Consider the following 72,089-nt stretch of genomic DNA (forward strand, 5'->3'; position numbering starts at 1 on the left):
AACGGCCACTAAATCGTTGATAATTGCCTATCGCCCCCTTTGGTAATATGCCCCACAGTTGGGTGATTAGTCATTATCTGCGGGTATCTGATGTATGGAAGTTCATCACCCATATTTTCATCATGGATGCCTCTGGGGAGTAATCCTGTAAAGCACAAAGAAATATTAACTGCACCTGCGTGTTGCATATGATACGGTGTCGCAATCACGCCCCTTTCCAACCTCCCTCTGAAGTGTCCTAATTGAACCTTCTTGTTTCATATTTCTATTGTATAGTTACCCCTGATGGAGGTTTTTCCGAAATGCATTGGGCCTTGAATATGACTGTTTAAATAAGATTTTCGTATTGTCAGGCTCTAATTTCGCGAATGTTGAGCAGCATTTTTTGTGAACCCTGAAATTATCTATTTCAATAAAGTAATGTGAAGCACTGAAGAGCATCAACTTAATTCCAAAGAACTGTGAATTATTGTTGAATAGTGTTTACATTAGAAATCCGGGGGCAGTAAAGTTGTGCACTTTGGATCTTATGGTATTCACCAATATTATATACACTCGTTGCACACTAAAGCGTGGTGTACGCTACAACGTTCGTTGTTTGCATGATTACTTTATTTTTAGTCTTTGAGTGCATTCTAAAATATTTGCTAAATAAAATATATTTCCGCCACTATGTTTCTTGTAATGACGAGAAAGCCATCCTTGGACCAGTTCGATGTAAGTGGCTGGAGAGAGCATTTCATCGTAAAATTCCATAAAGGCGCTTTACAGTGTCCCCAGTGAGGCACGCTTTCTAAGAGATGGCTTCTTCCTATTACTTCATCCTTAGGGATATTCGGTTGACAATTACTTTTGGCGCCAAAAAAGACAGGCATGTCGTACATCCTCGCTTCATGAATTCCCTGTTCACTATTAGGATATCAGGGTATCAATTTTCGGCGGGACACAGCTTTTTCAGCAGCTTAGATGTGGAAAACACGTTTACTTTTTTTAATTCTCAACTTTGTGCAACTTATTGTAAACTTCGATCACCTTCCCCCCTCTTAGAAACACCACCACAAACACAAACGTGAACTAAAATATGACCTGCTTCCAGCAGCACCGAAGCCTTTCTTGTGTAATGAGTTTTCAATTATGCATTTAGTTTCTTTCATAATCACTTCAAGTCGCAGTTTTTTCTCTCTACAGCGATGCGCCACTTAGCTTGAACTCCGAAGCGAATCGATATCGCGCATCGGGCTCGAAGCGAGCAGCGTGATTAGAGAGACCGAGCAGCAAGGCAGGGACGACCAAAGCAGAACACAGCCAACCACCCCCACCCCCCTTTCAAAGGATGGCATCCTCATTTCACATTCATGACAATTGTGTACTCCGCCGCGCCGCAGATTGAGCGGCTGGCGCGCGCTGTAATTTGCCAACCAATTTGTGGACCATTTTGAACTCCTCAGATGCAACACAATTCCAGATCACAATGAAAGCATTAAAAAAACTGGAAATTCTGCAAGCAGATGGAATATCGTGTTCTTTATGGCTGCGCTTCAAGAGCAATTGCACAGAGCTGCAGAGCCGAGTCTGTAATAGGCCTTTCCATAGAGGACTGTGATAGGCCTTGGCATTCGTTTTGCATACGTTATCTATTAGCAACCCTGAATTTCGAATAACAAGTGATTTTCACCATCTTACGTAGTTTTAACCTAGGCAAACTATGTCAACATTGCACATAAGGGGGATATTCACAAGGAGCTATCGCCGAATTAACGGCACTTTATCGCAGGCAAAGTTGTTATAAATTTACCTCCCCATTAACAAGCAGGTGCTAACAGCCCACAGCCCCAGTTTTCCAGCGATATCAGCTGCAAAAAACATCACCACAGAGGACACCTGCAACTGTCGCTAATGAGATGCAGAGGAGGCGTTCCTGTGCAAAAAGCTATGACAACACCACACCTCAACATTCACAACAACCAGACAGATCAGCGATAAGAACACAAAACACACGATAAGGCGCGTTAGCAGCAGGAAATTTACACCTGGTGTAAAGTCGGACGGCAGCCTGCACCACAATAGGGAGCCCAGCCCAGGACGTCATCGGAAGGGCAATAGATGCCATGGAGCAACTGATTATGCCCACCGGACACCCAAGAGGGCCACAACACCCACTGCCACCACACCCAGTACCCCCCGAGCCTACCCCAGGCAAAGACATGCCACATCAGCTACACCTAAACATGTACACGTCTGGTGCTGGGACTATATTACACCATGGCATGGTATGACCAGGGCACTTGGCAACATCACAGCAGCCTGCACAGTCACTCAGCCCAATGGGTGCCACTAACTCTGTGACCCTGGAAGCGGGGCCACGTTGAGTTAGGCCTGCGCAGGACGGTGGCACGGCCTACACTGAGGTCCAGCAAAGCACACAAATCCTGGGCAGTCCAGACCGCCAGGACGGACCATCATCGCAAGCTGCACACCCGCTCAGGAGCTCAAGGTGTCAATGACTCAGTGCACCCTAAGTCACTGTCCCGTGGTGGGGTGCCTGTGCCGGCCACAATGCAGCGTCTGCCACAAACCCTGTCTAACCCCAGTTAGCGTCCCGTGGTGGGGTGCCTGTGCAGGCCGCAATGCAGCGACTCCACAAACCCTGTGCAAACCCAGTTAGCGCCACGTGGTGGTAGTCATGTGCTGGCCTCAAGGCCTCGGGCCCGCCATCCAGTCACCACCGGCAGAGGGGTATGTGACGTCATCGGCCCCTCATATTTGCGGGGTCACATGGCCTATGATGGCTGTACCGGGTGTGTGTGGTGTGTGTGCAGACCTGCCCTCAGGGAATGACTGCGACATGCTGACTAGACCAGTGACCTGCACACCACCAGCGAATATGCCTGCGCCGGGAAGCAACGTGTGTCCCCCTGGAGCGTGAGCGGAGTGGCCTGGCCTGCCGTACACCGAAACAGGGCAGGGCTTGCAAAAATGAGTTGTGGGCACTGAGGGTGGTGCAGTCCATGTCCGGACAAGAAAGTGGCTGATGCTTGTGTCTCTGTTGTGGTATCCACGAGACCCGTGACACAAATTGCCATGTTGCACCCTCTGACTGCCATCCCACAGGATGTGCATCATTGACTCAAGGGAAATCACTGTCCCTACATTCATCCACACATACATACATGAATGAGGAAAGATGTGACACAGCAGTGCGTCACTGGATGCTTATTGCACATCCAGTGCTTTTCTGCAGCTGGAGCGGTACAGGGCACTGCTGAATACGCCACACAATCTGGGCCCGTGGAGGGCCAGCCAGAGTCCATGCGTGGAAGACAAGTGTAGAGGTGCAGCCTGCAGTCTGATCGCCCTGTCATTGGTCATCAAACACGGTGTGGCGGTCCATGCCGCTGTCCAAGGTGAGTGCATCTGAGTGAATCGGGGGTCAGTTGTAGGTCATAAGGCCACGTGCTGGACCAACCAGGAACAGGCCAGGTGGTGGAAATGAATGCTATTGAACCTGTCCAATCACAAGCCCATCCACGTCCTCATCCCCGGATATGTGCCCTGCCCCACCTGGGGCTGTTGCTGCACTGGCTGCGGCACAGGAAGGCACTGACACCTCAGGTGCCGGAGGTGGTCTATCTGCTGCACTGTGTGGCTCTGACACCTGAGGTGCCGGAGGTTGTCTGTCTGCCACACTGTGTGGCACTGACACCTCAGGTGCTGGTGAGGTTAGGCCTGCCGCACATGGAGGCATGGCCACTCCAGGGGGCAGAGATGTGGATGGTGTGGTGCCACAGCATTCACCATTATCACGCCTTGTGGCAGCAATGCCATGATGAGGATCTGCAGGGCATGGTAGATCCCAGCTACATTCCTCTGATGTTTAGTGGTGGCTGCCATCCTTTCCGCCTTCATCCCCACCATGTCCTCCATGAGCCTCCGCCTCTGTGGCAGCTCACGGCTGGTATCACTGGAGCCACTCTGAGTGGACAGGTGTTCTCTCCATGTCATGACTCCAGCGATGTCAGTCAGGGCTCGTTTGATACCATGTAGCGTGGCTACACACCCAAGGATGGCGTCAAGTTTGGTTGTCATGTTGCCGAAGCCCAATCGCACCTGCTCTGCGGTCTCCCTCTGGCACTGCAGCACACAGAGTTGGAAGGCCATATGTTGTTCCTGGGGGTCTTGGGGGGTGCCGGGGCTGTGAGTGCCTCCTGCTGGGTGCTTTGGGTAGTGGGTAGGGTCTCCTTGATGCAGCTGACCTGCCCTGATCCTGGAGGTGAGTTTCGGATGAAGTCTATGATGTTGTGAATGGCTTGGGTGCCGATGCTGGTGTTGGCCCCCTCGTCATCAGTGAAGAGTGGCTGGGACTACTCTGCAGGTGGTGTTGATGGTGCCCCTGCGATGTGAAGGGGAGATGGTGTATTACGATGTGTCCACATGTATGTAGCCGCATGGTACATGTTGACATTCAGACCTCATGGCATTGTGCATTGTGACAGTCTGTAGATCTGGGCGAGGACCCAGAGTCATTGTGGGTGTGCACTGTGCTCTTCTTGATTGGGCATGTGTGCCACTGTGCCCATCTCCAGCCATCCCCCCAGTATCTGGTGGTCACGCACCCTGTTGTGGTTGTGTTGTGTCCTGTCGAGCAGTGTCCGATCCCCTGACTCCGGCCACAGTCTCCACACTGATGACTGTCGACACCAGCTCCTCCATGTCATCCAGCTCGAGCTGTTGCACTGGGCCCCCACCTCCAGTCTGCGTTCCTGCCTTCCGGTTGGTGGAGAGTTTCTCCTTGGTCTGCTGCTTGATGTCATTCCATTGCCTCTTGACCTCCTCTACTGTCCTCTTGTGCTCCATGATGTTATTCACCTTGTCCATAATGTCCCGCCATATTCTGTTTTTTGTGCCCAATGACACATTGGAGGTGAGGAACAGTTGTTGATGGTGTTCCTTCACCTCCATGACTATGATCCTGTTCGCCTGTGGACTGAACTGCGTCTTCCTCTTCTTCTTGTCCTTGCCATTCCCTGTTCCAGATGTCCCGGGCTCATCGTCCAGGGTGATTGTGGGGTGGCGCTCGTCCTCTGCGCCTGCTCCGGCTGCCTCCATGGTGCTTGGGTGTTGGTCAGTTTGTGTTTGGGTGTTTTTTCTACTCTTATGGTGATTTCTCCCACCTGCCAGGTGTGTGTTGCAGGCCTGGCGCTGCTTATTGCTAGTTTCCTCCTCGCGCTTGGGCCCTTTGCAGGTTTTTTGGTGTTGTGGTTTGTGTTTTTGCTTCCACCAATGTGGTTGTATCGCGGACATTGTGCGCGGTTTTGGCAGACTACTGCATGCTACCGCCGTGTTGTGAATTCCACCTTGACATGGGGTTATTTTCATGCGATGGGCTGTTATGTTGAAAGTTGCATTACGCTACTCTTGCAGTAGTTATCACATCTTCTTGTGTGTAGACCCCACAAGGGTAAAACTGCCACATAACTTGCCTAAATGATTCCTTGTATATGTCAACACATAACAAATGGAACCAGTGAGCAATGGTCGATCACACACTCTGAATTATGCTATTGTAATTTCACCTGTCACCCTAAGTGATGTAACTCATTTTCACCATTTTTATAGAAACATAATGCTGTTCATATAAGCAAGTAAACCATGCGAGCTATTACCAACACGATAAAAAGTAAAAATGCTCAAATGAAAAGCATAAGGTCATAAATCCTCAAACTATTAACATCATAATTTGAAAATTAGCAAATATACCAGATTTTACATATACTAGAAGTAAAAAATGACACAATCATAAATAGGTTTAAAATAAGGTATGCAGTGCCAGTCAGTGATGGCAGTGGTGGAAGTGATTAGGAGAGAAGGCTTTATTAAAGAACTGTTGAGTCTGAAATATCGTCACCCAGAAATATCGTGTGCAAGAATATCGTTGTCAAGAATATCAATTTTAAGGTAAGCAATATCGATTTTAGCAGTGTTGAAATCCTTAATATAGTTTACAAAAATATAGAAATCATTCATATAGTTCACAAAAATATTGTTATTAAGAATATCGTTTTTCAATAAGTTTTATGTACTTTAGTGTGCATTTTAATTCTATATGTTATAACATGTTTATTTGATTATTCTTAATGTTGTTTAATATCATTTTTTAGTTGTTATTAGTTTTAAAATTTTACTTTATATATATTTTTTATTTTTAATACCATATCAGGTTGTGGGGTTTATAGAGGTGTAGATAATTAATAATTCATTTTTAGTTTAATATTTTTTTATTTATTTGATCATTATTTGTGTTAATTGTATGATTACTATCTTTTAAATTACATTTCAGGCGCAGGTTATGTGTTTTGTAGGGGTCTAGGATGGGAAGTAAATTAATTATAATTAATTACTAATAAATTGTTAATTATTTATAATAATTAAATGAATACTTAGTTATATAAATGGTGTAATACAATAGATATTTCTTGTGTGTGTGTGTGTTGTTTTTGTATAAGTAAACGGTGTATACGAAATTAATCATAATAACTAATTATACTGTACATTTTTAATAATTATTAAAATGAAAAATAATGATGTAAAATATGTAATTAAGATACTCTTTGCATTATATATTAGGTGTGAGTTGTGGCATTTGTAGGAGTAAAGGTTGGGAAGTTAATTACTTTTTTATAGTAAATTATTAATTATAATTGTTTATTTGACAACTATGAAAATAATGTACATAATATATTATTTAAATTACATATTAGGGGTCTATTAGGATGGCAGGCGGACTCCAGTCCGCCCGCCACCCTAGCGGTGCTGGGACCGGCCACTAGTGGTGCGGCGGTCCCGCTGTGCCTACTAGGATGCGACCGCCACCATGGCGGTCACATCCTGTATATTTAACATTGTGGCGGGCGAAGCTGTATTCAGCACCCACCACATTGTTGAAAGGGCATGTTATGCATTTGCATGCAAATCGTGACAGGCACCGCGTGGTGCCTGCCACCTTGTGCATGCAAATGCCCCACATGTGCAGCCACCCACCACCTACCCATTGGAGGCCGACAACAGCCCCCAAAGAAAAGACTGCATGCCTTTCCATGGTGAAGTCTCCGCCATGGAAAGGCATGATACCAACATCATCGTAATATGGATGGCAGTGCCTGGAAGGCACCTCCACCACATTGCAGGTCTTTTCTGCCCGGTAGGCAATCGGACGGATTACCTACCAGCGGAAAACTGGTGGACGGTCTTTCCGTCCGCCTGGGTCCCCACTGCCATCGTAATATGGCAGGGGGAAATGTAAGGTGGGTGGATGGAAATGGCGATCCGCCTGCCATCCTAATAGACCCCTAGGTGTGGATTGTTTGTTTTGTATGGATAAAGGGTGGGGGGGTAGTTAAGTATAAATATGTTGGTAATACTTATTTATTGGTAATATTTTAATACATTTAATTATGTAAAATGTGTAAATAATATCATTTGAAGAATTAATTTAGATATGTGTTGTGTACTTGTAGAACTATAGGGTAGAAAGTTAAGTAATAATACATTTTAAAATAGTTAATTAATGTTTTATAATTATGTTGTTTATTATTATAAATGTATTAAACAGTGTATTTATTAGTTGATATTATTTTGAGAATATAGTTTTGTATTTTAATTATAATAATATTTGTAGTACGTTAATATCTAAATTAAACATTGTAATATATATTTAATGTATTTAATGTTAAAAAGTAGACATTGCATATTAACATATTTATATTTTTTTATATTTCGCAGGTTTTTAAAATAATTTTATTTTGTCAAGTTAATTAGTATTCTAATGTTGCACTGACTGTAGTGGGAATAGTAAATTTGACCCCTTCGCAACCCAACGCTTTCCCCACTGTTGCACGGAAATAGAGTGGGACTAGTGCATTTTGCCCTACTGTTGCACTGACTGGTGTGGGAATAGTAAATGTTACCTCCCCTCCCCTCTGCAATCCAACACTTTTCCTACTCTTGCACTGGCTAAAGAGAGAATAGTACATTTTAACCCCCCATCAATCCAACACTTTCCCTACTGTTGCATTAACTGGAGTGGGAATAGTAAATGTACCCCTCCGCAATCCAACACTTTGCCTATTATTGGAGTGGGAATAGTAAATGTTACCCCTCCGCACTCCAACACTTTCACTACTGTTGCACTGACTGTAGCGGGAAGAGTAAAGTTACCCCTCAGCAATCCAATACTTTCCCTACTGTTATTCTGAATGTAGTAGGAATAGTAAATTGGACCTCTCCGCAATCCAACCCTTTCCTTTCTGGTGCACCCACTGGAGTGGGAATAGTACATTTTATCCCTCCACAGTCTAACACTTTCTCTACTGTTGCACTGACTGGAGTAGCAAAACTAAATTAGACCCCTCCACATTCCAACAATTACCCAACAGTTGCACTGACTGGAGTGGGAATAGTAAGTTTTACCCCTGTGTAATCCAACAGTTTACCTACTGTTGCACTGCGTGGAGTGGGATTAGTACATTTTACCCCTCGTGAGTCTAACACTTTGCCTATTTTTGTATAAATTTTAGTGGTAATAGTATATGTTTTAATTGTAAAATTGTATAGTTTACTTTATATTGTTTACATTAATATTATGTTTTTGTTTTGTAAAATTTTAATATTTATAATTATTAATGTGCAAAATAATTTCGGCAAATTATACATTTTTATATTGAAACATTTTGTATTTGTAATTAAAATGGTTTGTTTTTAAAATGTTCAATGTGATTGCATATATGTATTCCAGGACCCCCCATATGAACATTCCATCATCAGACCCCCACAAAGCACCTGGGGAGATTACAACGCAAGGTATGGGGGACAGGAGGCGGCGATCCCAAGTGGAACCCAAGGCTCTTGCCACCGAAAAAAAAACGACCCAGGGGACAAAAGTCAACTGGAATACAGTAGAAAGTAAGGCGGAGATTGAGGACATTAATTTGACTAAATGAGGGGTGACTAGACCTGTCCACATGGGCAAGACAGGGGCAAAGGCCAGTGATCCTTTGGAACTGGTTTTTATTCCCAGGTATACCCCAAGGGGCCCTCAGGATACGCTAAATCGGGGAAGCCTGCTAAAACTGTGCACCCATGTTCCAGCCCTGACCTACATTATATCAGATGATTTGCTATGGGTAAAATGTGTCTTGAATGGGTCGATTGGCACAGGAGAAGGCTCGTGCACTGCATGGAAGAATGGACCTCTGAGCGATGCAGTGTGGGGTGAAGAAGAACCCTTCACAGATTCAGGGATCGAACTTGTGAAATCCACCCCGCCAAAATAGCCGTATGTTCTATTAAACCCGCCCAAAAGACAGTTAACCCACAGTGTCCTATGGGTACATCAGATGGAAGTAGTAAGTGGGAACCAGTGGAGTCCACAAGATCAAATTCACTGAAGGTTGTTTGCTCGCTTAACCTGAGGGAGGTGAGATTAAGCCCTAAAGATTACACCGGGCAGGAGGCAGTGGGGAGCGCAACAGCTATTCATAGCTCTCCGGGTCATATGCAACAGTCCTGATGAGAGTAATCGACGACTAAATGGGACACCGGAGCTGAAGGTGTTAGTTAATCCACGTTGCCCAAAACACTCAACAAGGATGTCAATCTCTGAATGAACTATAATCTCATGGAATGGTGCAGGTCTCAAACAATTATTGTGAAGTGAGCAAGGGCTCCAGTATTTGGGTAACATAACATAACATGTGTATTTGTAAACCACATGTTCACCCAGAAGGGTCTCTTGGCGCTGAATAACAGATGTTTATTGTTACCCAACTAAAAGGTACGTTTTATCGACCCCAGATGTATGAAAGGCTGAGTTGACCCGCAGGGATTTGAATCTGTGACCTTGAGGTCAAAGACAGGACTCTCAAGAGGATGCATTAGTCCACTGAGCCACCTGACCTGGCTAGGGGTGACATCTTATGTCTTCAAGAAACTTGGGCTCTGACGCCTACCATGCTTTCAGGCTTCTACGAGATATTCACTGCTGCATAGCGGCAAAGCCACTTTGGTCGCCCATCACGGGGTCTGTCAATATTCATCAAGCATACTGCGAAACTGTCAGTGATAGCTCTCGATAGTAACTGTTCAGCAGCCCAAGTGATCTGCAATTGTTGTCTGAAAACTATAAATAGACAACTGGGTATGATAGTGGTTAATTGCTATCTGAATGGTTCCAGGAAGGCAAGGACAATCATGGTAGATCAGTTTCTCAAATGCCTTGAAGATCTCTTTTTTGAATACCAAAATTGTGAATTTATTATTACTGGTGACTTAGGGGTAGGTTGAAAAGTCTAATGGTGGCTTTAAAGAAATGACTTACTTTGGAATTAATGGTTTTATGGACAACTACTAGTAAGTATCCGCTCAGGCAGAATATGAGTTGAGAAATAAGGAGTTGATACTTCAGCCAACCTGTAAAAATGTATCAACTATCGACCCCACTTTTTTATCCACTAACTTGTCTGCACGCTTAAATCACGTTGGCATTATAATTAGAGCAGAAAGTGACCACAATCCTTTAAAAAACACTTTGAGCCTAGCCTTGAATCCAGCTGATAAAGCCCCTAATGTGGGTAATTCTTCTGGAAAGGAAGGAGAGAAGCTGGTTAGAAAAATCAAATGGGTTACCGAATATAAATCCCATGTTAGTACACGGCTACAAGATCTGATGGCTAATATTAGCACAAACCATTTAGCTTTTTTTTACAAGAGAGGTGAAGGCTTATGGTGAACTTATGAACGCTTATATTAGAGCAGGAGGGTGGTCACAATCGGTACAAAGGGGGCACACACTAGTAAGTCCAGGCAATTTTTGCAAGGCTATTATTGAATCTAGACGAACGCTGCATAAAGCGCGGAGTGTGCACCAAAGCAATCCCTCAAATAAAACAGCTGCAGCAGTGAAACAGGCAAATACATCACATGACAAACTTGTTTGGAGATTCAGATGGAAAGAAAGGATAAGTATTGGGTCACAATCTTCAAGCTATTAAAGGACTCAAACCAAGCGCAATTTAATAAATAAATAAAATGAGAATATGGGCTGGGCAAATGGGGTCTCAGAATCATCCTAGGTACGGCACATTGTTTAGCATTCTGTGGCACAGATGGACAACCTAACCGGGGTAATTGGGCCTTCCTCCCCAACTCTAACTTTTAAAGAAAAGTCAGGCATAGCCGAGTTTAGCCAACATCATCAATCGGTAGTGGAGGAAGGAGGGGGCCAGAACGGGGATGAGACCCGGGGGCTGAGCGCAAACTAACAGATAGGAGAAAGGTGGCAAAAGTATTAGTAAAGCTGAAAGCCAATGGAGCCCCAGGCCCAAATGGGCTTCCAGCTGGCCTTTTTAAGGAGGTACATGAAGTTTGGGCAAAAGTGTTGTCAGCACTTTATAACCATTGCTTCCTAAGTGCTGATATACCGGATGGTTGGAGAGGATCAATTTTATGACCCATATATAAGAGCGGCGATCGGACCGAAGCAGCAAATTTTAGATTAGTTTCCATATTGGATATTGAGGCAAAAGTGTACGCACAAATTTTACTAGACCAATTAGAATTTTGAGTGGCATTTTTTAAACAGGGTTCAGGTCTGGTGCTTCTAAGATGGACAGTATACAAGCTCTCTCTGTCCTTAAGCATAATGCCATCCAGAAGAACAGACCACCTCTTCTGTGTTGCTTTATAGATTATAGTGCTGAGTTTGATAGGGTAAACTGGGCCATTTTATGGAGGAAGCTTGCGGGCTGGGGTAAACCATTGAACTTGCTAAGAGACATCATATCACTATACACAGAGGCATGGGTTATAGTAAAAACTAGTGCAACAGCAGTAACTCAGGAAGTAAAAACGACACAAGGGTTAAAGCAGGTTGCGTGCTGGCACCTATGTTGTTTAATTTGTATACAGCAGATCTAGGAAAGGCTCTGGAGGGTGGTAACTTGGTCCCCCCTAATCTAAGCTCAGTTTTATTACAAATACACCAATATGCCGATGATATAGTCGTCATGGATCATACCAAATCGGGGTTGCAAAGTGCTTTAAATGCTTTAGGAAGGTGTAACAAGGCAAACCATTTATTGGTTAATCAGCTCAAAACTAAAGTCCTGATATTCGGGAGGTATTGTACGAAGAAGTGGGCAACCTGGACAATGGGAGTTCAGACCATCAGAACTGCAAGGCATTATAAATATCTGGGTGTGTGGTTTAATGAATCTGGCTCTGCAGCAGCCATAGTTGAAGATATTAGTAAGAAAGCGGCAGCTATTACTTGCCAAATTGGCCAGCTGAATCATTTATTAAGTAACGCTTCTGCTTCACCTATTTTAAGAGTTATAAAGGCCACCTTACTCCCAGCTTTGCAGTACAGGCATCTTGCCTATCCAGGAGCGCTGGACGAAGCATTAGAGCTATGCCATATTACAGCATATAAAAAAATATCCCTTCAGCCCGACACGTCAGACGCTCCAGGCTAAGACTTGAAATGGGGTTAATAATTCAATCAATAGATTGTAAGGCTTCATTGTTAAAATAATATATCAGGTGTATAAGGGCCCCCAAGCATTCCTTAAAAAATGACTTCCAATCGATCTACAAAAAATTGGGGAACCCTTGGTCTAGCCAACTTAAAGAGGCTATTTTGTTAGTCAAGAGTGAGGAGTTTGCTTTGGGGGACAGTGCCATTCCTTATTGGACATGGAAGCAACTACCAATAAGCAAATGAAGGAGTCCTCCTGGGAACAGGTTATACTGTCTGTTGGGAGTCAAGGACTAGCTGCAAAACTATTTCTTGTATCTCATTAACGCAATACTCAGGATCAAATCCTATATATGAGAGTGCTTGCGTTACCAATAAGAGATTTTAACCTGCGTTGGGCAGGTGGCGGGGTGACTTTATGTGCAGGCTATGCAATAATTATCAGGAACCATGGTTACATTTTTTATAGTGGTGCCAGGCCTTAGATCAACAAAGGAGGCTACTGCTAAAACCCATTTTTCTGGCAGAGGACATTCGCTCTTACGCACAGGAATCCATCTTTTGCTTCAGCTGCAGCTCTCCTGGTGGGCTGGAGAGATGTGGTAAATTTGTGAATATTTTAAATAAAGTACTGTTGAATACTAGAGCAAGAGCAGTACCTCTGAAATAATGTCTGTGTCACTTTGTAGATGTGTTAGTTCGAGCTGAGCTTCGAGACAGTGGACATTTAGGGTGGACGGGGATTGGGATTGAGGGCAATCCTTCCAAGACGGAATTTTGGGAGGTACAGCTCGCAAAAGAAGTATTGGTAGTCTAAGTAGGGCAAGTTTTGGAGGCTACACACAGCTCGGCCTTTAGATTGAATTGCACCAACGGCCCTCAAGTAAAGGATATGGCATTATTTTAATTGATCCTAAAAAAGTATAATCTAGCCTGATGTACACACAGCTGAATCTGTTTTAGGATTACATTATATAGTATATATATATATGTTACGGTTATGAGATTAGTTTAATCTGATTGATGGAGCTGATGTCGGACTGAGTTGGAGCGAGGCAATTGGTATTTTAATAAGTGTACTGTATAGGTTATCTAAAGGTTGGAATACTGTGATTACAGTATTTATTGAGTCTCAGATGATGAAGTGATTCATATTGTTTATTAAATGATTTTATGCCTATTTGTTATGGTTTTAATTAACTATACAATAAACATTATTAAATTACATTGCCGTCTTAATGCAAGGGCACGCTAGGCATTGACCGGTGGCCCCACAAGCATAGGGGCCCCATGCCAACCAGAATTTAACATTCATTTTGTTCAACAATTTTATGCTTGTGAGAGGTTGTGTAGGCAGGGCCCTGTGCCCTGCTTTGCCAAGGGGTCTATAATGCTGTTAAGATGGTCCTGCAAACACAACAGGTGATGAACCGAATGTGGATCAATGTCACACACTCATCCCAGTCCAAAGATCTGGGCCCAAATCCATCGTTTTTTTGCACTCCACACCACCCTGGGTTAGACAATGGCGATATGCAAATCAGCTCTGACCCTGTGCCCCATGGGAACAGTCCAGTCCGAACTACAAAAGCCATGTCCTTCCCAGAACGGAATCAAGCATCCGAGGACCGGACCGGTTTCGAGGTAACACCTCTCATCAGCCCGGCTAGCTTGACTCCAGTGGTGTGGAGTGCCTGGGACCCACGTCTGGGCATCCCCAGCGCACTTAGGGCGGAATATGCAAACACAACAGGTGATGGACCGAATGTGGATCAATGTCACACACTCATCCCAGTCCAAAGATCTGGGCCCAAATCCATTGTTTTTTTGCACTCCACACCACCCTGGGTTAGACAATGGCGATATGCAAATCAACTCTGACCCTGTGCCCCATGGGAACAGTCCAGTCCAAACTACAAAAGCCATGTCCTTCCCAGAACGGAATCAAGCATCCGAGGACCGGACCGGTTTCGAGGTAACACCTCTCATCAGCCCGGCTAGCTTGACTCCAGTGGTGTGGAGTGCCTGGGACCCACGTCTGGGCATCCCCAGCGCACTTAGGGCGGAATATGCAAACACAACAGGTGATGGACCGAATGTGGATCAATGTCACACACTCATCCCAGTCCAAAGATCTGGGCCCAAATCCATCGTTTTTTTGCACTCCACACCACCCTGGGTTAGACAATGGCGATATGCAAATCAGCTCTGACCCTGTGCCCCATGGGAACAGTCCAGTCTGAACTACAAAAGCCATGTCCTTCCCAGAACGGAATCAAGCATCCAAGGACCGGACCGGTTTCGAGGTAACACCTCTCATCAGCCCGGCTAGCTTGACTCCAGTGGTGTGGAGTGCCTGGGACCCACGTCTGGGCATCCCCAGCGCACTTAGGGCGGAATATGCAAACACAACAGGTGATGGACCGAATGTGGATCAATGTCACACACTCATCCCAGTCCAAAGATCTGGGCCCAAATCCATCGTTTTTTTGCACTCCACACCACCCTGGGTTAGACAATGGCGATATGCAAATCAGCTCTGACCCTGTGCCCCATGGGAACAGTCCAGTCCGAACTACAAAAGCCATGTCCTTCCCAGAACGGAATCAAGCATCCGAGGACCGGACCGGTTTCGAGGTAACACCTCTCATCAGCCCGGCTAGCTTGACTCCAGTGGTGTGGAGTGCCTGGGACCCACGTCTGGGCATCCCCAGCGCACTTAGGGCGGAATATGCAAACACAACAGGTGATGGACCGAATGTGGATCAATGTCACACACTCATCCCAGTCCAAAGATCTGGGCCCAAATCCATCGTTTTTTTGCACTCCACACCACCCTGGGTTAGACAATGGCGATATGCAAATCAGCTCTGACCCTGTGCCCCATGGGAACAGTCCAGTCCGAACTACAAAAGCCATGTCCTTCCCAGAACGGAATCAAGCATTCGAGGACCGGACCGGTTTCGAGGTAACACCTCTCATCAGCCCGGCTAGCTTGACTCCAGTGGTGTGGAGTGCCTGGGACCCACGTCTGGGCATCCCCAGCGCACTTAGGGCGGAATATGCAAACACAACAGGTGATGGACCGAATGTGGATCAATGTCACACACTCATCCCAGTCCATAGATCTGGTCCCAAATCCATTGTTTTTTTGCACTCCACACCACCCTGGGTTAGACAATGGCGATATGCAAATCAGCTCTGACCCTGTGCCCCATGGGAACAGTCCAGTCCGAACTACAAAAGCCATGTCCTTCCCAGAACAGAATCAAGCATCCGAGGACCGGACCGGTTTCGAGGTAACACCTCTCATCAGCCCGGCTAGCTTGACTCCAGTGGTGTGGAGTGCCTGGGACCCACGTCTGGGCATCCCCAGCGCACTTAGGGCGGAATATGCAAACACAACAGGTGATGGACCGAATGTGGATCAATGTCACACACTCATCCCAGTCCAAAGATCTGGGCCCAAATCCATCGTTTTTTTGCAGTCCACACCACCATGGGTTAGACAATGGCGATATGCAAATCAGCTCTGACCCTGTGCCCCATGGGAACAGTCCAGTCCGAACTACAAAAGCCATGTCCTTCCCAGAACGGAATCAAGCATCCGAGGACCGGACCGGTTTCGAGGTAACACCTCTCATCAGCCCGGCTAGCTTGACTCCAGTGGTGTGGAGTGCCTGGGACCCACGTCTGGGCATCCCCAGCGCACTTAGGGCGGAATATGCAAACACAACAGGTGATGGACCGAATGTGGATCAATGTCACACACTCATCCCAGTCCAAAGATCTGGGCCCAAATCCATCGTTTTTTTGCACTCCACACCACCCTGGGTTAGACAATGGCGATATGCAAATCAGCTCTGACCCTGTGCCCCATGGGAACAGTCCAGTCCGAACTACAAAAGCCATGTCCTTCCCAGAACGGAATCAAGCATCCGAGGACCGGACCGGTTTCGAGGTAACACCTCTCATCAGCCAGGCTAGCTTGACTCCAGTGGTGTGGAGTGCCTGGGACCCACGTCTGGGCATCCCCAGCGCACTTAGGGCGGAATATGCAAACACAACAGGTGATGGATCGAATGTGGATCAATGTCACACACTCATCCCAGTCAAAAGATCTGGGCCCAAATCCATCGTTTTTTTGCACTCCACACCACCCTGGGTTAGACAATGGCGATATGCAAATCAGCTCTGACCCTGTGCCCCATGGGAACAGTCCAGTCCAAACTACAAAAGCCATGTCCTTCCCAGAACGGAATCAAGCATCCGAGGACCGGACCGGTTTCGAGGTAACACCTCTCATCAGCCCGGCTAGCTTGACTCCAGTGGTGTGGAGTGCCTGGGACCCACGTCTGGGCATCCCCAGCGCACTTAGGGCGGAATATGCAAACACAACAGGTGATGGACCGAATGTGGATCAATGTCACACACTCATCCCAGTCCAAAGATCTGGGCCCAAATCCATCGTTAGCTAGCTTGACTCCATATTCGGTCCATCACCAGTTTTGTTTGCAAATTCGCCATAAGTGCGCTGGGGATGCTCAGACGTGGGTCCCAGGCACTCCACACCACTAGAGTCAAGCTAGCCGGGCTGATGAGAGGTGTTACCTCGAAACCGGTCCGGTCCTCGGATGCTTGATTCCGTTCTGGGAAGGACATGGCTTTTGTAGTTCGGACTGGACTGTTCCCATGGGCCACAGGGTCAGAGCTGATTTGCATATCGCCATTGTCTAACCCGGGGTGGTGTGGAGTGCAAAAAAACGATGGATTTGGGCCCAGATCTTTGGACTGGGATGAATGTGTGACATTGATCCACATTCGGTCCATCACCTGTTTTGTTTGCAAATTCGCCATAAGTGCGCTGGGGATGCTCAGACGTGGGTCCCAGGCACTCCACACCACTGGAGTCAAGCTAGCCGGGCTGATGAGAGGTGTTACCTCGAAACCGGTCCGGTCCTCGGATGCTTGATTCCCTTCTGGGAAGGACATGGCTTTTGTAGTTCGGACTGGACTGTTCCCATGGGGCACAGGGTCAGAGCTGATTTGCATATCCCCATTGTCTAACCCTGGGTGGTGTGGAGTGCAAAAAAACGATGGATTTGGGCCCATATCTTTGGACTGGGATGAATGTGTGACATTGATCCACATTCGGTCCATCACCTGTTTTGTTTGCAAATTCGCCATAAGTGCGCTGGGGATGCTCAGACGTGGGTCCCAGGCACTCCACACCACTGGAGTCAAGCTAGCCTGGCTGATGAGAGGTGTTACCTCGAAACCGGTCCGGTCCTCGGATGCTTGATTCCGTTCTGGGAAGGACATGGCTTTTGTAGTTCGGACTGGACTGTTCCCATGGGGCACAGGGTCAGAGCTGATTTGCATATCGCCATTGTCTAACCCGGGGTGGTGTGGAGTGCAAAAAAACGATGGATTTGGGCCCAGATCTTTGAACTGGGATGAATGTGTGACATTGATCCACATTCGGTCCATCACCTGTTTTGTTTGCAAATTCGCCATAAGTGCACTGGGGATGCTCAGACGTGGGTCCCAGGCACTCCACACCACTGGAGTCAAGCTAGCCGGGCTGATGAGAGGTGTTACCTCGAAACCGGTCCGGTCCTCGGATGCTTGATTCCGTTCTGGGAAGGACATGGCTTTTGTAGTTCGGACTGGACTGTTCCCATGGGACACAGGGTCAGAGCTGATTTGCATATCGCCATTGTCTAACCCGGGGTGGTGTGGAGTGCAAAAAAACGATGGATTTGGGCCCGATCTTTGGACTGGGATGAATGTGTGACATTGATCCACATTCGGTCCATCACCTGTTTTGTTTGCAAATTCGCCATAAGTGCGCTGGGGATGCTCAGACGTGGGTCCCAGGCACTCCACATCACTGGAGTCAAGCTAGCCGGGCTGATGAGAGGTGTTACATCGAAACCGGTCCGGTCCTCAGATGCTTGATTCCGTTCTGGGAAGGACATGGCTTTTGTAGTTCGGACTGGACTGTTCCCATGGGGCACAGGGTCAGAGCTGATTTGCATATCTCCATTGTCTAACCCGGGGTGGTGTGGAGTTCAAAAAAACGATGGATTTGGGCCCAGATCTTTGGACTGGGATGAATGTGTGACATTGATCCACATTCGGTCCATCACCTGTTTTGTTTGCAAATTCGCCATAAGTGCGCTGGGGATGCTCAGACGTGGGTCCCAGGCACTCCACACCACTGGAGTCAAGCTAGCCGGGCTGATGAGAGGTGTTACCTCGAAACCGGTTTTGTCCTCGGATGCTTGATTCCGTTCTGGGAAGGACATGGCTTTTGTAGTTCGGACTGGACTGTTCCCATGGGGCACAGGGGCAGAGCTGATTTGCATATCGCCATTGTCTAACCCGGGGTGGTGTGGAGTGCAAAAAAACGATGGATTTGGGCCCAGATCTTTGGACTGGGATGAATGTGTGACATTGATCCACATTCGGTCCATCACCTGTTTTGTTTGCAAATTCGCCATAAGTGCGCTGGGGATGCTCAGACGTGGGTCCCAGGCACTCCACACCACTGGAGTCAAGCTAGCCGGGCTGATGAGAGGTGTTACCTCGAAACCGGTCCGGCCCTCGGATGCTTGATTCCGTTCTGGGAAGGACATGGCTTTTGTAGTTCGGACTGGACTGTTCCCATGGGGCACAGGGTCAGAGCTGATTTGCATATCGCCATTGTCTAACCCGGGGTGGTGTGGAGTGCAAAAAAACGATGGATTTGGGCCCAGATCTTTGGACTGGGATGAATGTGTGACATTGATCCTCATTCGGTCCATCACCTGTTTTGTTTGTTAAGATGGTCCTGGGCACTGAGGGTCCCTCACATCATTTGATGAAGCTCCCATGGGGGGGTTGAGTCAAAACTGATTTCTCCTCCCTTGTTGACATCCTTGTGCCTTCTCCAAATGCTATCCTGTGCCCCCAAAAGGATTCTGATAAAGCAACATGGGTACATTGAAAGTACTGCTACACACTGCACCTCGGTCTATGATGGTTGCCCTCATGGTCCATACAGTTGTTGGGTTCAGTTTTTAATTGCACACACTCTTGTATGGACCTTTAGACCCTGTACACAACAAGAATCAAGAGGTCAGTATTTACAGAAACAATGTGCAGTGGATGAACTTCTTTTCCTCCTTTCAATGGTCTGGGTTTAGCGAGAAAGTGCATGCCAGAGCACCATTTTTCCTTTAGCAAAGGGGTCTAATACACTGCTCTTCATCTGCCACACCCTGCGATTATGAGCATTGGTGCAAACTTGGGACTTGCACCTGTACAATAAACCAGCCCTAGAGGCCTTAATCATTCTTGTCAAAGGGTTTCAAACCTGCTTCCAGAAACCTAACTATTTGAGGCACATTTACTAAACATTCTCAACCTGCAGGGAAACAATCAAAGTTGCTGTGCTGAGTAAGGTGAAAGGGAGAGGGTAGAAATGCTCTATATTTACAAAGGTATGGAGCATTCTGCCCTCTCCTTGTGCTGGCACAATGTGTGCAGCCTAGCACTAAGGCAGGTACCTTTGCACCATAGTGCATGGGTGCCTGCATTACAGGCAGCATTATTTTTTGTGCAGGAAGGGGTACTTTCCAGAGGGTCTAGAAAGCCTATACAAGGTTTTGCTTGAATTTGAATTGTATGTCAACTACAAGGGTTCCAGATCCTGATCAATTAGATTAGCATGCTTACAGAGACTGAGTGACTATTAAGACCAAATTGAATGGAGTTCAACAAGAACAAGACAATAAGCTAGCAATAATGGTACATAGTATTAGATTCTGATTAGGGATACAACATAGAAAAACTGGGGGGAGATACAATAAGCTGTTTTAATGACAGTATTCTTTGATGCGTTTGATCAAGAAGGTTTAATCAAGAAGGAAGAGCATCAAAACTAACAATCTGCACTAGGGAAAATGCTCCTACACAGAGTAAATATACCCAAGAGTTGATTGTAGGTTTGCAAGCACATGGGGACCAGGGAAGTTGTAAAGAGAGTTCAAAGTAGAAAGTCATGACTTTCTAATTCTGTATTAAATTCCCTTCAGTGCCACACATAGAGAATGTCGAGGATGCACTGATGCACACTATGCCTTGAGGCCTAATATAGAATAAAGGAGAAAAGAGCTGCAGTTTGTTTGATGATATGTTCACCTTTTTATAAAGACGAGGAAGGTACTCTAAAACTATTGTGCACCCAATTCTCTTCAGCTGTATATAACCTTGTATATGGCAGGATCCAACCATAGAAACATTTAATTATTGATCCTATTCTTTGTACAATTTCATATTCCACCTGACTCTTCCACATCCACAAACAAACACAACATAGAGCTCTGGATAACCCCGCTGTAGTATTAATCCAAGCAAGGATAAGATCAAGTGAACTTCTTTATTCCACTCACAGGAAACAGGTGTGTCTCTTCCAGCAGCAGTAATAGTTGCAAGAATTATAAAGTGTGATTTATCTAAAGACATATCCAAGTTAGCTTGTAGTGATAGTTGTGTGGTGGGGCACATAGTACAGAGGATTGCTATGTGAATTTAGATGAGTGGTGAATGTTGTATAGGCGAGGGTGGCAGGCTATTCCTGAATTACAGCAGCAGCCATGCCAATATATGGCTGGAGAGTGCAAATATGAATGGCATACTGTCAGGATGTATGGTTTGCAGTTTAGTACTCATCAGGCTTGGGGGCTTAGCACTCAAAACCGGTTCACTCTTAGTTGACCTTAAGAAAGGAAAGGCTGGTTGTGGTCACAGAGAACTGGTGCTGGTTAGCAATAGGCTTTCCATACATGGAGAATACACTAGATCACAGTGCCTAACAACTAAACTAACAACTATACTGTATTTGCCAAGAATTTAGTGTGTGCAAAATGTGTACAATTTGTTTTCGCATAAATATGTCAAATTTCAGCAACATTATATGAATTACACTTAACATTACAAAACGTGAGTCTGTAAAATTGCTTTATAATTTAGTGTAAAATGTATCCATGTGACATATTTAATAAATGTTCATAATTTTTAATTGATTAAATATGTAATGCAACATTGCGTTAATGATGTATTTTTTTTAAGTCCTCATTTTTCGAAAAAATGCTCTACTTTCAAAGAAGATTGGGACAGTCAGACCAATAAGGAGCTGAAAAACACCTGGTCACTCCATATCAGAGGATGGGTAGATTTTACCCCGAGGTCTATTATCTGGATGGACCATGGCCTCTATTCCTTTACAGGCCTGTGAGATTTAGCTTAACTAGACCACCATCATACCGGCCTGTAGAGCAGGTTAGCAATCATTGGACGATTGGGTGCTCAAATTATATTTCTTACATTAGTGAAGAGAAGAGAATAGACCCCACAAAAAGAAGAAGTGACAATAGATTAAACCTATAAAAAGAAGTTGTGATAGTGATATTCATTGGGAGATGCTAGAAACATAGGTTGTAAACCATATGTCCCAAAGATCCCAAAATGTTGTTTTCCTAACCCGCCTGTTTGCACAGTCAAGTTGTGCAGTTCTCTGTACCCAAGCCAATCAATTCAATTTTAGTGGGGGAAGAAGGGAGGATCCATTTTACACATATCTCCCTTCGTGCCAGAAGTATCAAAACAAAAAAGAGCGCTTCTGATTTTTAGAGAAAATTACGTTTTCTAGCCCACCTGGAATCACTCCGGTCAACCCAATTTCTCTACCCATAAAGACAGAGATGATCTTAACCACATGATTCCAGAAGGGATGAATTGAAGAACACTGGCAGAACATATGGACCTTTTTCACGTTGCTCTCATCACATTTCGGGCACTTCTTTGTCACTCCGTTCCCCATCTTTGACAATTTCCGTGGCGTCCAGTATGCCTTATGGACAGTGATAAGATGGTTTCTCTTTAAGGGTGCAGCTTTCACATATAACCACAATGTAGCCATAGATACTTGCTCTAAAGTTTTGAGGTCTTCACCCGGCAGGTCCTTCTTCCAGCTCTCAGTGAATGGATTCTGGGTGTCCTCCCCTGTCTCGATTATCAACCAGTATCATTCTGCTACCTCTTTCCGCGTTGTAGATCTTGTACAGATCCTGTTCACCAGGTCATGGTTACCTTCTATTTCCTTCCCTAACGATTTTATCCAACTCGAGATCTGATAATATTTGAATTTTGAGACTGAGTTGTTTGATAGTGGCACTGCCATGGAATCAGCTCATTGTCCACAATTAATTGCCCCCACTTAAGTATCTCAGATTTACGCAGAGGGAATGCAAGTGCATCCAATAGGCATGCCGGGATGCCTGGCGAGTCCCATATAGGTGTTTCATCATTATAGTAGGGTATATGCAGCATTGCGCTTACCTGAGACCAAACTCCAGTCGCGGCTAGGAGGATCTTCAACCTAACCTTTTAAAAGAATTTGGGGAGGTCAAACTTTAAGAGAAAGAAGTCTGCTTGATTCCTATGAGTCATTGTTAAAGCCTTAAAAAGTGGGGAGAAAGCCGACCTAGTCTTTAAAATTTCACGTGAGTTTTTCAAGTGGAAGGCACAGTAGTTAAAATATAGAGATCCGGGGTGGCTATGCCGCCGTGGATTTATTTCGTCCTAAACTTCCTTTGAGAAATTCTTGGGTTTTTCCTACCCCAAATAAAAGAGGAGAATAGCCCCTGTACTTTCCTAAACCAGATTTTTGAAAATTCTACTGGGATGGAATCAAATAAAAAAGTGAATTTGGGTAAAATTGACATTTTAAGCGGGTTAAACCTACTCAGGATAGAAAGTGGAAGGGTCTCCCGTGCATGTTACTGCTGTCTCAGGCTAACAGTTGTTTTATCTTGTCTATATCTTCAACTATTTGTACTCCAAAATATATTATTTGGTGTTTTAGAAGCTCGCTCTTGTAGGGGGTGTTCCATGTCATTAGCTCTGTTTTTTGCTGGTTAATTGAATAGCCAGATACACTCCCAAATGCTCCCATATCTTGGGGAGTGAGTGCTGTAAGTTCCCCATCAAAATCATGAGGTCATCTGCGTATAGACCTATTTTCTTTACCCAGCCATTACAACTGAAAGAAGAAATGCCCTGGCAAGATCTTAGTTTGCATGCTAATGGTTCAATGTACATATTGAACAAAAGGTGTGAAAGGGGACAGCCCTGTGTAGTGCCTCTGAAGATTTGTATTTGTTTTGTAAGGTTACCATTAGCCAATATCCTGGCAGATGGATTTTTATAGAGAACCTTCACTGCAGCCAAGTACGTTTCTTCTAGATTCAAACGCTGGATCACTTGGAGTAGGAAGCGCCAGCTGACCCTATCGAAACCTTTTGCAGCGTCGAAGGTCATAATCGCTAATGGGGCCTCATATAAATTCGCCAGGTCAATTGCTCCAGTTAGGTCATGGATTAATTCATGGAGTTGCCTAACCTTCATGAATCCCTTCTGATCAGGATGTATTATAGACCGTGCTACTTTATCTAGTCTTTTAGTTAGAATATGGGTGTATATTTTGTGATCACTGTTCAGAAGGGAAATAGGCCTGCACGATTCACAAACTCATGGAGTTTTGTTTGGTTTCAGAATGATAGTAATTGTGGCTTCATTCCAGGATGGGGGAGGTCTTGGGCGGATATAAAAGCAGAATTAAATAGTTGAAGCAAGAATGGAGCTAACTCTTCTATGAGAATATTATATATTTCATTTGGGATGGCATCGGAGCCGCAACTTTTCCTTTCTTTAGAGTTTTAATAGTATGTAGAACTTCTTCTAAAGTGATTGGGTTACTTAGGTTATCTCTATCAGAGTCTATTAATGTAGGAAGTTCCAAGCCTGTAAAAAATTGTTCAATGTGTTCTTCGCTCTGGGTTTGATTCGTGACCCAGACCTGAGGCGGAAGCCGGGTGCTGGAGGTACTTCTTCTCGTATATTTGTACAATTTTAAAACCCATTTGTGTGGTGTCACTAATGTAAATTGTTGCTTTTAAAACTTGTAACTCCAATGTGCACGCAGCCGATCTAAACGCTGTCGCGCACTTATACTCACCTTCAGACGCCGCCATCAGCACAGGCGTGCGAGATTAACCACGCCCACCTGACAGGCCACACCCACTTGCCCGCTATTTAAACGCGCTGAATACCAGCGTCCAGTATTGATTCGTGACCCAGACCTGAGGCGGAAGCCGGGTGCTGGAGGTACTTCTTCTCGTATATTTGTACAATTTTAAAACCCATTTGTGTGGTGTCACTAATGTAAATTGTTGCTTTTAAACTTGTAACTGCAATGTGCACGCAGCCGATCTAAACGATGTCGCGCACTTATACTCACCTTCAGACGCCGCCATCAGTACAGGCGTGCAAGATTAACCACGCCCACCTGACAGGCCACGCCCACTTGCCCGCTATTTAAACGCGCTGAATACCAGCGTCCAGTATTGATTCGTGACCCAGACCTGAGGCGGAAGCCGGGTGCTGGAGGTACTTCTTCTCGTATATTTGTACAATTTTAAAACCCATTTGTGTGGTGTCACTAATGTAAATTGTTGCTTTTAAAATTTGTAACTCCAATGGGCACGCAGCCGATCTAAACGCTGTTGCGCACTTATACTCACCTTCAGACGCCGCCATCAGCACAGGCGTGCAAGATTAACCACGCCCACCTGACAGGCCACGCCCTCTCCTTCCCCTCTATATAATGTGTATGTTTAGGAAGCGCAGCGGACGAGCGCAGCGGGAGCGCCGTTTGCGCGACGAAGGCGCGCCTAAGGCAAGCCCGTCTGCGCCCGTCCGCGACCAGCCGGGAATCGGGGCCACAAACCCTGGCTCCCACCCTACCCAGAGGAGGACCTACAGCTCGGCGGCCATATACAGCATAGGTAGGACTGCCACTCCCCAGTGCTCCCATATCTATGCTCCCACAGAGCTACCCGCCCGATGTTCGGGGTGCAAACACTCCTTCCGCAAATCCCCGTCGGCCGCGGCACAAACGTACCGTATATACGCGCTAAATTGCCGCTCCTTACCAAAACATAGCACACAGATTGCCATGCTGCTCGAGGAGCAAAAACCAGACGCGGTTTTCCTGACAGAAACGTGGCTCACTGCTCACTCTGAACCAGACGTGGTTCAAGCCTTACCCGCAGGCTACCATATCCTTAGATTGGATAGACCGGTAGGGAGAGGCGGAGGTCTGGCAATCATATTGAAGAACCAGTACCGATGCCGTACCACAGCTGAAACTATCCCTGAGTGCGAGAGTGTAGCATTCTGCATAGAGTTCAACGCAAATAGCTCTTTCTCCGGCACCCTGATCTACCGCCCCCCTGAGCCTGTAAAAGTGTTCCATAGGTCTCTTCCAGAAATTATAGCGGAAAGAATTCTATCTTCCGCCAACCACACAATCTTAGGGGACCTTAATCTCCATTTTAATTCCCCCTCAAACCACATTGCTCAGGAATTACTAGATGATCTGGAAGCTCTTCAACTGTCCCAACTGGTTGCAGCCCCGACCCATGAAAAAGGCAATTTACTTGACCCTATATTCAGTAACTGCCTGGATCTAACTGTTGATCAACCCACCCCCCTTCCATGGTCAGACCATTTTTTGGTCCTGTTTACCTGGGTCACACACAAAACCCCCCAGTTACCTCCCCAAGTCACCACCAGGAGGAACTGGTCAAACCTCCCATTGGAGCCCTGGCTGCATAACCTGGACTCCACTCGTCCGTCACCCTGCCTAGACCCCAATGTGGCAAACGTCAACTATGTAAGTTGGATCACCCACTCGCTAGACTCGATCCTCCCGCTTCGTAGATCCTCCTCGAAGAGACTACAGAAATCTGCCCCCTGGTTCTCCGACTCTCTAAGACAGCTAAAACGCCTTTGCAGGCAACGAGAGAGAGCCTGGCGTTTAGACTTCCTCCCAGATAAAAAGGCTTCCTACAAAGAGGCGATCAAAGCCTACAAAGAAGGAATCAGAACGGCCCAGGCAACCCACTACTCCGAGAAAATACTAGAAGCGAAATCAAAGCCCAAAGAAATTTTCCATATTATAAAGCAATGTTCCAGTGCCAACACGGCACCCCCTCCTAACAAAACCCAGGACCAATGCAACGAGCTTGCGGATTTTTTTTACAACAAAGTTCTAAAAATTTACTCTACCTTCCCAACTGCAGCCACAACCCCGGATGCGATTAATCCACTCCCCCCTAGACCACCTCTTCACCCAGACCAGTCTTCCCTCGAGCACTTCCCTCCTCTGGACCTCGACACCTTAAGCAAAGTGGCACGACAAGTCAAGTCTGGCTCTCCTTGTGATCCTGCTCCTCCAGAAGTCCTGATGCAGGCAAGCAAAGCCACCCTGCCTGTAATCCTTGATCTTCTAAACACGTCCATATCCGCTTGCTCTGTCCCCACGGCTTGGAAGCAGGCCATGGTACGGGCGCTGTTGAAGAAACCCAGCCTAGACCCAGATGACCACTCCAGCTACCGCCCCATCTCACTTCTCCCTTGGGCTAGCAAGGTGTTAGAGAAGTATATAAACGCGCAGCTGGTTCCGTTCCTGGAGGACCACTCTCTACTACACACTTCCCAGACAGGCTTCAGACCGAAGCATGGCACGGAAACCGCCTTGTTAGCGGTCACCGAAGAAACTAGAAGGGTACTGGACCAGGGAGGATCAGTGGCAGTGATCCTCCTTGATCTAAGTGCCGCCTTCGATACGGTCAGCTATACCACCTTGCTGGACCGTCTCTATAACATCGGAGTTTCAGGTGACGCATTAAGGTGGTTTGACTCCTTTCTGTCTGGGAGGTCGTTTCAGATCTTCGACGGAGAGACAGTGTCCTCTAGCAAACCCCTGAGCTGCGGAGTACCACAGGGCTCCTCCCTGAGCCCTGTATTGTTCAACGTGTACATGAGGCCGCTGGCGGGTGTTGTCGAACCGTATGGCATTAAAATTGTGTCATACGCCGACGACACCCAGCTTGTGGTCTCGCTGGCCACTGAGAACAACAGGCATTCCCCAGCTGATCTGCTAAAATGCTTAGAGGACGTTAAGGGATGGATGACCAACTCCTCCCTAAAACTAAATGGAGAAAAGACGGAGCTCATGCTCCTAGGCCCAACCTCTCCTGTGCCTTTCACCTCCTTGTGGCCCTGTGCACTGGGCCCCCCCCCCACCCCTAAGGAGAGTGTTAAGAGCCTGGGAGTGTGGCTGGACAACAAACTCTCCTTCTCCACCCAGGCCACTAAACTGTCCGCCACATGCTTTGGCCTACTTAGAATCTTGAGGAAGGTTCTCCCGCTACTTCCCCTAGAGGCCAAAAAGGTGGCGGTACAAGGTCTCATCCAGTCCCGCCTGGACTCGAACAATGCCCTATACGTGGGGGCACCTGAGATGACCCTCCGGAAACTGCAGGTGGTACAAAACGGTGCAGCACGTACCCTGATGAAAACTCCGCGCACCCAGTCAGCCAGACCTGCTCTAAAAAGTCTCCACTGGTTGCCAGTGAGGCAGAGAGTGGCCTTCAAGGCGCTGTGCTTGGCGCACCGCGCCTTCTGGAAAACGGGCCTAGCCATTAACAACGACCTTGTCATCCCCTACCACCCTAATAGGAACCTTCGGTCGACGGAGGCGTTCCTTGCCGTTGTTCCCAGAGTGAAGCGAGCCAGGTCTGGGGGTAGGTTGTTCTCTTTGAATACCGCCAGGCTCTGGAATGCTCTCCCCCTCTCACTCCAGTCCAACCCAGACCTCCTCTCATTCAGTAAAAACTTAAAGACACTGCTGTTTGCCAAATCCTATGTACCTTAGCTCCTCTTCCGTCACCTCTCTGCTTCAACTCAGCGCTTGGACGCCTACGGGCAGCAACCGCGCTTAATAAATATTTTTACAATTACAATTACAATTCAGAGTTGAGATCTTGGAAGAAAGGAGCAAAAGGCTCCCCATCTCTGTATCCTCTGAAATAATTCTTCCAGAGGTCGGGCACTTAAGATCCTTCACCATTATCCTGGTGTGGTCTGCCTTGGCTTTGCATGCGAGGAATTTGCCACATCCCTCTCCGTATTCATGGTGAGAGAGCCTACTTGCTTCCCGTTTCCTTTTAGCTATTGCTTCTAGGTAAACCGCAAACTCGTTTTTGGCCATGGATAGTTTTTGCATGTTGTGTACATCATTCGGCGCATGTTCTAATGCCGCCTGCTTTAGGTGTATTATTTCTTTCAATTTCCTCCCCCACCTTTTTGTTTTGGGCTATTGAGAGAGAGGTTAGTAAACCTATCAAAAAGGCCTTATATGTATCCCAAACTATGTGGGGAGATGCAAAGTTTTTATTGAATAGAAAGAATTCATTAGTGTCTTTTTTTAGCCTGTCAATAACTAGTGGTTCAAAGAGTGATGAGCGATTTAGTGTCCATTCAAGTGGGAGGTGGACTCTTTGGTGAAACAATTTCCGGGGGAACTTCTGAGTGATCAGACAAGTGTTCTGGGAGATGAGTGACTTTAATTGTGTCCTTGCTAGTGGTGCCAAGAAGTCTCAAACAGGTTCGGTCAGCTATATTCACTGGAGGATGTGGACTGACAAATGATAGCAACTGTTGCCTGAAAGTCTGTAATTAGCGAAGGGCCTATAGTTCTGCAAAGTGCTGGCGAATAGGTACCTGTGGTGGAATTTATGAAAATTGATCCTAGGATATCGTCCGAGGTTTCTCTAGTAGCAGCTCCTTCCCCGCCTTTTTACAATAGCACAAACCAAACAAATTGTTTGGGTACATATAAAATGGGTGACATTTTGACAATAGGATTTGAAGAACAGGAGCATAACGGCCAAATGACCTAGCCAGCACAGTACGAATCGGTAATAGCTGGAAGTAATGATAGTAGTGCGTGCTCCATCATAGAGTTAAGGAAGGGTCAAGACGGGGAGGGGAGAGATAGGGTGACAGGGATTCAATCTAAGCATGATCAGAGGCGGGTTAGAATAGTCTTCTGGAACATCTCTGGGCTTCAATCCAAGGTCAACAATCCAGTTTGGATAGATTTTATTAAGGATTTTGACATTCCATGCCTACAGGAGACCTGGCTGCTGGATGAAATACATCTTGATGGTTTTAAAACATTCCATATCCCTGCATGTCGTTCAACTCATGGGAGGCACAAAGGGGGGATTTGTGTGTATATTTCAAACTTATTGGGGGTTTTGCGGATAAAAACGTTAAAATCGACTAGCTATTATCATATTGTTATCATTGATCTTTCATCATTGGTGGAGATAGTGGTTATTAATCTTTACAACAAAATAGACAGGGGTAATGTCACCGATATATTATATGGCCTCAACGAGGAAATTAGGAAGCTAAGCGATACATTAGGGAAGGATTCCATTATAATATGGGGTGGGGACTTCAATTCTAACATTTGTACCCAGTCCTCATCTGGGTTTGGGGATCCGGATGAAGAGGATTTAGGTCAAATGGCTCACTTTGTACGTTCAACTATGGGTGAAACTTTTAATGAAGTTATGGCAACGCATGACCTTGGATTTGCAAAAAAGATGTGCTCCCCACCTATTGATTTTAGCCTCACATTTGTAGGTCGAGGCCACAGTACACTGATTGATTTCATTATTCTTCCAAATCTACATGCAACATGGGTGGAGGAATTTATCACCTACCCAATTGGGATTAGCGATCACCTTCCATTAAGCATCAACATCTTATTCCCCCAAAAGAGTAACGGTTCCGTGGTATAGAGTTTAGACTGGACTCAAGGCTGTATACTGGAACGACAGAACGGATACTCACTAGGTTGGGCTAAGAGTGACCCTGAGGTCACAAATTCGAAAATAATGCTACAGGCCAAAATCCCAATAACTAAGTGTTTGCAAGAAGAGATCTTCCCTACCGAGATTCTGAGTGCCTTTTGCCAAGTTACAGGGATAATTCAAAACATCTTGAATCGTTCATGCAGGAAGCAAAAAATCTTAAAAAATGGCTGGTTTGATACCCACTGTACTAAAGCTTACTCCCTATTAAAAGCTGCCCTACATAATCAGTAAAGGATTACAATGAAATTAGGGGGCTCAGGAAGGCTTACAATCTAGCTAGAAATAAGCGTAAGAAGGATATCAAGGAACAGGCCTGGACAAATCTGTATCAAGCATCCTTACGGCGGGATTGCTCCCTTTTTTGGCAGGCAGTGAAGGCCCCTTTTTTCTCAACTGGTGAGGGAGCGAGGATTGAGGTGGCAATAAGTGAAGATTCCTGGGTTGATTTCTTTTCTTCGGTCTACGGTACTGGGGTTAATGACACTGAAATAGTTAGTGAACAAGTAGTACAGGATGAACACGCACATTTTGTTATCGATTGATATCCATTTTACGTATGAGGAAGTACTAGAGGCCATAAAAGAGAGCAAAGGAGGTAAGGCTCCAGGCCTGGATGGGATCACGAACGATCTTTATAAACACATGATTGAGCTATGGTCTCCATTATTAACACGAGTCCTTGAGGTCAGCTGTGAAAAGGGCTTTATTTAATCCTGGTCGGAGTCCATAATCATTCCTATTTTCAAAAAAGGGGATCGGGACAATCCAGCATGTTACCGACCTATTTCCCTGCTTGACTCCCTCATGAAAGTTGCAGGAAGGGTCATTTGGAATAGACAGCAACAATGGGCAGAAGACAACAAGGTCCTAAGCCCAGTTCCATATGGGTTTAGGGAGGGGAGGGGTACTGTTGAGCAGGTTTTGCATTTTTCCATGTTACATGGGAAATATATCCAGGCTAAGCAAGGTAACATATTTGCGGTCTTTGTAGACCTTACCGCGGGTTTTGATTGCGTAGACCATAACAGACTATGGCAGATCTTAGAAGGATTAAAGGTAGAGCAATCCCTTATATTATTTTTGGGACAATTATATGCGGGGGCCTCCGCCCGCGAAGGTGACGTTTGGATTAAAAGGGGAATGTACTAATCCTTTCCATGTGAAAAAGGGTGTAAGACAAGGCTGTGTTCTTGCCCCGTTCCTCTTCACCTTATACACCAATGAAAGGGAGGAGGCACTGGTGGCCAGTGTGAGAGACTCACCGCAAGTCAATAATAACCAGATTGTCTCACTTTTATATGCAGACGATGCAGTTTTAATGGCCAGATCCCAGCTTGGTCTCCAGAAGGCCCTAAGCACTTACATGGACTTCGTGGACAATAGGGGTTTGAAGCTCAATGTTAAGAAAACATTTGTCATGTCCTGTGAGCAAGTCTTGTACCCTTGTAGCTGGGGAAGATAAATTTGAACCTACAAAAATGTTCTCCTATCTTGGCATCTTATTGGAGGACTCAGGTTCTTGGGGTCCAGCTATAAAGAACAGGGCCCTATTATTCAAGAGGTCAACGGCGGCAGTAATGATTTTTGCCAAAAAGATGGGTAAGAGGTCGCCGGAGATTTTACTGAAAATATATCAGGCAAAGTGTATTAGTATAGCCATATATGGAGCAGGGGTCTGGGGGTTTCATGACCTTTTACCTATTCAAGTGGTAGAGAATGCTTTTTTAAGGATTTCTTTCTTTTAGCTACTCCCCAAAGTGCATCTGTTTTTAATTGTCATAGTGAACTGGGGATGCACTATATTACAGATGTGATCAAAATGCAACCGATGCTATTATGGCATAGAGTATGCACATCAACTGATCTAGGATTAAACCAAGATATAATTAAATCAATCAATCAGTACATTTATAGAGCTCGCTACTCACCCGTGAGGGTCTCAAGGCGCTGAAGGGAGGGGGGTGCTGCTACTGTTTGAATAGCCAGGTCTTGAGCTGTTTCCTGAAGGTGAGGTGGTCCTTTCGTAGGTGGGTGGGGAGGAAGTTCCATGTCTTGGCGGCTAGGTAGGAGAATGATCTTCCTCTGGTGGTGATCCTACGAATTCGTGGGATGGGAGTGAGGTTGGCAGAGCGGAGTTAGTGGGGCGGAGTGTAGAAGGTGAGGCGGCTGTTGAGGTATTCGGGGCCCATGTCGTGGAGTGCTTTGTGTGCGTGGGTGAGGAGCCTGAGCGTGATCCTTTTGCTGATGGGGAGCCAGTGCAGGTTTCTCAGGTGGGCATGTCGAGGATGAGTCATGCGGAGGCGTGTTGTATGCGCTGAAGTCGTTTCTGAAGTTTGGCTCTGGTTCCGGCATATAGGGCGTTCTAGTAGTCCTGTCGGCTGGTGACGAGGGCCTGGGTGACGGTCTTTCTTGTTTCGGTGGGGATCCACCAGAAGATTTTTCGGAGCATGCGCAGGGTGTTGAAGCATGAGGATGAGATGGCGTTGACTTGTTTGGTCATCAAGAGTGAGCAGTCCAAGATGAATCCTAGGTTGCTTGCGTGGTCCGTTGGTGTCGATGCAGTGTCCAACGCTGTGGGCCACCAGGAATCGTCCCAGGCAGATGGGGATTGTACGAGGATGAGGACCTCCGTCTTGTCTTAGTTCAGTTTGAGACGACTGAGCTTCATCCATTCCGTGACGTCTTTCATTCCTTCCTGGAGGATGGTTTTGACGGAGGCTGGGTCCTTGGTGAGGGAGAGTATCAGCTGGGTGTCGTCGGGGTAGGAGATGATGTTGAGGTTTTGTTTGCATGCGATGGCGGCGAGGGGGCTCATGTAGATATTGAAGAGGGTTGGGCTGAGCGAGGAGCCTTGGGGTACGCCGCAGATGATCTTCGTGGCCGTGGAGCGGAAGGGAGGGAGGCAGACTCTCTGGGTTCTGTTGAAGAGGAACGAGGTGATCCAGTCCAGTGCTTTTCCTTGGTTCCCAGTGTCGTGGAGGCGGGTTATTGGGGGCGGTGGCAGACGGTATCAAAGGCGGCTGAGAGGTCTAGGAGGATGAGAGCGGTTGTTTCCCCGTTGTCAAGCAGGGTCCTGATGTCGTCGGTGGCTGCGATGAGGGCAGTCGCAGTGCTGTGGTTGGCTCGAAATCTGGACTGGGATGGGTCGAGGGAGTTGTTTGCCCTGAGGAATGCAGTCAGCTGTTTATTGACGGTCTTCTCAATGACTTTTGCCAGGAAGGGAAGGAGAGAGATGGGGCAGAAGTTCTTGAGGTCTTTAGGGTCTGCTGTGGGTTTCTTCAGAAGGGCGTTGATCTCTGCGTGGTTCCAGCTCTCTGGGAAGGTGGCGGACGTGAAGAAGCTGTTTATGACGTTCCGGAGGTGGGGTGGGATGATGGTGTCGTTCATGACGTGGGTGGTGTCTTCGGTGCTGATGGGGGTCCAGGCGCTGAGGGTGGTGGTGAGAGGCGTTGGTTTGGTGAGTGGAGGCGGAGTCTGGGCGCCGAAGATGTCATGTATATCGGCGATTTTGAGGTAGAAGAACGTGGAGAGGGAGTTGCAGACTCCATGGGTCTGGATCAGGCTAGAAAGATTCTGTGGTTAAATTACATGTGTAATCTTTCTAAAGATCTGGGCAGGCCTGAGTTTTATAGTAAGAAAAAAAGAAGAAAGCACAACACCACAGCTGACTAGATGTCGAGCACCTCAATCATTCAGTCCTAACAAAGTATCAAGTCCTGTGCCAACAGCCTCCGAGACCTGCTGTGGTTGGATATCACTGGAAATCCAGAGACAAAACTTCAAAAACATGCGTGGAGGCAGCACCAGGAAGGAAGTCAGAGAGCAGCCAGTATATTATGTTTCATTTTTTTTATTCTTTGTTAGGCATTCATAACTGGACAACAGCCAACGCGCTTTGTTCCAAACATGGGAACTTCAACAGGGCTGCAAGCAATACAAATACACTTATAAATAAACATGTATAATATACAAAACGTACAAAAGGCAACAAACATACACATATACATATATATATACATACAAACAACACACCATGACATAAAATCCATAATATGACAAAAGAACATGACCTGGAAAGGGCACTAAAGAAATAACATAAAAATATGACATGCATGTACTCAATTATTTTTAAAATACCTCTTTCAAATTGATTTAAGTCAATATTACAATTGACAGTACAGATTAGTCACTGATTTTAAAGAGGACGAACCACAAGTTAAAACCAATAATATATATTTTTTTGAACTAAAGAAAGGGACATTACACAACTCAAAACTGACAAGAGTGCATGGAGTGACTGCAAATATACACATAGAGAACATAGACCACCTTATAAGACAAATAAAGCAAAATGTAAAAAATGGGCTTAGGCGTCTTCCGATTCCACACTGGCAGGATCCACTTCAGGTGGTGTACAGATGTCCCAACGATAAGCGTTTCAAACTCCCCAGATCTTACCCCACTTGCGGGGTCACTCCCTCGACACATACACAGACCTCTCCCGGAACATAGACCAGTCGAAGTCCTCCATCCACTCCCCAACCCGAGGCGCCCGAACAGCACCCCAGAGTTGTGCAATATTACGTTTGGCTATCGCACAAGCAAGAGTGACCCAGAGTTTGCCATGACTCGAGAGGTCGGAGGGCTCACAAACATTCAGCAAACATTGACGTGCCTCCAACTCAATCCGCACACCCCATACTTCACTCATCTTCAAATGTATCCTCGTCCAAAAATCGCGGACCTTCTCACACTTCCACAGAATATGAAGGAACGTTCCAGGCATTCCACACCCTCTTCAACAATCTGCAGACATGGCCAACCCCATCCTCAACAATCCAGGACCCGTGGTGTAGGAACGGTGCAGAATCCTGAGTTGGACCAAACAAAATCTCATTGGGACCGCCACTACTCTAGGGGATGACACCGCCTCCCTCCAATCTTCCTCATCCAGAACTAATCCATCCGCCACCCACTGTTCCCTAAGCTGCACCAGAGGATCCTCAGTATGGTTAATGAGTTTTTCTGTAGGTCAACGATATTGCTTTGATAGGCAAATAACCATCAAACAGTCGGTCCTCCAGCGTGACTAACCTGAAGGTATCTAAACCGTTCAGTATCATGCAGCTGGTACTTGGCTTGCAACTCCTCAAATGTAAAGACCCTATCCTTACCCCACACATCTCGCACCTGTGTAATTCCAATCAAATCCCAACGGTCAAACCCTTTCGTTTTCCACAGATTACCCAAAATCTCCGAGCTCTACAAAGGCGTAGCCAGTGTTTTTCACCCCGCCCATTTAAGGGCCCTATTAGCCTTGTGAAATACCCTCTTCTCCGCCCATGGAGGACCCTCCAAAGAGAAGCGACCAGTCTTCGGATACGACACTCTAGTATACTCTCCCCCGGGCACTTGGCCACGGTCCATCGCAAAGCCGGGGTCTACCTGCGAGCCATAAATTGCATGATTAATAGGAGCCAACTGGGACGCCCAACAGTATTTCCTGATATTAGGCAGACCAATACCCCCGTCATACCAGGGCAATATCAATTTTGACAATGCGATACGCGGTCTCCCCTCCCACAGAAGGCCGCGCTGCAAAGATTCGATCTCGTTAAAATACGACGGAGGCACCGGGTCAAAGGAATTCTGCAGAGCATACAAAAAGCACGGGAGGGCCAACATCTTAAAGAGGACTGCACGGCCCAACAAGGAGAGTGGTAATGCTTTCCACCTTGCGACATCACCATGCAGTCTGGCCAATGGGGGAAATAAATTCAAACTAAAGCGTACCTTGGGGTCCTTCGATATCTGGATCCCCAAATAATGAAAACTGACAAATTCCAGCTTCACCGGGCAATTCACTGGCACTCTGGGTGGTTCACCACTTAACACAAAGAGGACCGACTTCGCCCAATTAATAGCGAAGCCCGAGTGCCTCCTGAAAATAGCAAGGATATCCATAAAAACCAACAGGGAACTGTGAGGGGAGGTCAAATACAACAGGATGTCATCAGCATACAGTGAAATCTTATCCTCCCATTCCGACGTCCAACGCAGTCCTCTAATCGACCCAGGCCACGAGTGGCTCCAGGGCAAGGGCGAACAAGAGTGGTGAGAGAGGGCAACCCTGACGAGTGCCCCCCCCCAAGTGAGAAGTCGCAGGACCTATGATTTTTTACGACCACACGAGACAGGGGGACTGAGTAGAGAAGGCGAACCCAACTAATACATTCGGGGACAAACCCCAACTTCTCCAGGACCGCAAAGAGGTACGGTCACTCCACTCGATCAAAAGCCATAATGGCATCCAGGGACAACAACACCGCCGGTTCATGGATGTGGGACGCACCCGTCACCACTCCGTGGAGCTGACGGAGATTAAGGGCAGTGTTCCGAAGCGGCATAAAACCGGACTGGTCCGGATGCACCAGCGTCGTGATAACCTTCACTAGACGGGCGGCAAGCAGTTTGGCGAGCACTTTAGGCTCTACATTCAAAAGGGAAATCGGATGATACGACGAACACTCCAGACGCGGCTGACCGTGCTTATAAATTACCACAATGTTCGGCAGGCGTTCATCATAAGGCAACTCGCCACGGTCTCTACTTTCATGATACATATCTTTCAGGTGCGGGGCCTAGCGGTTGGCATGAAGCTTAAACAATTCAATGGGGAGACCGTTCGGCCCGGAAACCCTGCCGGAGTGAACCCCCCTAATGGCCATTGCAACCTCATCGTTCATGAGGGCAGAGTCCAGAAATTCCCTGTGCTCGACAGACAGAACCGGCATCAGAATGTCCCAATCATATCAGCATTTTCTCCCTCCGTAAAGTCCCCAGCCGAGGTATAGACCTCCTCAAAATATCGGGCAAATTCATCCACAATCAACTAAGGATCCGACGAAGCCGCCGCACCCGCAATACGCAGGTCTGGTACCAACCGAGACCCTAATCACCCTTTTCCAACCATGCTATCAACTTTCCGGCCTTGTCGCCATGTTCATATGTTCTACTCTGCGTAGTAGCATGTTGTGTCTTTGCTCTGTCACGTGTCAGGGTCCTGTACTCATCCCAGAGCAATCCGAGGCGGTGCCCCGCCCCAGGGTCACTCCCCGAGGAGACAGCAGCTTCCAAGACCAATAGCTCCGCCTCCACCCTATCTATTTCAGCCCTGCTCTTCTTCTTCTACCCAGATACTAGGGAGAGGACCTCCCCCTTGCAACAGTTTTATACGCTTCCCACAGGGAGCACTTCGACGTAACCGACCCTTCATTCTCCTGAAAATAACAATCCGGGACCCGTACAAGTTCCTTCCTGACAGCAGGGTCCTTCAGACGCCACGCATTAATTAGTGCAACCCTACCCACATCACCCTGTCCCATCCGCAGTCGAAGCCAAATCCGCAAATGATCAGACACTCGTGCCAAATGAGTCACCTCCTGAATAAAGGCCACCTGAGACGCTGGTAATAAAACACAGTCTATCCTAGAAAGTGAGTGGTGCGCCGCAGAGGCGTGTGTTAAACCCACATCACTAGGGTGCAGAAGTCGCCATCCATCCACCAAACCAGACGCAGAGATAAAATCCGCCAGCCATCTACGGGAAGGCAAAAGCACACAGGAGGGGTGCCTGTCTAGTTCACCATCCAGTACTGCGTTGAAGTCCCCGCGCAGCACCATTGTCCCGATGGGCAGAGTCAGAAACACCCGGCCCAAATCACGGAAAGTATCCACCTGTAACGCTGGAGGGACATAGATAGACAGAAACGTGACAGTTGTACCCTCCCAAAGCCCCGATATTCCAACATATCGGCCTCTGTTGTCAGACCACGTCGACTGGATAGTGAGAGGAAAGGAGTTTTTCACCAAGATCCCCACTCCTCTAGAGCCAGAAGTAAAGCCAGCATGAGCCACTAATTTGTAGCCCCCTCTGTGAAGCGTCATACAACGTTTACCCATGAGATTAGTTTCCTGCAGCAACGCCACGTCGGGCGAGTGCCTTCAAATCAGCTGACTCACCATAGTGCGCTTGATCTTATCGCCCAAGCCATACTTGTTCCAGCTGAGGACGGAAAACCCCAAACCCAACCTAGCGGAAGCCATTCATATCTCCGAAAAAGAACAGGATATCCATAGGAACCCATAGCGGTCTCTGGTCTCACAAAACAAACAAATCAACAAACAAAACCCCCCCATTCTCAATCCCCCAACCCCCCTCGCTGCACCCCTGCATGTAGGATACGCACATCCCCAACTCGCATTGTGCCTGTCACCCCCAACTAACTACAAGTATCTAAAAGTAGAAAAATGGAGGAGGACCTTACAACAGGCCGCCCGCCCCCACCACCCCAAACCAACCACGGTCCCCCGCACCTTAAAATACAAAAAGGCCCCACCAAAAATTGTCCAGGGTGGAAGAAAGAACAACCCCAATCAGTCCAACTACACCACCAATAATGTTAATTCGACACAGATACGACGACAAGTCACTGTTCTTTACTATCTGTCCGGGCCTGAGCCCCGGAGTCCGAACCCTCGATTCGATCCAGTCAGTCCGCGGCAACCACAGGATTATCGAAAAACCAAGTCTTCCCGTCATGTTCAATCCGAAGGCGAGCCTGAAACATCATTGAGTACTTCACATCCCGGTCCCTCAGCCGCCGTTTGATGTACGTAAAGCTCTGCCGCTGTTTCTGTACCATCTGGGTGACGTCCGGGAAGAACAACAGCAAAGCGTTCTCATAGGCCAGAGGGCCCGAGGATCTTGCCGTTTGCAGGAGAGCATCTCGGTCCCGAAAGTTCAGGACCCGGACAAATATGGGACGAGGAGGCGCCCCCGTTTTCGGATGACCACCAGGAACTCTATGGGCCCTCTCCACTGTAAAAAGGTTACTGGGGCCCTTAGGCTTGAGATGTTGCAGAACGAGTTCCTCGACAAAGAGATCCGGAGTCAACCCCTCCGACCTCTCCAGCACTCCAAGAATGCGGACGTTATTGCGGTGCGCCCGACCTTCATATTCATCGGGCTTTCGTTCAAATTGAGTCCAGACACCCTTAAGATCTTGAACCTCTTTCTGCAGCTTCGACACATCCTCGATGAGACTTGTCGTCTTAATTTTCAAGTTCTTAACTTTCTCTGTCGTTTTAGTAAGGTCAACCCTTATGAGGCCCACTTCAATCGACACCGAGTCCAGTTTAGTGTCCATCTTACCCAAGGAAGATTGGACCCCGGTGATCGCTGCCATCAAGTCTTTCATAGTAGGATCCTCCACGACTGAATCGCCATCCCTAACCCCCAGCCGGGGTACGTTTCGCATCAGCTGGGGACCCCTTGGAGATGGCGTACTTGTCCATTTTGTTAGACTGGACCTGACGAGTATTCTTCTTCGATTTCATCTGGGGCTTCTCAGAGTCTCCTCTCGATGCCATTGCCACCACCTATCGGGTCCAGGCAGCTTCCTCAGAAATGCGACCTCAGACCAGGATAGGTGGACTCAGAATGACCCAGCCGCGGCTATCCCGCGATAAACCAGGTTCTGACCGGTCACTTCCGGTCCCAGAGGCCGATGTTGTCGCACTCCGTTGCGGACAGCGCCACACTCGGGGTCCCGGTGTCTACGCCCGTAGGCCCCAAAGTTTCGGGCGACGATAATCTGTTGCCGAAGTACCCAAACGAACTAGAATTGCACCTAGTGACTCAGGTTCTGGTCCCCCACCTGATGGTAGGGACAGGGTTCTGGATAATGTGCCGGATGGCTGGTCAGGATGTGGCGGCCGGCGGAGCCGAGTCTTAAGCAGCCATCTTGGTCGCTGGCGCGGCTCCTCCCCAAAACCAATTGATATTAAACTAAATTCAAAGACGACTGAAAAAGGAATGGGAACATTTACAAAATTGAATTGCAGTAAACCAAGGAGAAAGTAAGACTAGCAAGAAGAAAAAAGAAGAAGTATATATATATATAGAAAAAGACGGAAAGAAGAAAAAAGAAAGAAGAAAAAAGAAAAAGGTGAAAAGGGCAATCGACGGAGAGGCTGCACATGTAAGGTTTACACATTAGAAACATTACCAAGTAAAAGTTGTTAATAAGAACCAACGCATCCAATGTTACAGGGATCTTGATTGGTGTAGACACTTGACAAATGTAGTTTCAAAAAGTGGCAAGTTGAGGTGTAATCTCATACCAGACTCAGTGATAGAATCTATTATTAAAAAATTTATAAAACCCCTTAATTAGACATCATATTTCGCCTCTTCCACATTTGCGAGTCAATTTTAGATTCATGCCAAAGACCAAAAAGCATAACGTTATTAACTATTCAACCTGCTCCAAGGGATGTGGCAAAGGTAGTACCACCAGCTCCCATATTTGCAAAGTCCCAGCTCAGACCTGCACCTCAGTAGAAGTATGCACTGCAGAGAGGCAATCGACAATACACCCACCTACCTTAATTTTCCTCTTCAGCCGTTGGAGGTGGCCCAGTAAAAAGTACTTCTCCCAGTTATGGACTTTTTTATGGTTAGCACATGGGGAGCACATTGCAATATGCACCATTTGTTGCCACACAAATGTTCGTCGTGGTAAGCCTGGTTCACATTACAGTACTGGAGGCCAGATGACCCATAGGAAAAAACATCATGCAATCCGGTGGGAGGATCACCTTAAAAGAAATGCTGTAAGTGGTCATGGTGGTGAAGGGGAGGAGGCGGAACATCAGATACAAGTCCAAGTCGGAGGTTAGGATGAGGAAGAAGAAGATGATATCCTCACATGAAGCAACCCTGTCTCCAGCAGTGCACCAGCAGAATCACCCGCCTCAGTGACTTCACAATGACACAATCAGACGCAGAGTCAGGTGGGGACAACACAGCATACAGTGGTTGACACCCATGACTCACACCGAGTCTACCATCATTTACTTCTCAAAAGTACAATAAAGAAAACGCAGGCTGCTATTACGGGCATGTTTAGGCAGGAGGGGTCCTACGAATGCACCCACCTAGTGGCATGTTTGTGCAATGGGAAGCTGGCAAAAATCTTAGTACTGGACCTACTCAATTTTTCTTTTGTGGAAGGAGTGTGATTCTTGGAATTAGTGGGAGTCACCTGCCCATAATAGAAGGCTCCAAGTTGAACCTATCTTTCCAGAGTTGCTGTTCTAGTGCTGCATCACAATGTGCTGCAATTGGCTGTACAAGTTTGGCAGCAAAATGTTATTCCCACTATCCACCTGACGACAGACCAGTTGTCCGGTGACTGATTACATGTGCATTACTGCACACTGGATCTCCTTTGCGGGGGTAAAGCAAAAGCAAAAGCTATCCACATGTCTTGGCACTCAGGGAAGTATTGAAGAGCTTTTGGCGGTATGAAACAGTAGCCATATTCACCATGGAGAAATCCCAAACAGAAGTTTGAGTGGCTGCAACCCAGAGGTCTCAGAATTGGATCTGTTGCCATGTACAATGGCAGTAATGTTGTCAAGGCCATGGCAGTCGGTGGCTATTTCAGGGTCATGTGTTTGCAACATTGCATCAACCTGAATGTGCAAGACTTTCTCAAAAAAGTAGACATAGTTAGCAACATACTGCCTGCCTGCAGAAGAATGTGTACTCATTTCAGCCACTTTTTTAAAGCTCAGAAGCAGTGCAGATTATTCAGTGTGCTAATAAAGTACCATTTAAAGCCTCAATACAGTAGGTGCCAACACATTGGAAACCAACTTATTACTTGTTGCCTCACTATTTGAGCAGTATAAAAAGATCAATCAATCAATCACTATATCATTCAAAGAGGAGGGGATGAACTTGGAACAAAATGACCATGGATGTGAACAAATGGGGCCTAGTCAAATGCCTGATACAAAAGTACTCCCTTTTGAGATTTTCACACGCAAAGTTATCAAGGAGGACAGTACAATGCGCCAAGCTATCCCATTGTTGCATCTGCTGCAGGACCAGCTAAAAAAGGTGCCTGAAAGGTTTGTACTTGCAGGTGTGAATGAATACACAGAAAAGCATGCCTTGGTTTAGAGATTAATCTTTCGCTGACTTGTAATGCAAGGCTGCAAAATGACATCACCTGGTCCAAAGAGTACATCTGTGTCACACTAATTGATCCAGAATACAAAAAAAAAAATTAATACTCATTCCTTTTTTCAGGGGGCGTGGCCAGCAGCATGGAGGAGTAAGACGTGCCTCAGCTCTGCTCCCGGTGTGCTGCGTTAATGCGACGATTATATCTCTCCAAAGCTTCCAAAAACAGCCCAAATCCGTGCCCCAGCCTGGCACTGATACTTTCGCCGCGGAAACTTCAAATAATTTTGCGGAATACGACCGGCCGGGGAGAGGAGACTTCCGAAGCGGTGCGGACGCAACAAAATGGCGAACGGGCGAGAGCTGGCGGTCTGGCTCTCACTCCGCCCGAGCACCAGAGACTCTTGCTGAGGGCCTATCAAGGCATCGGAGCCGGAGTGGAAACGACACTGACGGAGGGGGTAACCACAACACACAGACACATCCTGCGAGTGCCCGGCTGGAGCCTGTGTGAGGCCGGCGCTGCGGCCGGCCTGGGGAGACCCCGAGGACCCTCACCCTGGAAGAGGAGCCCGAGCCAATTGAGTGGGACTGGCGGGCGGCGCGAACGCAAAGACAGGCGGGACCCACCCCCGTCCCTGGAGAGGAAAAACCCTGCCGGGGCTCCTGAGGAACTCCCATCGACTCCTCCGGAGGCACTCCATCACTATTCCTGGTGAGAACACAATATATTCGTGGGGGACGAGCGGCCCGATACAAACCAGGCACCCTCCGTACCTGCGGGACCATCTCGCCGTCCAAGGGGAGCAACATGGGGAAGAGAGATCTGCGTGCAAGGTCGGCCAGGCAGGAAACTATTGAAACCTATGCCACGGCAAGGGCGCAAAAGGAGATGCCCCAGAGCCCCCCGGAAACGCTCACGGACACGCCATGCTTTTGGAGGCAATTCAGGCCTCCAGGACTGATATTAAGGACTCCAGAGTGGCACTTGAGACCAAAATAGGAGAGGTGGGCTCCGAGGTTCTGTTGCTACGCCAGGACTACCGAAATCTCACCGATAGGGTGACGACGACGGAGAACAGAATTAGCGGAACGGAAGACTCTATTAATACTCTCCGTAAAGAAATAATGGAGTTGCAGGCGTCCCACAGGCAGCTGCTATGGAGGGTGGATGACGCCGAAAACAGGGCAAGGCGAAACAACCTCAGATTTGTAGGATTTAGGGAAGGCATTGAGGTGACAGATGTTGCGGCCTTCTTACAAGACTGGCTACGCTCAACCTTCCCATAGGCCCAGTTCTCTAACTGCTTAGTCATTGAAAGGGCGCATAGGGCACTACTAGCGAAACCGCCCGAGGGAGCAAGGCCTCGGCCGATCATTGCGCGCTTTTTGAACTATGCCGACAGAGACCTTATCCTCAGAGAAGCTAGGCGGAAAGGAGAGCTCCGGATTGAAAATGTGAACATCATGATTTTCCCTGACTACAGTCAGGATGTCCAAAAACAGAGAAGATCATACGACTCTGTCAAGGGGAGGTCGCATTTCTTTAACCGCCCGGAGGAAGCCTGGCACTGGCTGGAGGAAAGACCATTGCTTCGAGAAGCCGAGGAGGAGGGCCGCAGAATCTGAACAGAAATGGCGGCCGCGAACTTTCGGAGGAACTCGCCTAGGGCGCAAAGGTCCCAAATCTCTAGAATGCAGAGGGGCTCACACCCGTCGCCCTTTCCGGACCCGCGTGTGGCAGGACGAGGCAGAGGAGGCCGCGACGCGATCTCCGTCGACCCCAGGGATCAGAGATCTAGAATTGGAGGACTGGCTCATTCACAAGAGGCAAACACCGGATGCCTCGACAACAAACTCTTATCGGAGGCGGAGGACCCAACTGACCTCTCTACACCCCCGCTGTTCGAGGTAATCCGCGAGTTGGAGCTGGGTGCAACTGGCGGAACAGGGGAACAGGACATTGAAACGCAGGACTCGCAATCATGAGGAAGCTTGGACCTTACATCCGTAGTAGCAGCACGCCGCTGCTAGTTCCGCGCAAGTTATAACACTTTTCATATTTCATTACCTTTTCTATTGACTTGAAACACTGTACATGGGGTGTTGCTGGTGCCCCTGTGGTCTTGCTTATCTCCGGAGAGGCGGGACACGCTTCACAGGGCGCCAGTAAGGACTATACCCCTGATTTGAATCCTGAACATAGTTTGATCTGGGATCCTGTGGGTGGGCGACAGACCTTCACCGCCTGAAAGTCCAACCAGTTGAGGGCTACACGAATGGGCTGGAAGGGGGGGAATGGTAGGGAGGGGGGAGGTTGGGGGGAAACAGTTGAAATAGTTCTGTTGGGGGGATCACTGTTGGGGGAGGGCGGGACAGTTGGTTAACTGCAGTCAAATTTATTGTTATGCTATGCTGCGCTGCCGCACCGCAAGTCACGCCCACATGCCCAGAGATGCCTTTGGGTACAACACGACATACCTGGCGAATGCCCGGGTCGCTTACCATGAGGGGGCTACCCGCCTGACCACTTAAGCCCACGCCATGCTAGCTGACCATGACACACACCGGGAAAGCCGGGGAGGGATTAGTATCTTATCATGGAATGTGAATGGATTGGGCAGTAAGATCAAGAGGGGACTGGTCAGCTCGTATCTGAAACGTGCAGCCCCAGATATCACGCTCCTGCAAGAGACGCATCTCAAAGGTACTAAGAGCGGTTTCCTAGCTAGAGGTCGTTTCAAGCTCCTAGCACACGCAGGGTATACGTCGGACTCTAGAGGGGTCGCCATTATTCTGAAAAAGACCACCCCATTTCTTATAACACAAACATGGACAGATCCCCAGGGAACATATGTAGCAATCACGGGGATATGGACCAGATGCGCCTACACTTTTATCTCAGTCTATGCACCACCGAAACTCCAGGCCCCCACACTTAAGAAAGTAGCAGACATATTGCTGGAAACAGCCGACACTATACAGATCGTAGGGGGAGACTTTAATGACGTAATGGAGGTCTCTGAGGATAGATCAAGTACGGCACAGAGGAGAGGGACACAGACCCCCTTGTCACAATGGGCGACCAACCTAGGTCTCACGGACACATGGCGGTGGCTGCACCCTGAGGTACGGGTTTACTCGTTCTACTCGGGCCCTCACCAGGCCTTCTCGAGATTGGACTACGTCTTTATGGCCCGCCAACATCTGACGATACAAGACATAGCGGAATATAAGGCTAGAGGGGTCTTGGATCACTCACTGCTGCTAGTCAAACTGGGGGCGAAACGCCGAGGAGATAGCCGACACTTACACTTAACGGCATAGGATCTGCAAAACCCAAACGTCATACGGGGACTCAGAGCAGACATTTAAGTTTATATTGCCGAAAACGAGGGTTCGGTGTCCTCGAAAGTGGTTTTCTGGGAGGCTTTCAAGACAGTTATGAGGGATAGGACTAAGAATAGGTTGGCAGAGGAGCGAAGAAAGCTCCACTCTGAGGCCGAAATCATCGAGCAGGACATATTGGATCTGGAAAGGGAATGCCAGAACTCGAGAGACCCAGTGGCAATCAGGAAACTCACAGACAGACAATCACAATATAGAGAGCTGGTGACAGGAGTGGCGAAAACACAGGCACTGGCTACCTTACATCGCCTATACGATGTGGGGGATCAGTCTGGTAAGCTCCTGGCGTGGCTCAGCAAAAAAGAACGAGTGAAGAGATGGGTGGAGCAGATTACAGACCCTCAGGGAACGACACACCATTCAGATGTACGTATAGCTGAGGCATTCGCAGACCACTATGAACACTTCTATGAGGCTAGAGATCTAGGGACAAGAGAAGAAGCGATACAGTATATGGACCAAACTGACCTCCCGACTTTGTCCACTGAGGATGCGAAAGCGATGGACTCTGACATTGCACTCGACGACATATCGGGGGCCCTGGCCAAATTGAGGCCGGGGAAAACGCCAGGCCCTAATGGCTTCCCAGCCGAATTCTTTAAACGAACGGCTGATCTACTAGTAAAACATCTGAAGGGCCTATATGAGGATGCCCTCCAGGACGGTAGACTCCCTCCCGATTTGACCATGGCCACTATTTTCCCTATTCATAAGGACGGCCAACCGAAAGAGCTTTGCAAGTCCTATCGTCCAATTTCATTATTAAATTCAGAAACAAAACTATTGCCCACTATCCTGGCAATGAGAGTGTGACGGGTGATATCGCAGCTGATCCACCTTGATCAGACTGGGTTCATACCAGACAGGGCTACCAGACTGAATCTTAGGCGCACTCACAATTGGCTACAGGAGGTCAGGGACAGGGAGGACCTGCACTGGTTCCTTTGATGCGGTGCACTGGCCTTTTCTGGAGGGTGTCCTACAGAAATTCGGCTTTGGGCCGAAATTCCAGAAATGGGTGCAGCTGCTGTACACTGAACCGAGGGCCAGGGTGAGAGTAAATGGAGTCCTCTCGCGGGAATTCCAAATACGACGAGGGACCAGACAGGGGTGCCCCCTCTCCCCACATTTATTCGCTCTAACGATAGAGGTCTTGGCGGCTAGAATTCGCCTGAACCCAACCATCAGAGGATTCTGGCAGACCGAAGGAGCAGTAAACGAGGAAAAGATCTCGCTATATGCAGACAACATCCTCCTGTATGTAACTTCGCCGGAGGCGTCGATTCCACAACTATTTTACGAACTAGAACTGTACGGTGACCATGCCGGATACAGAATAAATTGGCATAAGTCGGTTTTATACGACCCCGCAGGGAGAGAGGAGTGGTCGGATCTGCCAGGACAGCTGCTCACTACGACTGAGGGATTTCAGTATTTAGGGGTCTACCTCACCCTGGATAGACATATCTCCTACACCCGAGCGGCCATGTATAAAATGATTGTTCTCCCCAAGTACCTATATGCCCTTCAAAATGAGTACTACCCCCTCCCCCCAAAAGTCTTCCCCAAGATACATGCGGACCTCCGTGCCTTTATATGGCTGGGCAAACAACCTAGGGTGGCTCTGACCACCCTGCAGAGGCACCAATATAGCGGGGGAATCTCGCTCCCAAATCTAGAAGCATATTACTGGGCGGAACACCTGGCCCCGATTAACGAATGGTTACATGCACAGGCGGACCACCCCACCTATGCACTAGAGCGCCACAAATTAGCACCCAGACACATCCTTTCCTATCTATATGGGGGACATGGCCGGAAGCGTCTTCTGCCGGCGACTGAAATTACCATCCATGCCTGAAGGGCATCCACAAAATGCATGGGGTGGGATGGGAAGCCAACAAAACAAACACCAATCTGGCACTGCACGTGGCTGACGGAGCTCCACAAACTGACGGGATACAGTAGGTGGGACGACATAGGGATTTCCACGTTGGGAGATGTCATTGCCAAAGGGCAACTGAAAACATTCACGTCCCTGGCCACGGAATTCAGCCTACACCCCAAACAGAGATACAAATACACTAGATTACAACATGCGTGGGGAGCCCAGAACATTGACACTGTTGATCTGGCAGAATTTGCCCTGCTTGAAGGCAGGCTCCTACAGGAACATATCCAGCAGAAGGCGGTATCTCTAACCTATAAGACCCTCACGTACAACATGTTGGGGGATCTGGCCAGGCTATGACAACAATGGGAGGCGGACGTGGGAGGCATGGAAGACATTGACTGGGAACTGGTATTAACACATCCTAGGGAGGTGGCTGTTAAATCTTGACTCCGCCTTATCCAATTTAACATGCTTCACAGAACATACTTCGACAGGGTGAGGCTTCAAAAGATGGGAAAGGCGGATGATGCCAAATGCCTGCGATGTCAGGACCCCAGGGGGGATTTCTTTCATGTCCTGTGGTCGTGCCCTAAAGTACAGGGGTACCGGTCGGATGTTTTCACGGAAATGTCCGCAGTACTGGAGATTCAATTGCAGGTCGACCCCAAGCTGGCTCTATTGGGCATGACAATTGATGTGGACCTTCCGCGCCCCCTGCTGACCTTCCTTGTACTGGCTTTAGTAGTGGCTAAGAGGGACATTGCGAAATACTAGGGGGCACCAGGAATACCACGTCTAGAGGAGTGGAGGGGAGGCCTAGATATGTATATGGCAGCTGAGAGGGTTACATATAAGGCAAGGGGATGTCCCAGGAAGTTTAGAAAAGTGTGGGGGAAATGGCGCAACTATCACCGGCTCGATGCCAGACTGTAAGGGTCCATTACGAGAGGTCCATACTGGAGGACAAAGAGACTTCATGATAATTGAAATACTGATGCTGTTGTGAAGAACCCATCTGGAGCACACCTTTGTATGTGAATGGTATGCCTTACTGTGGGTAGTGAGTGGGGGGGCGGCGGGAGCGGGGGAAATGCATAACGCACTTTACTGTAGATATGACTGCACTGTTCAGTTTGGAGAAAATGCCAATAAAAATGGTTTAAAAAAATACTCATTCCTTTTTCTAAAGGGGATGTTTCAAAATATGTGAGGGATTGTTGAGTGAGCCAGACACCTGGTAGAAGAATGGCTGAAACTTAGAGTCCCACTTTGCAGTTCTGGGGTGCCGCCTTCAAGTTCCAAAGAGGGTCGTATTGTCTCACAATAGCCAACACCCGCAACCAGAACACCCCCAACAACAGCAACAGAAGGATCAGACCCACCCTCTGCATTGGATTGGTATCAGATGGTAGGGCTTAAGTCCAGTGCTGAGGTGATAGTAAAAAAGGTAAAGCAAGTGGCAGCACCAATGACGATTCAGAGGATGTTCCAGGAGTATCTGGATGATCCAAAAGAGGTCTATGTGTGTCAAAACCCATTGATGTATTAGTATGGGAAGATCCACCAATGGCCCGAGCTCAGCAGGCTAGCAGTAAAGTATCTGAAATGTCCTATAGCCAGTGTGTCTGCTGAGCATGTGTTCATTGTAGCTGGCACAGATGTTACAGTGAGAAAGATCAGTCTCTTGCCTCAAAACTCAGAGAGTATTACCATGATCAAAATAAAAAAGTATTTCATAGAAACAGCACTGGAGGAGGAGGATTGGTCAGAATCAGGTGTGTTAGCTGATCAATTTCTGGGTGAACCACCTGAATTTGAAGACAAGCTCTACTTCCCAGACTGAGTATGCCAGTGCCATCATAGAACTTGTTAATTATTAAGATCTGCTACCATCCATGAGTAAAATTGGCAATCCAATAAACAGATTTGAAGCTACTTTTCAATCGGTAGTTGCCTCTCTCCAAGGAAATACCTTGAGACAAGAATTTGTTAAAACATGTCACATGTGAAAATTTGTGGATAATAATTATCGACAATTAAACAAATTGATTAGAATTCAATTCCGTTCTTTCTGTGTGCTAAGACAAGGAGAAATAAGGATACTGAAAAAACTCCACCACTGGAAAAAGGAGAAAGAAAGACAAGCCCTAAAGAGATAGTGTCTGGGTCGACATCCAATTAGCAGTAAAACACAAAATTAATAAATCATTCTGGAACATAATCTCTGCACAGATGGGGATACGAAAATCTGCTCAAGCGACACCAGTATCATCATCTGACTGGGAAAAGTATATTCTAAAGCTCTATCAATCTAATCATCATCACCTCTTTTTCCGAGTACTGGATCATGCACTGAAATACCAACCTGAGCAGGAACCAATGAAAATTTCAGCCGCACAAATCTCTATTCTGATATCCTCTGCCAGGTCTTCAGCAGCGATGGGACCAGATAAGATCTCAATTAAAGTTTTACAAAAAAACGCTGATGTCTGGGGTCAATTCTTAGCCCCACTCTTCCAACATTGCCTAAAAAGCAGAGAAATTCCAGAATCTTGGCAAGGGAGTGTGGTGGTTCCCCTCCTAAAAAAAGGCGCAAGAAGGAATCCTGCAAATTATAGGCAAATAGCTCTCCTCGACGCCACCGGCAAGATTTTTGCTGCTTGCATTTTGGAACACCTAAAAGACTGGGCTTTTTTGAGAAAAGTAATCCCCATGTATCAGACTGGGTTTCGTCCAAAGCATTCTACATTAGACAATATTGCTGTGTTCCAAACAGTGCTTGATAAGTTTGTTAAGTTAAATGCCCAAATGTTATATTGTGCTTTTATTGATTTGTCGACGGCGTTCGATAGTGTAGAAAGATTGACAGTATAGAAAAAATTGGCTAATATGGGGGTTCCCAAAGATCTCTTGACAATAATAATCTCCCTTCACACATCAACATGGTGCAGAGTCCAAATAGGGGGAGAAAAAGGCCTAACGAAACCCATCCCATCCCTATTCTCCATCTACATTAGCGATCTCCCGGGGCGTCTTTCTCAAATTAAAAATTACCATCCTAAATTTGCTCAAGTTGATATACTCTGTTTAATGTATGCCGATTATATCATTATCCTCGATCAGACCCCGATAGGCCTGCAAAGAACCCTGAATGAATTAAATCTTTATGCAACAGTGGCAGAATGAAGCCCTTACCTATATTTTGTCTTTATGAGATGAACCGATAGAGACAGTAAGAGAGTATGTTTATTTTGGTTGTATTTTTCCTTCTAATCTGCTGGATACAGCCCACCTCAACACCTGAAGCAGAAGGCAGAATCCCACGTTGGGGCTTTACAGAGACTGTACCTCTCCATGGGAAATAGACATTTTACACCAATGTTGGAGGTCTATGGCATGAAAATCCCTCCGATTTTATCATATGCCATGGAATATACACAAATTAAAACATGGCAATCTATATAAGCAAAGGAAGGGACCATACTCCGAAAATTGTTAAAATCTAGAAGCATATTACTGGGCGGAACACCTGGCCCCGATTAACGAATGGTTACATGCACAGGCGGACCACCCCACCTATGCACTAGAGCGCCACAAATTAGCACCCAGACACATCCTTTTCTATCTATATGGGGGACATGGCCGGAAGCGTCTTCTGCCGGCGACTGAAATTACCATCCATGCCTGGAGGGCATCCACAAAATGCATGGGGTGGGATGGGAAGCCAACAAAACAAACACCAATCTGGCACTGCACGTGGCTGACGGAGCTCCACAAACTGACGGGATACAGTAGGTGGGACGACATAGGGATTTCCACGTTGGGAGATGTCATTGCCAAAGGGCAACTGAAAACATTCACGTCCCTGGCCACGGAATTCAGCCTACACCCCACACAGAGATACAAATACACTAGATTACAACATGCGTGGGGAGCCCAGAACATTGACACTGTTGATCTGGCAGAATTTGCCCTGCTTGAAGGCAGGCTCCTACAGGAACATATCCAGCAGAAGGCGGTATCTCTAACCTATAAGACCCTCACGTACAACATGTTGGGGGATCTGGCCAGGCTATGACAACAATGGGAGGCGGACGTGGGAGGCATGGAAGACATTGACTGGGAACTGGTATTAACACATCCTAGGGAGGTGGCTGTTAAATCTTGACTCCGCCTTATCCAATTTAACATGCTTCACAGAACATACTTCGACAGGGTGAGGCTTCAAAAGATGGGAAAGGCGGATGATGCCAAATGCCTGCGATGTCAGGACCCCAGGGGGGATTTCTTTCATGTCCTGTGGTCGTGCCCTAAAGTACAGGGGTACCGGTCGGATGTTTTCACGGAACTGTCCGCAGTACTGGAGATTCAATTGCAGGTCGACCCCAAGCTGGCTCTATTGGGCATGACAATTGATGTGGACCTTCCGCGCCCCCTGCTGACCTTCCTTGTACTGGCTTTAGTAGTGGCTAAGAGGGACATTGCGAAATACTAGGGGGCACCAGGAATACCACGTCTAGAGGAGTGGAGGGGAGGCCTAGATATGTATATGGCAGCTGAGAGGGTTACATATAAGGCAAGGGGATGTCCCAGGAAGTTTAGAAAAGTGTGGGGGAAATGGCGCAACTATCACCGGCTCGATGCCAGACTGTAAGGGTCCATTACGAGAGGTCCATACTGGAGGACAAAGAGACTTCATGATAATTGAAATACTGATGCTGTTGTGAAGAACCCATCTGGAGCACACCTTTGTATGTGAATGGTATGCCTTACTGTGGGTAGTGAGTGGGGGGGCGGCGGGAGCGGGGGAAATGCATAACGCACTTTACTGTAGATATGACTGCACTGTTCAGTTTGGAGAAAATGCCAATAAAAATGGTTTAAAAAAATACTCATTCCTTTTTCTAAAGGGGATGTTTCAAAATATGTGAGGGATTGTTGAGTGAGCCAGACACCTGGTAGAAGAATGGCTGAAACTTAGAGTCCCACTTTGCAGTTCTGGGGTGCCGCCTTCAAGTTCCAAAGAGGGTCGTATTGTCTCACAATAGCCAACACCCGCAACCAGAACACCCCCAACAACAGCAACAGAAGGATCAGACCCACCCTCTGCATTGGATTGGTATCAGATGGTAGGGCTTAAGTCCAGTGCTGAGGTGATAGCAAAAAAGGTAAAGCAAGTGGCTGCACCAATGACGATTCAGAGGATGTTCCAGGAGTATCTGGATGATCCAAAAGAGGTCTATGTGTGTCAAAACCCATTGATGTATTAGTATGGGAAGATCCACCAATGGCCCGAGCTCAGCAGGCTAGCAGTAAAGTATCTGAAATGTCCTATAGCCAGTGTGTCTGCTGAGCATGTGTTCATTGTAGCTGGCACAGATGTTACAGTGAGAAAGATCAGTCTCTTGCCTCAAAACTCAGAGAGTATTACCATGATCAAAATAAAAAAGTATTTCATAGAAACAGCACTGAAGGAGGAGGATTGGTCAGAATCAGGTGTGTTAGCTGATCAATTTCTGGGTGAACCACCTGAATTTGAAGACAAGCTCTACTTCCCAGACTGAGTATGCCAGTGCCATCATAGAACTTGTTAATTATTAAGATCTGCTACCATCCATGAGTAAAATTGGCAATCCAATAAACAGATTTGAAGCTACTTTTCAATCGGTAGTTGCCTCTCTCCAAGGAAATACCTTGAGACAAGAATTTGTTAAAACATGTCACATGTGAAAATTTGTGGATAATAATTATCGACAATTAAACAAATTGACTAGAATTCAATTCCGTTCTTTCTGTGTGCTAAGACAAGGAGAAATAAGGATACTGAAAAAACTCCACCACTGGAAAAAGGAGAAAGAAAGACAAGCCCTAAAGAGATAGTGTCTGGGTCGACATCCAATTAGCAGTAAAACACAAAATTAATAAATCATTCTGGAACATAATCTCTGCACAGATGGGGATACGAAAATCTGCTCAAGCGACACCAGTATCATCATCTGACTGGGAAAAGTATATTCTAAAGCTCTATCAATCTAATCATCATCACCTCTTTTTCCGAGTACTGGATCATGCACTGAAATACCAACCTGAGCAGGAACCAATGAAAATTTCAGCCGCACAAATCTCTATTCTGATATCCTCTGCCAGGTCTTCAGCAGCGATGGGACCAGATAAGATCTCAATTAAAGTTTTACAAAAAAACGCTGATGTCTGGGGTCAATTCTTAGCCCCACTCTTCCAACATTGCCTAAAAAGCAGAGAAATTCCAGAATCTTGGCAAGGGAGTGTGGTGGTTCCCCTCCTAAAAAAAGGCGCAAGAAGGAATCCTGCAAATTATAGGCAAATAGCTCTCCTCGACGCCACCGGCAAGATTTTTGCTGCTTGCATTTTGGAACACCTAAAAGACTGGGCTTTTTTGAGAAAAGTAATCCCCATGTATCAGACTGGGTTTCGTCCAAAGCATTCTACATTAGACAATATTGCTGTGTTCCAAACAGTGCTTGATAAGTTTGTTAAGTTAAATGCCCAAATGTTATATTGTGCTTTTATTGATTTGTCGACGGCGTTCGATAGTGTAGAAAGATTGACAGTATAGAAAAAATTGGCTAATATGGGGGTTCCCAAAGATCTCTTGACAATAATAATCTCCCTTCATACATCAACATGGTGAAGAGTCCAAATAGGGGGAGAAAAAGGCCTAACGAAACCCATCCCATCCCTATTCTCCATCTACATTAGCGATCTCCCGGGGCGTCTTTCTCAAATTAAAAATTACCATCCTAAATTTGCTCAAGTTGATATACTCTGTTTAATGTATGCCGATTATATCATTATCCTCGATCAGACCCCGATAGGCCTGCAAAGAACCCTGAATGAATTAAATCTTTATGCAACAGTGGCAGAATGAAGCCCTTACCTATATTTTGTCTTTATGAGATGAACCGATAGAGACAGTAAGAGAGTATGTTTATTTTGGTTGTATTTTTCCTTCTAATCTGCTGGATACAGCCCACCTCAACACCTGAAGCAGAAGGCAGAATCCCACGTTGGGGCTTTACAGAGACTGTACCTCTCCATGGGAAATAGACATTTTACACCAATGTTGGAGGTCTATGGCATGAAAATCCCTCCGATTTTATCATATGCCATGGAATATACACAAATTAAAACATGGCAATCTATATAAGCAAAGGAAGGGACCATACTCCAAAAATTGTTAAAAGTGTTGCAGTCGGTACCAGTTCAAGCCCTACGTCTTGAGCTATCGGTAACGGGAATCTCAGCCAGAGTTATTTAGAATATTATTAGGTGGGCTTACAATTTATTACATGCAGGGCAAGACACCTTAAGACATCTGTTAAAATTGGAGACTTTTAGAGAGGAAGCGTCTGGGTATACTTTTAATAGGAATATGGTGAAAGCCTTCAAGGTTTCTCAATGCACGGTTGCACTTTTACAGGAGTGGTCCCCAGCACACTTGAAATTGTTTTTAAAACATCTGGCCCCTAGAATCAGTTATGAATCTGATAAAGAACATTGTATTCAATTGAAGAATTTTAAAATGTTTGCAGAACAAATAGAATTTAAAACCTATGCTCCCTATTTGCATTTTCAACTAGAGCACGGAGTAAGGCGTTGTATCCTACTCTTACGTTTGGGTATACTCCCAAACATTTTCAGCTAGCTGGGGAAGGTACAAATAATCCCAAAGGCTTATGTGATTTATGCAAAGGTGGCCAACAAGATTTGCTTCATGTTTTACTAATATGTCCCAATGCAAGTATAGTAGCGGCACGACAACGTTTTATAATTCCAATCCAAATAAAGTATAAGGCAGTCTTAGCCCAAGATCTAATTACATTGTGTAACTCTCATGTTAATGAATTTGTTTGCCATAACTTGTTTTTAAAAAGCTTTCTGAAGCTGTTATAAGCACAATCAGAAGATCCTATCTTATCTTATCTTTATCGAATGTTGTATGGGTAGGCGGCAGAATATTGCTACTGTACCATCTTATAGTGTGTTTTTAAAATCAAAGGTTTTTCATCTTAATCATTTTAAGAGTATGAATAATAATTGTAATACTGTATTTGTTGATCTCAGTTGAGGTCAAGATCAAATAATAGTTTTACTGATTTTAATGATTGTTAATTATTTTATTGTTGAACTTCTTTCTTTTCCCAAAAAAAACCAGCTAGTGGAACATTATATTTCAGTCAGAGTTATGCTGCTCCACCATTTTTTGGTCATATATATGGCCGGTTTGCAGTTGGACCAGTGTGCAGGGAAGAAGCCTCCACAATTCCTTCATGACATTGGAGACAATGCCTGCCTCCCTCACATGCTGATCCTTTATTGCATCACCTAGCAAGGCTGCCCCAGAAGATCACTGATTTTCAAGAGTGCCAATATCAAATTCCAACATGTTGCTTTCATCAAAGATACAATTGTGTACCTAGTAACTAACCTATCCGTGCTTATATTGGAAGAGGTGCTTACAACTATTGCAACAATGAGTGAGTCATTGTGAGTGCGGATGCATGATTTTTATGGTGGCAGACAGTGAGGGAGGATGTTCACTTAATAGTAAATTTGATTTAGATGAATTGCAATGTTTGGTGCCTGATGGGTGATCCTTTTTCCTGAAGGTGATTGGCCCTCTCACACTTAGCAAAATTTACGTGCAGTTTTCTCTCTTTTTTTCTGGTTCATCAGAGCCCAGACCAGCCACTTTAGTTACTAAACACAAACCTATACAAAATACTGCAATTCTGTTTCTCTACATGTTCTTAAACAGCAGTGCACTACACATCTATCTTGCTTGGGTCGGGACTAGGACGGAGTTACTCAGAGTCGGGAGGAGGATGAAAGAACTCAGGGTGGGACTACCTCAACAGCAATTAGAAGAAGGAAGTTATTAACTTCAAAGAGAAACCATGAATCATAGGCCTAGTACTCAGCTATGTGGATTGGAGAAAAGTGCATTCATTTGGGAAATGCTGCTAAGTGTGTGTGTTGCACTGGGGACAAAAGTGAAACTCTGAGTCATCATGTTTTTTGCTCTGCCTCTGAGTCTTCTTGTTACACTCCTCATGAAGCTCTGTCCTTCTCCTTGACCCTACATTACAGTTTCTGTTTTACAATCCGCAGGACTTCTCGTCTCCTGCACATTTGAAGGCCCAAGTGCACCAGCTTGATCAGCACGCGATGATGGTGGAGCCGGTCTGAAAGGGAAGCTGCATAGGGATGAGCACGAGTAGCCCCAAGCTGCCAGAAATACTGGTGTGGCATAGAGGCAAAGAGAGTTTCCAAGTGGAACTGGGCTCAGGCGCAGGGGCATGTGCTGATCCCTACTTGCCCACCAGCTGTTGATAGTGCTCTGTGGTGGCCTCGAGTCTCTGCCATCAGAACCGGACCGCGGTCTCCTGTGCGTCAGTAGTGGTAAAACAGCAGGTAGCTATGTCAAGAAAGAAAACAAATTAAAACAGACAAATTAAAAAAAATTCTCTGTTTAAACACTTGTTTGTTAAAATATACTGTGGCACATTATAAAGACATTTGCTGTTCCCCTAGGACCACTAGAATTTTTTATGTAAATAGGAAAGTCAGTCGCAGGGACATGATTTTAGCAACATATGCCTCATATAAAAGCACTGACTGACTGAAAGGAAGCAGCATAAGAATAAAAAACAAAGTGATTTGTTTTTTCTTGTAAAGGATTTCCTAGAAAAATTAAACCACACAGACCCTTTTTCTGGATATAAGAAAAATAACTCTTTAATGAGGAAAGCATCAACCACTATGGAGTACAAGTATTCTATTCTTATTGTGCTAAATGACTGGAAGCATGCTAGCTGGTGCATCGGTTACAAATTTGCTACTCTCTGCAGTCTGCAGCTGTGGCAGCTGCAATGGACAAAAACATTTCCTTGATTCCAGTGGCCCTGCTCTTCTCCAAATGCCTTTCAAGTCTACCCTGACTCCAAAGAGGCAGATGATTAATATATCACACACGTCATGCATAATATGTGGATAATAGATATCCTGTCTGCAGTAAGGAGACGGTGGGAAAAAAGATGCACCGCAGTAGAAAGAATGGAATGGAATTTCAAGTCAAGTCAAGTCAAGCCAAGCTTTACTCGATTAATTAAAATCATAAAAGCAGTTACATAACAATGTTAATACATTTTAAAAACAATTCATGTGTTAAAAAGATCAGTAAAAAACCAGTACATCATAAAAGTTCATATAATACGTTATAAAACACCACAGGCAGAGAATATAAACTTGTTAAAATAGAATCACACTTCTAAAACATTCACCAGCTGTCTTTTGTCCTTAATACGCATGGCAGCGACCAGAAAATTAGCAACCCCAAAAATTACCCTGATGCTACCCAGCAGTTGTAAGTACAAGAGTGCGGGTCGCACTTGTGTAAATCCGACTTCTTTCAATAATGGAACCACAAACTGTTTTCTGATGTCAGTAAAATTGTCACAAAACATAATAAAGTGCATTAGTGACTGATCAGAAAAGTAATCACAACTGCAAGGGATGGACAGATCTAATTTACCCCATATGGAATTTATAGATTTTATTGGGCATGTTTGTCACAGAGTATCCCATCCGCAAAACACAAAATCACAGACTCTTGATCCAACTTTACTTCCTAGCCTCACCCTCAAACACAAATAACTTAAAATAGAATGCATTTTCTTGTTAGTAAGAGAAGAAAACTTGACTTAGGAACTGATTTATACTAGATTTTGGTGGAGGGGTTATTCCTTCACAAACATGACAGATATCCTGTCCACCATATTTCGATTCATGATACAGTAGTCAAGATATACATTACATTTGTGATGGAATAACTGGGTAAGTATGGTTGAGGTTTTGCTATAGATGAGGGTGGTTTACTGCTGATATAGCTAAGGTTTAGTCAATGTAGTTGACACTGAAAGTTGATGAATGTCAAATCTGAACAGGTTTGAGTCTTTTATGGAAGCCATATGAACCACTTCTCCCATAATATGTGGCGCATCGCCATGCATTTTTCTCCAAAGTTTCTGGTAGGTCGGGTCAGAGGAACTTAGGAACGAATAAAGGAGTGTGGTGCTAGGACGGGAGTGACTGAGTGGGAACTGGGAGGGAAAGAAAGATACCCTGTTTTTGTTTCGGTTTACAATCCATTGATAGCGTTGTAAAAGATTCATTAAAATAAGCAGACACACATTGCACAGCCAACACTGCTGTGCAAGATTGAACCATGCTGCAGTTGGGTGGGGCATGGCCCATGGGTTGTGACTCACAAAGTGCCATGGGCTGGGAGGTCCCAGGTGAATGAGGATGGTTGGGATCTGGTTCACTTAACAAATATAGTGGGTATACTGGTAATTGTCAATAACCAAGCAATGTGACTTACCATTGCCCATTCCTGCCACCAAAGAGACTCCCCCTTCAGCTGCTGCTAGTGCACTGGTGCTGCTGGCCCCATCACTGGTGGTGTGTGCGGTTTGAAAAAAAACATTACACATTTTAGATGCCAGATACACCTTCCCCTTTTTATTTTCCTGAACAACATACAACAGCAACACCTGACTACAGTTCATTTCGCACTATCTTGTCTCCCATTTAAAATATCACTTTAGGCCTTTTGTTGGCTGACAGTGCTATAAAAGCCAGTAGGCAAGCTAACCATAATGGAGGGACAGAGATATGATGACTGTGAGTCATATATTGTGCAAGAATGAGGTAGAATAAATTGGTCAATTAAGGACATATGGTTTTGGTTTGCAAATGCAATGAGATCATCCTCATATTACTCTCCTGCCATACAGCACTGTCTTGAAAACTGCTTGGTTTCTGAATAATAAAACATAAAGCACATCATTGAGGGAGTCACTATAACCATGGCCACTTTCTTGTCATTTGACCTTGAGCAAAAAATAGAAAACCTTCCCAACAAACTAGCGTAGTAGAGCTTGCTTGGGTCTGCAAACTCTGCAATCTTCATAGTAGACTACTTAACCTAGTGTCTTAGTCTTACAGCAGCAGTCCACAGGATATAAAGATAGTGGAGAGGGACAGCATACCCAATCAGAAGAAAGCTTAAGCTGCAGATTAGTACAGAGATAGGAGGAAGTCAGCTAGAGAAACAAGAAATAAAGAAAAAAGGATAATGCAGGGAGGGGTAAGTAACAACAATAAACAATAAATAGAATGACAAGCATTTTAAAAAAACTCACAGTATAATATAAAGAGGAAAAATGTATCTAATAGAGAGAGGTAAATAATATTAACAAGAACTTACTGGGCCAGCAGAGCAGTCCACCGCAGCACTGGTGGTGGTGGCAGAACATCTACCCACTGTTGGCACTGGTGGTGGCACCTTCCTCGGCCTGACCCTCTAATTCCCTCTTTTTGCCCTTGGGTGCTGAAGAAATAAAGAATATAGCAAAAATAGGTTATTAGTACAGTTAATCTCCTAGAAAATATTTTGTTAGGCAAAGGCAAATGCAGTAACATATTCTCATTATACTTTTCTAAAATAGAATGCCTATATTATCCAGTTGACCTATTCCTAATTTCAAAACCTTACCTAAACCGTATTCTGAATTTCCTAACCTACATTTGCAAATACTTGATCTTTGTTTCACAAATCTAACCCCCTTTGATGGGCCAACTTAGTAAATTTCCCTTTTCAATACATGCATGCATATTTTGCATAATAAATCACTGAAAGATTGCTTGGGACTGTGCAAACTACATAAAAAGAAAGACACAGAGAACACTAACTTAACAATATTATATTATTACTACTACTACGACAGTACCACTATCTTAGTGACAGGGGGACAGAGGATCAGCATAACTTCTTACCGAATCAACCGAAGTGGGTCCCTACAGCAGCAAGCAGAACTAGGTAGCACCTGGCTTGCTCAAATTGGATCACATACCATTCATAACTTTACATGAACTTAACTTACCTTTGAGTGTAGGCAGCATGCTATTTGTAAAAAAATTGCATTATAGGATAGGACACAACAAATCAGGAATAATTAATTACTAGTGCTAATCAAGTCTGCACACCTGGACACCTGGCAGGCCAAGCAGGTCCCTCTCCTGGTCCAGGATGTATGCCCAGCGGTGCATCTGCTGATGCTGGGTGCACCAAACCCCAGTGCATTGACGCGTGCCACCGCGCACCCTAGCCCTACAACAGCTGATACTCCTACAGGCCGTACTAACTCCAGGCCCGCTATTTACTGGAAGTGTGGAGGGGAGGTGGAGCTGCACAAAAATGAATTAGTGCAGCCTCCTCCTTCTCGATAAGAATGGTGTGATGGCTATATCCCATTGTAGCACCAGCACCCACAAGGTGTGCAGTTCTCTGCACTGACAACGCATCTCCCACGCTCTGGTTTGGCGCTGGATAAATATGAAAAAAAGAAAGAAAGGAGGAAGAGAAGGAATAGATTAGACATGGTGAAATGAGGAAATTTGTGGAAGGTAGGGGAAAGTAATAAAAGTATCAGGAAATAAAAAAAAAGATTCATAAATGTAAAATAAACCAACACAAATATATATACTAGTGAAATAAATGTATAACAGGGAAGGATAAGTTAAATAAAGTTAGGATGGCAAATATATAGCTAGGATTCAGAAGTAGGCCCATCACCATGCACATATTAGGAAAAACAAAATGGCCACATGCACGGTTGACTGTATGGTGCCGTTCGCGAATGTGTTGCTACGCAGAGCATGCTAATTGCACCAATCAGTATGAACTTCCAGCCAAGTACAACCCCACCTACTCACATGGAGGGAGGCAGAGGTCACTGAGTTTTCTTTTTACTCCGCGGATTTCCACGGAGTAGAACTCTGCGAACTCTGCCCACTCCTACTCATCAGTACACCTCCTGACCTGGTGATATTCTGCTAGGAAGAAGGACTGCTGTGGTGCTAAAAGGACTGCCACTCCGCTGGACTTCTACTCTGAAGGACTGCTGCCCTGCTGTGCTGACTTCCTGCCTTCGGCCCTCTTGCCTGGGTGAGATGGACTAGACCTGTATCTGTTGAACCCAAGACTATCAGAGTGACTCCAAGGGCTAGTTGGCTGGCCTCCTGACTTGAGGCTCAGGGACAGAAGGCTACAACAACCTTGATCCCAGCACCTGGACTACTCTGTGAGTGTATCCTGCCAGGTGGTCTCATCCCAGTCCTGGATCCATTGAAGTGGGTCTAAGGTGCTCTTCCAGTCTCTGTGGATCCAGCAGGACTGATGCATCTCTTCTGTTGCATGGTGGAACCCCGAGCATAAGCGATGCAACACTGCTGCTGCATGGAAGACCTGCATCACCTCCACAGTTTGTAACCTCAGCACAGACCCTCGTATCTCCCAACAACTGTAGCCTTGACAATGAGGGCTGACTCCGCATCGCATCCTCCCAGCTTCTCAAAATGGATGCATCTCCTTGGCTGCATGACGCATCCACGACACCGGACTTCGCATCGCAAGTCCTTGTTGATGGGATCCTCGACAAAGATGCGAGAACTCACATCTCAGTCTCACAGCACCTCAGAACTGGCACATCACTTTTCTGTGCGCTACATCTGCGGTGCGGATCCTTGAATTGCTCTGCAACCCAGGATTTAAGGTACTTTGTTCATTCGGCTTAACTGGGTCCCTGTAGCTGGCCCGTGCTCTTTCATGGTCGACGTCAACTTGTGACTTTGTCCCGGTCAAGCGTGACCAGATATCCAAGTTAGCGCTTTGTGCTTTTTGGAGTTATTTTCACTACAATCTTTAAAATTGCAGATTTACGTTTCTACTGTTTGGATTTTTGTTGTTTTGGTCTTGTTTTAATATTAAAGACAACACTATATTTCTAACATGGTGTAGGATTTTTTTGTGTGGTGTTTTTTTCACTTTATTACCGTTTGAAGTGTTGCACAAATACTTTACACATCACCTCTTAGTTAAGCCTGACTACTCTGAACAAAGTTACCAGAGGATGAGCACAGGTTAATTTAGGGTTGCCTTGTGTCTCAGCTTGACAAGGATTGTGGTTGCTGCTTGACCAGGGTTCACACCGCAGTCAACCAACAACCCAATTTCTTACAAACTACCTCCGACATAAGCAGTCTATTATGTTGCTGATTGTTTTAACTTTCACTGCTTAAGGCCAAGGACCCAACCGGAACCCTTGATTGATCTGATACAGCATGTACTTCCAGTAATTCCATACCTGAATCCAGCACAAATGACTCAAACTGGCAACCCTGGAACCCACAAGACTGCTGGTTTGTTATATCATCTTTTATTCAATATTATTTTCAGGGCAAAGACTAATTACTGAATTGATCAGTGGCGGCTGCCACCAAGTAGCACGGGTAGGCGGGGGGGTCAGATAGAAAAATAAATTTATAAAATGACTAACCTTGCTCCCAGACCGCCGCCTCACCTCGCATCGTCCTCTTCTGTTTCTGCTTGAAGCAGGAAGCACAAACAGGCTCCCCCAGCCAATCACAACGCTGCAATGAAGCGTTGTAATTGGTTTGAGCACCGTGGTTCGGCACTCAGGAAATCAGTGAGAGTCTGTGCACATTCCTCACCAGGCTGTGTATTATAGCTTGGTGGGGAACATGCAAAGTGCACATGACTGTTTGGCCGGGCCAAGACGGCCAGCCAAGCAGTCATGCCCATTTAGGAGCCCACCACTCCTCCCCTTGCTGACTGTAACACAGCCAGGCCCGCACGACCCATAAACTGGAAAAATAAAATTATAATAACATGGTGTTATCATTTTATTTTAATTGTATAGGCTGCCAACAATGCAGTGGGGCGATGCTCCTCTGCCTTGGCGGAGGAGCCACAACTGGAATTGATTGAGCATATTCTCCTAGTTCACATTTGATGTAATTCCCCACTTGAACAATTAGGTCTCTTTCATCAAGTTGTAAAAATGAAGAACTGTAATAGTATCTGGTAGTGGAGGAAACTGACATTGAGAAAATTGCTAATCTGATTCCTCAGCAGTACTCTGCGTGCAGGTACTTATATAGAGGATTCAATATCTTCATTCCCAACATATGCCATAGAGACTGTCAGAGACTCCCATATAGGAAACCTTCGTTCCTGCTAGTGAAGAAAGATGTTATTTCATGACTAAGTCTGTCCATTATATTATGAGTTGAGGTAATTAAAAATGAATACCTCTATTTCTTATCTATAAGCGGTATTTTGATCTTGGAAATAGAAATGTTTAAATTCTAATCATCAATTAAATACTTTTCATTGTGGAAATGGGATGAGCAGGTCCGTCTTCCTTGAATTAATTGACTTTCATGGAAATGGACAACTGAAGAGCACCAAATGGGGAAATGTAATGCTAATATTGAACGAACACAGGTCCCGATTCGGCTAACAGTAATTGCTTTAACCTTTCACATACTTCTTTTCACAATTTATGCATCAAAATACATTTTCACAAAGTACATTCAAATCACAGTAATATCATTGATAACTTGACAAAAGCATTTTCCATTCCATGAAATCATTACTTGCCTAAATATCTAGTGTTTAGTTAGTTGTTCAGTTATTAAGTATGTAGCTCTTAATTATCTATGATGAAAAGTAAGTGACAAACAGTGAGTAATATTAGCCCAACCCCTTCGCTGCTAGGCCTTTTTCCCCCTGTGCTAAGCCTTTTTTTCTCTATTTGGGGTAGTTTGCGCTTAGGCACCTGTAAGTTGGTAACCACATAAGGTATCCACGCCAAATTTAGGTCCTTTTCTTCCAACATCATGGGGATTCTAAAGGTACCCAGCATTTGTGGATTCCCTTAGAGGGTACCCAAAAATTAGTGAAAATACAGCAACATTTTGGTTTAATAATGGGAAAAAAGTGCTGCAAATGAAAGCGTCTGTTTTTTTCCCTGCAAATGGTATTAACAAAGGGTTTGTGGGGCTGAAATCACCATGTTCCCAGCTTTTAGGGACTGACAGACTTTTATCAGAAAACCAACATTTATTGCACAGTTTTGGCCTTTTTTCTGGGATATAGCATATTTTTGCTATTTTTTGGCTTTAAACCTTTTTCAAGTTAATGGTAGAAATGGGTATGAAAGCAATAATGGATACTGGACAGTTATACATTTTAGAAAAGTAGACACAATTATGAATTCAGCAAGGGGTCAATTGTGTAGATCCTTAAAGCTTTCTTTATAGAAACTAACAATTAAATATAGGAAAAACTGAAAATGAATTGGAAAAAAACAGCCGTTTGTGCCAACGTTTTCACCTGTAACTTCTTATCATGGTAACAGCTGTTTCAAAGCAATATACCATTACTTCCACTGAACCCTTTTGGTTGTGGGGATATATAAGACTTGCAGGTTCACCACGAACCCGACGAACCCAGAACCAATAACAGAGCAGCATCTTGCAATGTTTTTTCATTATGTACCGGGTATATAGCAATAAATTTGGGAAAATATATACATAGAAATATCGGTATGAAAGACACCTATGTATTTCTGAAATTGGAACAAAATATAGAGTTTAGAAACAGTAGATATTTGCACAATTATGAGTACCCATACTAGCATGAGAATTATAGGCCATTTTTCAAAATGACTTCTTTTTCACACATTGTCTTTCATTTGGAACACAGAAATGCATCGAAAGTCAATAGGTAATAACAGTTGCTTTAAAATTCTGTGTTACGCTAAGTCTCCCAATGAAAATGGTACCTCACTTGAGTAAGTAGGCCTAGTGCCTGCGACAGGAAATGGCCCAAAACAAAACGTGGACACACTTTATTTTTACAGTGAAAACTGACCCTTTTTTTCCAAAGTGCCTAGCTGTAGATTTGAACCCCAGCTCTGCCGGCACCTAAGGAAGCCTAGCAAATGTATACATTTTTGAAAACTAGATACCGAGGGAAATCCAGGATGGGGTGACTTGACTGGCTCTCACCAGGTTCTGTTAACCGAAAACTGTGTCCAAAAACACATTTTCCTCACATTTCTGTGGTGGAAAGTTCTGGAATCTGCGTGGATCCACAAAATTCCACCCACCTCGCATTCCCCAAAGTCTTCTGAGAAACATGATACCTCACTAGTGGCCGCGACAGAAAATGGCCCAAAACACAAGGTGGACACACCACATTTCACAGTGAAATCGGACCCTTTTTTGCTAAATGCCAAGCTGTAGATTTTGAACCCTAGTTCTGCCAGCTCCAGGGAAACCTAGCCAATCTATATATTTTTTAATTTAATTTCTGTAGTAGAAAGTTTTGGAATCTGCGTGGATCCACAAAATTCCACCAACCCCGCATTTTTCAAAGTCTTCCAAGGAAATTGGTACCTTACTTGTGGGGGTAGGCCTTGTGCCCGCGACAGGAAACTGCCAAAAATTTAACATGGACACACTACATTTTCACATTGAAAACTGACCCTATTTTTGCAAAGTCCCAAGCTGTAGGTTTTGAACCCTAGCTCTGCCGGCACCTAGGGAAACCTAGAAAACCTATACATTTTTAAAACTGGACATCAGGGGAATCCAGGATGGTGTCACTTGACTGCCTCCCAACAGGATCTGTTACCCAGAGTCCCTTGCAAACCTCACAATTTATTTTTTTTAAATAATGTTTCCTCAGATTTCTGCGGTGGAAAATTCTGGAATCTGTGTGTATTCAGTAAATTCCACCCACCTCGCATTCCCCAAAGTCTTCTGAGAAACATGATACCTCACTTGTGTGGGTAGGCCCAGTGGCCGCGACAGGAAATGGCCCAAAACACAAGGTGGACACACCACATTTCACAGTGAAAACTGACCCTTTTTTTGCAAAGTGCCAAGCTGTAGATTTTGAACTCTAGCTCTGCCAGCACCTAGGGAAACCTAAAAAACCTATACATTTTGAAGACTAGACACCCAGGGGAATCCAGGATGGGGTCACTTGCCTCACTCTCAGCAGGTTCTGTTACCCAGAATCCCTTGCAAACCTCAAAATGTGTAAAGAAAACACATTTTCCTCACATTTCTGTGGTGGAAAGTTCTGGAATCTGCGTGGATCCACAAAATTCTACCAGTCCAGCATTTCCTAAAGTCTTCAGAGAAAAATGGTACCTCACTTGTGTGGGTAGGCCTAGTGCCCCCAACAGGAAAAGGCCCAAAACGCAACGTGGACACACTACATTTTCACATTGAAAACTGACCCTTTTTTTGCAAAGTGCCAAGCTGTAGATTTTGAACCCTAGCTCTGCCGACAACTAGGGAAACCTGGAAAACCTATACATTGAAAAAAAACTAGACAACCAGGGGAATCCAGGATGGGGGGACTTAACTGGCTCCACCAGGTTCTGATACCCAGAATCCCTTGCAAACCTAAGAATTTGTCCCCAAAAAACATTTTCCTCACATTTCTGTGGTGAAATTTCTGGAGTCTGCGTAGAACCACAAAATTCCACCCACCCTGAGTCCCCCAAATTCTTCTTAGAAAAATGGTACGTCATTTGCGTCGGTAGGCCTACTGACCGCGACAGGAAACGGCCCAAGATGCAACGTGGACACACTACATTTTCACATTGAAAACTGACCCTTTTTTTGCAAAGTGCCAGGCTGTAGATTTTGAACCCTAGCCTTGCCGGCAACGAGGTAAACAGAGTAAACCTATACATTTCTGAAAACTAGATACCCAGGGAAATCCAGGATGGGTTGGCTTGACTGGCTCCCACCAGGTTCTGTTACCTAGAACCCCTTGGAAACCTAAGAATTTGTTCAAAAAAACAAATTTTCCTCACATTTCTGTGGTGGAAAGTTCTTGAACCTGCGTCGATCCACAAAATTCCACTACTCTGCGTCCCCCAAAGTCTTCAGAGAAAAACAGTACCTCAATTGTGTGGGTGGGTCAAGTACCCGCGACAGACAAGGGCCCAAAACCTATTGAGGCGACATCAAAATTACCAATCACAAACACAAACAGGTTTTGCAAGGGGGACCCGTGAGTTTTTGGCCCCGGGCTCAGCGGCCATCTATGGAATGCTACCAAACTCACACATTTCTGAAAACTAGACACCTGGGTGAGTCTAGCCAGGTATGGCTTGCGTGGGTCCCCTAACGTTTTCCTACCCAGAATCCCCTGCAACCTCAAATTTAGCTGAAAAATGCACCTTTTCTCAAATTTCTGAGTAGGAAAGTTCTGGAATCTGCGTGGATCCACAAATTTCCTCCCACCCAGCATCCCCCTTGGTATCCTGATAAAAATGTTACCTCACTCGTGAGTGTGGGTCAAGGACCCGCGACAGGCAAGGGCCCAAAACCTATTGAGGTGACATCAAAATTTACTTATTGCCAAACAACCTGGTTTTGCAAGGGGGGTCCCATGAGTTTTTGGCCCCGGACTTGGCAGCCATCTTGAGAAACCTACAAAACCCACAGATTTCTGAAAACTATACACCCAGGGGAGTCCAGCAAGGTATGTCTTGCATGGGTCCCCCAAAATTTTCCTACCCAGAATCCCCTGCAAACCTGAAATTTAGCTGAAAAATTCACTTTTTTCTCAAATGTCGCTGTGGGAAAGTTCTGGAATACGCGTGGATCCACAAATTTCCTCCCACCCAGCATTCCCCCAGGTCTCCCAATAAAAATGTTAGCTCACTCGCGTGGGTGGGTCAAGGACCCGCAACAGGCAAGTTTGAGAAAAAAGTGATTTTTTTTTCAGCAAAATTTCAGGTTTGCATCAATTTTTACGTCACCTAAAAAGGTTTTGGGCCCTTCCCTGCCACGGGTACTTGGCCCACCCACACAAGTGAGGTAACATTTCTATTGGGATACTTGGAGAAATGCTGGGGGTTGGAAATTTGTTGTTTCTTTTTGCAAGTGAAAAGTTTGGCAAAATAATGCATGGAAAATGTGACAGTCACATTTTGAGGTTTACAGGACATTGTGGGGAAGATAACTTATTGGGATCCACAAAAGCGACATCACCATGTACTCCCAGGGGTGTTTAGTTTACGACAATATCTACAGTTGGTAGGTTTTTCTTAGATGAAATGTACACCTTGGCAGGGAGACAAAAAATACAAAGGTTACTGCACTGCCATCGATTCCTCAAGCACACACACATACTGGTTAGATTTGGCACGAGGGCGACTGATGGTTCAGTATATAAAAGAGATTTCCCAAAAATGTAATGCACTGTCAATAATTGAAAGGATAAAAAACTGAACCAGAGACTCGCAGCTCGTGAGCTGTAAGGTCACATCAAGGCCCCAAACACTTTACAGGCCATTCACACACCTTTCATACGTGATACACACAAGACCAGTCACACCACCAGGCACAAAACCAACACATTACAACATTCACAAAAAGGGACAAGGTACACCCTGCTTGAGAAAGATAGAAAAGACAAGTATTTCTGCACACCACCTATTCCTCAAGCACACATACATAGAGGTTGGATTTCGCAGGAGGGGGAGGGATGATTCAGTATATACAGTTGTATTAACCAGAGATTTCACAAAAATGAAATCCACTGTTCATAATTGAAAGGACGAGAAACTGAACCATTGACTCACAGCTCGTGAGCTGTAAAGCCACGACAAGGCACCAACCTCTATACAGGCCTTTCATACACCTTTCATACATGTGACACATACAAAACCATTCACACAGCCAGCCGCGGGCCCAGCACATTACAACACTCACACCAGCAGACAGCGCCATTTAAGGGCCAATCATTTTCACACGCCCACATTCCTGCAACCACACCAGCTCACGGATTGTGTGGTGTGGTGTTTAGCTAGCAGTGCGTGTAGTGACCAGCAGCAAGTCACTACTCACACACTGCCAGCCAAAAGCCAGTCCACGCACACCGCCAGCCAAGCACCAGTCCACGAACACCGCCAGCCAAGCGCCAGTCCACGCACGCCGCCAGCCAACAGCCAGTTCATGCACACCACCAGCCAAGCACCATTCCATGCACACCACCAGCCAAGCACCAGTGCACGCACACCACCAGACAAGCGTCAGTCCACACACCACTAGTCAACCACAGGTCCAGGCACACTGTCAGCCATGAGTCAGTCCACGCACACCACCAGCCAAGCACCAGGCCACACACGCACCGCCAGCCAAGCACCAATCCATGCACATCGCCAGCCAAGCGCCAATCCACACACACCACTAGCCAAGCGCCAGTCCACTCACCACCAGCCAAGCGCCAGTCCACGCACACCGCCAGTCAAGCTCCAGTCCACGTACACCGTCATTAAATTTTTTTTAACAAGAAAGAAAACACAAACCAATTGCAACTAGATACAAAACTATAACTACAAAAACAACAGCAGTAACTAAAGACTACTAACTTAAGACAAATTCCTAAACTTACTACCATTTATTCATTTTGGTATTCACAGAAGGCACTTACTCATCAATGAGTACATGCCTGCCCTCTGTGCGTACCAAAATGAGTAAGTGCCTTCTGTGCATACCAAAATGAGTAAGTGCCTTCTGTGAATACCAAAATGATAGTAGATTTAGGATTTTGTCTTAAGTTAGTTCTGTGAATCGGGCCCATCATTCTATTGCCAAAAGTTAAACTGAACAACTATATAAAACTATACAGACCAGGAAGTACACTATTAGACTCATGGTTGCTCCCAAAAACTCTTTTGAGTGTGATACAATCTGAAACATGTGGGCACACACAGCCCAGGATTAGAAGGACAATCGTCACAGTGCATACTACTCTCATTCCGCATACCTCTTTGCAAGTAGACTCTACATCTCTTACAGTAATTGTTTTTTTTGGGCCTGGGAGGAATTAAATCAGGAAAGGGGCGATCTTTCAATCTAGCCACATCCTCAACCACTCCAACTCTAGGAACACTTTCCTGTTCCACAACAACAAGGCTGCCTATCACAGACTTCTGACACTGAACAAAAGTCATCTTTGACACAGGATAACAATCCTTGAACACAACAAAAGCTTGAAAGTTGCTAAATTGAAGAGATGGATGGCCAACTTTTTATACCAAATGTAAGCCTTACGAACAGCAGTGTAACGTTCCAACCTCTGATCTATTCTATCAACACCACCCATGTGCTTATTGTAGTCTACAATGCACACAGGTTTGCGCACTTCAGCAACCTGACCCTAAACAGTCACAGGTGAAGTACTCTCATCATGAATGGCAGACAGCATGTACACATCCCTCCTGTCCACAAATTTCATAGCTAGCAGTTCCTCACTACGCAAGGCACTGCCCCCTCTGAAGCTTTTTGCAAACAAGCTCTTTTGGGTAACCTTTATGGTTAGAGCGGATTGTGCCACAAGTAAAAGTGTCCACTTTGAACAATTTTAAACAACTGCACAGCAGTGTAGAAGTTATCAAGGTACAAATGGTGGCCTCTGTTAAACAGTCCTCTAGCAAGATCCAACACAATTTTCTCTGAAACTCCAAAAGTGAACGGACAACCAGGGGGGTCAATAGTGGAATCCCTACCAGTGTACAGCCGGAAACATCCTGTCCTGCTCTCAGACAACATATGCATCTTAATTCTATAACGTGGAGAAGCGTGGCTCAATGGTTAGAGCGGCAAACCCTGATGCAGAGGGCTGGCCCAGGACCAGGGTTCAATTCCCGCCTCAGCCGCTCTTGGACTCAATTTCCCCAGACCTGATAACTCTCGCCTCTGTGCCTAGTCTAATCATGGGTCCCACTCTGTGACTCTGGGCAATAGCTTGCTTAATCTCCACAACGGCCCCAGCAGCGCTGTGGATGCCTGGCTTCACCTTGGGGTTGCCCAGGAGTGGACATTTCACAGGAAAGCCAGGATGGGTTCCACAGCGGTATGAATACAGCGCTACGAGGCCTCCGGGTAGAAGTGCGCTATATAAATACTCTACATTTACATTCTACATTTACGTGCCCTCTTGCTAGGAATGTACTGCCTAACAACCAAATGGCCCTTTAACAGGACCAAAGAATCACCAACAGCTATTTCTTTCCCTGGAGTATAGATCTCTGAATATCGATCTACAAGTGATCGAGAACAGGCTGAATCTTAAAAGGATGGTCACAGTCAGGGTGATCTCGTGGCAACACCAAAGCTTTATCAATAAAATGCATCATCCAAAGCAAAAGTAAATATCGATGACTACTCATAATTGCATGACATATGTATGTTGCCATCAAGGGACTGGTAGACCAATATGAAGCCAGGCACGGGTTCCTTATCAAGCCCATCAAAAAATTCATACCCAAAAACGTCTTCATCTCATCCAGATTTGTGGGAGTTCACAGGGTAGCTTAGAGAGGGACCTACGTCTGGCACTGTTGTCCCAAAAAACTGTTCAGCATTCAAATTA

Source organism: Lissotriton vulgaris, chromosome 8 (assembly GCF_964263255.1).
Source record: "Lissotriton vulgaris chromosome 8, aLisVul1.2, whole genome shotgun sequence".
Taxonomy (NCBI): Eukaryota; Metazoa; Chordata; class Amphibia; order Caudata; family Salamandridae; genus Lissotriton; species Lissotriton vulgaris.